Source organism: Cervus canadensis, chromosome 13 (assembly GCF_019320065.1).
Source record: "Cervus canadensis isolate Bull #8, Minnesota chromosome 13, ASM1932006v1, whole genome shotgun sequence".
In the NCBI taxonomy this organism is placed as follows: Eukaryota; Metazoa; Chordata; class Mammalia; order Artiodactyla; family Cervidae; genus Cervus; species Cervus canadensis.
This window is the reverse complement of record NC_057398.1, coordinates 72,085,089-72,146,036: the sequence shown is the minus strand read 5'-3', so window position 1 is coordinate 72,146,036 and position 60,948 is coordinate 72,085,089. Positions and strand designations below refer to the sequence as shown.

Genomic DNA, 60,948 nt, shown 5'->3' with positions numbered 1-60,948 from the left:
GGCATTTTGAACACAGTGTGGGAAGGAGAGGGTGGGATGATTTGGGAGAATAGCATTGAAACATATACATCACCGTGTGCAAAACAGATAGCCAGTGGGAGTTTGCTGTATGATGCAGGAAACCCAAAGCTAATGCTCTGGGACAACACAGAAGAGTGGGATGGGGCAGGAGGTGGCGGCGGTGGGGGAGGGGGGTGTGGTTCAAGAGGGAGGGGACATGTGTATACCTAATGCTGGTTAATGTTGATGTATGGCAAAAACCACCACAATATTGTAAAGTATCAGCCTCCAATTAAAATAAATAAAAATGAAGTACAAACAATAAATAAAAAAGGACTGGTCATTCAGTGACCTGAGAACCTGCAGTGATCTTGAACTGCTGAGGAGAGGTACTGAGTCATTTAAGAGGGCTGAAGTGGCTCGGGGGTGACTCCTAGAGGAGTTAAGCTCACAAACAGCACACTGGCCCACCACACCATCTCACTAGTGAATGCTATCTATGACAAATTCATCTAAAAATGGGAAATAGAGCCTCTCAAACAGAAGCAAGGAACATAAGAAAGCAGCCTCTAACACTCCATCTAGTGCTACAAGACTTGTACTTAAAACTACATACCAAATTGGGGAAATTATACTAAAGGAGACCTCTGTCTAAAATGGCCAAATTGGAGGACTTTTGACATTCCAAAATTGATATTTTGATGTGCAGTTAGAAAAAGCCGGTTGTAAAATCAAGCAGACCGAATGGAATGCTTACTTTGGCATCTAAAAGCTTCTAAAAGAGGAAACAATAGGTAACCTCTTTGCAGGAATCCAACAAGAAATTGCTCGACACTGTATCAGAACTAAAAGAGGTGGCTAGCACTGACACTGTCTCTCCCTCTGCTCTTTTGTGTATCCTCTTCTATCTGAACTGCTTGGCCCAGATGGCCTTTTCTCTTCCAACTCTTCCATCTCCTGCTGCTCTCTTTTCCCCAGCAAAGGGGGATTAAATACAAAAAGGCAGAACTGATTGTAGCTTCCTTGCAGAGAAACCTATTGCAGGGAGAAATGTATCATCTTCGGTTCTAATCTATACACCTTGGACTCGAACAGAACTTAAGGCCTTAGCCAAGGAATTTCCCAATCCAAGTCAGGATCCTTTGAGATTTACTAAGGAGTTTGAATTAACCATCCAGACCTACATGTCTGGGTTTTCAGATCAATATAAACTAATACAGCTGTTAGTTTCTGAAAGCAAAGCAAGGGAATGAATATAGCAAGCAGGGTGGAAATGCCCCTTAATGGTCCTTGAATCACATAGTCCAGAGGTTTGTATTGAAGGAGATAGCTCGAAAGAAAATTGCTCAAACCTCTCCCAGCACTTTTTCCAAAAACCACAAAGTGGACAATGATTCAACAATGCAAGCAAGGATTGAATGAATTAATCCCAACTATTATGGGAGATTGGGGGGGAAAAAAAACAAAAACTTTTTGCAATATTCAGGCTTGACACCTGCATCATTCTCTAACTACCAAAATGATTCTTGCTTAACTCCACCTTTTTAGAAGGTCTAGATGAGGATTTGGTTACTCTGGTCAAAAGACATAATTTAGCTTGTTCTGCTTTACATGCCAACACCCTTGTTATACTGGCTGACAAACCTTTCAAACCCATTAACAAGAAAGAAGAGGGTATTTATGAAAATTATGAACCTTCAATTTGCATAATTAAGTACACTATGTCAGTAGAAAGTTAACTGGCCCCCAACCAGTTTAACTCTCAAACAATAAATAAAGCTTGAAGAAAAAAAAATCTCTTTAGAATTCTTGTCCTGAGGGAATAACTCCTACTAGGAGAATCTGATTTTTGCTTCCTATGCCTTGAGACCAGAACTCTCTGGATCACTTATCTAGACCATCTCGAATTCTTGAAACTGAAGGAAAAAAAGGGAATGAAACCTTTAAATTTTTTCTTATTCCAACTGTCATGTACAATTAGTGAGTTTTATATTTGATATTTGATTCATGACTAAGTTTAGAAAATGAAGCCAGAACTCATGTTGTGTCTGTCTCGATATTTGTGTGTCTCATTCTTTGTCTTTGTCTTTGGATAATATTGCTGAGGCTAATTTGTAAATGAGTTCTAATCTAATTTGCCTAAAGAAAAATAAGTACTTATAGGTCAAATAATTCTAAATACAAGAGAAATTTTGGGTACACATGAATTCAGAAGCATTCAGTATTAAATACCTGGTATTAATGTTTGTTTGTTGATCTAATTAATATAAATATGTCCAAGAGTCATTCATATTAAGCATAACATTTTCATTATGCCTACATCTAATATTTCTCCATTGATCTCCAATAGCATATTGAGCACACACTGACCTGGGGAATTCAGCTTTCAGTGTCCTATCTTTTTGCCTTTTCATACTGTTCATGGGCTTCTCAAAGCAAGAATACTAAAGTGGTTTGCCATTCCCTTCTCCTGTGGATCACATTTTGTCAGAACTCTCCACCATGACCTGTCCGTCTTGGGTGGCCCTACACGGCATGGCTCATGGTTTCACTAAGTTAGACAAGGCTGTGGTCCATGTGATCAGATTGGTTAGTTTTCTGTGATTGTGGTTTTCAGTCTGTCTGCCCTCTGATGGAGAATGATAAGAGGCTTATGGAAGCTTCCTGATGGGAGAGACTGACCAAGGGGGAAACTGGGTCTTGTTCTGATGGGCAGGGCCATGCTCAGTAAATCTTCCATCCAATTTTCTGCTGATGCGCAGGGCTGGGATCTCTCTGTTATTTGACCTGAGGCCAAACTATGGTGGAGGTAATGAAGATAATGGTGACCTCCTTCAAAAGGTCCCATGCACCCACTGCTACACTCAGTGCCCCCACCTACAGCAGGCCACCGCCGACCCATGCCTCTGCTAGAGACTCCTGGACACTCACGGGTAAGTCTTGGTCAGTCTCTTGTGGGGTCACTGCTCCTTTCTCCTGGGTTCTGTTGTGCACAAGCTTCTGTCTGCCCTCCCAGAGTCTGTTTCCCAGTCCTGTGTAAGTTCTGGCGGCTCTATGGTGGGGTTAATGGTGACTTCCTTCAAGAGGACTTATGCCATACCCCGGTCTGCTGCACCCAGAGCCCCTGCCCCTGCAGCAGTCCACTGCTCACCCACACTTCCACATGAGACACAGTTCTGGCTCAGTCTCTGTGGGGTCTCTGGGCCCTGGTGCACACAAAGTATGTTTGAGCCCTCTGAGCATTTCCGGCGGGTAAGGCGTTTGACTCTAAACATGATGTCGCCCTTCCTACCATCTTCTGTGGCCCCTCCTTTGCCGTTGGACGTGGGGTATCTCCTCACAGTGGCTCCAGCGCCACACAGCCGCTGCTCCAGTGCCACCGTCTTGCTGGTGAATGAAGAGATGGAGCCAAAGAAAAAAACAACAACCTGTTGTGATGTGACTGGTGATGGAAGTAAAGTCTGAGGCTATAAAGAGCAATACTGCATAGGAACCTGGAAGGTTAGGTCCATGAATCAAGGTAAATTGGAAGTGGTCAAACAGGAGATGGCAAGAGTGAACATAGACAATTTAGGAATCAGCGAACTAAAATGGACCAGAACGGGGGAATTTAACTCAGATGCACATTATATCTACTACTATGGGCAAGAATCCCTTAGAAGAAATGAAGTAGCCAACATAATCAACAAAACAGTCCAAAATGCAGTACTTCGATGCAATCAGAAAAACACAGAATGATCTCTGTTCACATTCAAGGCAGACTATTCAATATCACAGTAATCCAAGTCTATGCCCTAACCAGTAATGCTGATGAGGCTGAAGTTGAATGGTTCTATGAAGACATGCAACACCTTCTAGAACTAACACCAGAAAAAGATGTCTTTTTCATTATAGGGGCCTGGAATGCAAAAGTAGGAAGTCAAGAAACACCTGGAGTAACAGGCAAATTTGGCCTTAAGAGTACAAAGTGAAGCAGGGCAAAGGCTAACAGAGAACACAGTGGTCATAGCAAACACCCTCTTCCAACAACACAAGAGAAGACTACACATGGACGTCAGCAGATGGTTGACACCAAAATCAGATTGATTATATTCTTTGCAGCCAAAGATGGAGAAGCTGTATACAGTCAGCAAAAACAAGATCGGGAGCTGACTGTGGCTCAGATCATGAACTCCTTATTGCCAAATTCAGACTTAAATTGAAGAAAAGTGGGGAAAAACCACTAGATCATTCAGGTATGATCTACATTAAATCCCTTGCCATTATAGAGTGGAAGTGACAAATAGATTCAAGGGGTTAGATCTGATCGACAGAGTGCCTGAAGAACTATAGAAAGAGGTTCGTGACACTGGACAGGAGGCAGTGATCAAGATCATTCCCAAGAATAAGAAATGCAAAAAGGAAAAATGGTTGTCTGAGGAAGCCTTACAAATAGCTGAGAAAAGAGGAGAAGTGAAAGGCAAAGGAGAAAAGGAAAGATATACCCATTTGGATTCAGAATTCCAAGGAATAGCAAGGAGAGATGAGAAAGCCTTCCTCAGTGGTCAATGCAAAAAAATAGAGAAAAACAATAGAATGGGAAAGACTAGAGATCTCTTTAAGAAAATTAGAGATACCAAGGGAACATTTCACACAAAATGGGCACAATAAAGGATAGAAATTGTGTGGACTTAACAGAAGCAGAAGTTATTAAGAAGAGATGGCAGGAATAAATAGAAGAACTATACAAAAAAGATCTTCACGACCCAGATAATCACGATGGTGTGATCACTCACCTAGAGCCAGATATCCTAGAATGCAAAGTCAAGTGGGCCTTATGAAGCATCACTATGAACACAGCTAGTGGGGTGATGGTATTCCATTTGAGCTATTTCAAATCCTAAAAGATGATTCTGTGAAAGTGCTACACAGCACTTTTGGAAAATTTGGATATTTGCCAGTGAATTTGGAAAATTCAGCAGTGGCCCCAGGACTGAAAAAGGTCAGTTTTCATTCCAATCCCTAAGAAAGGCAATCCCAAAGAATGCTCAAACTACCACAGAATTGCAGTCATCTCACACGCTAGTAAAGTAATGCTCAAAATTCTCCAAGCCAGGCTTCAGCAGTACGTGAACCGTGAACTTCCAGATGTTCAAACTGGATTTAGAAAATGCGGAGGTACCAGAAATCAAATTGCCAACATTCATTGGATCATTGAAAAAGCAAGAGAGTTCCAGAAAAAACATCTACTTCTGCTTTATTGACTATGCCAAAGCCTTTGACTGTGTGGATCACAAGAAACTGTGGAAAATTCTTAAAGACATGGGAATACCAGACCACTTGACCTGCCTCTTGAGAAATCTGTATGCAGGTCAGGAAGCAACAGCTAGAACTGGACATGGAACAACAGAATGGTTCCAAATCGGGAAAGGAGTACATCCAGGCTGTATATTGTCACCCTGCTTATTTAACTTATATGCAGAGTACATCCTGTGAAAAGCTGGGCTGGATGAAGCACAAGCTGGAATCAAGATTGCCAGGAAAAATATCAGTAACCTCAGATATGCAGATGACACCACCCTTATGGCAGAAAGTGAGGAACTAAAAAGCCTCTTGATAAAAGTGAAAGAGGAAAAAAAAAAAAAAAAGTGAAAGAGGAGAGTGAAAAAGTTGACTTAAAACTCAACATTCAGAAAAATAAGGTCATAGCATCTGGTCCCATCACTTCATGACAAATAAATGGGGAAACAATAGAAATAGTGAGAAACTTTAATTTTTTTGGCTCCAAAATCACTGCAGATGGTGACTGTAGATGAAATTAAAAGACGCTTACTCCTTGGAAGGAAAATTATGACCAAATTAGACAGCATATTAAAAAGCAGAGACATTACTTTTTCAATAAAGGTACATCTAGTCAAGGCTATGGTTTTTCCAGTGGTCATGTATGGATGTGAGAGTTGGACTATAAAGAAAGCTGAGCACTGAAGAATTGAGGCTTTTGAACTGTCGTGTTGGAGAAGATTCTTGAGAGTCCCTTGGACTGCAAGGAGATCCAACCAGTTCATCCTAAAGGAGATCAGTCCTGGGTGTTCATTGGAGGGACTGATGATGAAGCTGAAACTCCAATACTTTGGCCACCTGATGTGAAGAACTGACTCATTTGAAAAGATCCTGATGCTGGGAAAGATTGAAGGTGGGAGGGGAAGGGGATGACAGAGGATGAGATGGTGGGATGGCATCACTGACTCAATGGACACGGGTTTGAGTTAACTCCGAGAGGTGATGATGGACAGGGAGGCCTGGTGTGCTGCAGACCATGGGGTCACAAGGATTCAGACATGACTGAGTGACTGAACTGAACTGAACTGAACTGAAGGGTATGTTTCCTTTTCTCTAATGTTTGAATCATTCCTAGTGGGTTTTTTTTTTTTTGGCTTCCCCGGTGGCTCAGCAGTAAAGCATCCACCTGCAATGCAGGAGCCACAGGAAACATAGTTCAATACCTGGTTTGGGAAAATCCCCTGAAGGAAGGCATGGCAACCCACTCCAGTGTTCTTGTCTGGAGAATTCCATGGACAGAGGAGTCTGGTGGGCTACTTTCCATAGCATCGCAAAGAGTCAGACACAACTGAAGCGACTTAGCACACACACAGTGATTTTGTTAAGGGAATGAAACATACCTCAGTAATATAATTTAATGACCTTGTTCTCTAAAATGGGAAGAGTCCCTCCCTCTGAATAGCTAATTAAACTAGCTCATTCTCTTCTACCTTTCTCTTTCACCATTCAAGACTGCAGTGTGTTTCCTAGCATTGCACATGGATCCTATGAAGATGTGAGTTCACTTTTATCCTTTACTACTGTGGTGCAGTATAAATGTGATGAAGGATATATTCTAGTTGGAGAAGAAAAAATCACCTGCAGAAATTCACATTGGTCATCTCCAGGGCCTCAGTGTAAAGGTAACTCCACTTTACTCATGGCCCTTGCTAAGATAGTAGGACCATCATGTATATTCTGACAGTATGGTTTCCACCCAGCCAGAGGCAGCGCTTAAAAGCTTGTGTTTATTATTCATTTGTTCATTCATTTCCTGTGTATTCAATACTTGGATGTGGTACTGGGCTGTTTGAAAAAATACATGCTATTTAAAGAAAAATTGTTTCAAAAATATTTTCCTCTGTTATCTTCCAGAGCTTTGTTGCTTTACCTTTCACGTTGATATCCCCAGCTCACTTGGAATCCTATGGGTTTATGGTATGAAGTAGGAGTCAAAATTTTTTTACTCCAGTAAGTAATCCATGAAGCCAGCACCACATTAAATGGACCATAGTTTTCACACTGCACTCCAGTACTATCTTTGTCATAATTCAAGAATTGGAGACAATAATTTTTAATTTAAGAGAATAGTGAGGTGTTTTTTTTTTTTTTTTTAATAGTGAGGTTTTAACAAAAATTTACAGTCCTTGCAAAAGTTAGAATGAGGACTCTTATGGGAAAATCCCGAACATTCTTGAAGTATCTGATATCTCCATTAGCACCTGGTACATATCATCACCTCCTCATAGAGAAGCTGACATGATATGAAACCAAGATTATGCATGCCTCTTTTTTTTTCTTTTTCTTCTAACAGCAATTCAAGGGTCTAATTTCCCACCATTGTCTCCATTTAATACAGGAAGATACTAAGGGTATGAGACTAGAGATTGCCTATCTAGGATGCTGAAAATAAGGCTTTGACATACAATAGTTTTGAAAACTCAGATTCTAGGACCATAATACCCAGATTTATATCATAATTATGCGACACAAAGGCTATGCAACCTTAGACGAATCACATAAATTGTCTTTACCTAATTTTTCTCTCCAGCAAAATATTTTAGCTGAGGCTATGTGTACAATGACATTAATATTATCATTATTAATTTTATTGTTATAATAGTACAATGACTGCAGTTAAAGAGCAACTCTCAGCATGCAGGCATAATTTGTTATCAATGTTTCTCACTCCGCCAATATTCTTTACTACTGTATGATTATTCTGAGAATCACAAAACGACCATATTTGTCTTTCTATTATAGTTTTGTGTCTGAAACCATAGGTAGAAGATGGAACTTTTTCTGTGGACAAGGATCAGTATGTTCAGCCTGAAAACTGTCCATGTGACTCTGGCTTATGTATGGTCGGCTCTCCAAATATCATCTGCTCAGAGAATGGGACGTGGTACCCAGAAGTGCCCAAGTGTGAGTGGGTAAGTGGCACACCTCAGGTGTTCTATCACATTCTACAGATGATAACCTGCTCCAGAGCACTGTCCCAGCTGACACTGATGAGATTTGCCTTCTATCAGGACTCATTTCTGAGTTGTTTAAATCAATTTCAGCATCGGCACTTTTACTCTCAAAGTACATGTTAAGCTCTTAAGGCAAATTCTAATTCCTTATTTTATAGCAAGACAGACCAAGCCCCCAGATAGGAGGGTTCCATAGATACAGGTATTTCCTACAATAAATGTTATGATTTTGCATAGACATCAGATCCATCCCTTCAGTTGGTCCTGAAGAAGTTCCCTAGGTGTCCTTGGCAGTGCTGTTTCTTCTCTGTTTAGATAGTTTCACTGCTGCTTTAAGAGCAGTGCCGGTCAGATATTAGGATAAATAATTTTGCTGAGATGTACAAAGTATCTTTTGATTTTTTGCATCAGTGCTATGGAGGGTCTTGATATTCCAACTTTACTGTCTTTAATAGGCATCCTGAAGGAAGCTTAAACTCTCAGTTTGGAGAGAAACCTCTCAAACCATCCTTTATCTCTTTCAGGAAGTTCGCATGGGCTGTGAGCAAGTGCTCATAGGCAGGAAACTCATGCAGTGTCTCCCAAGTCCTGAGGATGTAAAAGTGGCCCTGGAGGTATATAAACTGTCTCTGGAGGTTGAAGGACTGGATGTACAGACTTGAAGTTGAGCACCCATTAAAAATCAGTACATCTGTTTCCCTCCCCTTCCCTTTAAAAACAGAGAATTGGGCACATTTCTCTCATTAGCAACTCTACTGTCCCTTCAGTGCTATTATTTACTGAAAAAATACCTGTATTCGGAGGATCTTTGATATTTTTTGATGCCACTGATAGTGTGGAACTATTGGTGGTTTATGTTCTCTCTCATCTTAAGCTTCTGTTTCCCTGGATTTGGTCATATGGCAGAAATAAATAATCACCTGTCAAAAGTCCAGTGTCTTTGTTTTCACTTTGATTCCCTTGGAATGAGAAATTAAGGATCTATATCAATCACTTCCTAATGTTTCTCTGATTAACATCTTTTCTATTTTACATGCTAGCAACTTGTATGAGATGTATTTACACCACACTTTCACTTCCTACTCATTCTTCAGTGCCCAGGTCAAATAGCACATCTTCCTCTGTCTTCTGCTTTCTCTCTCTCTGTTGATCACTAGTGTTTTCTCTGGAACAACTTCTCAGTTCCTCTTTATATTTAAGGTACAGTTGGTTTTGCTTGGCATTCAATAATAACCAACTTGAACACTTTTGAAAGTCTGCATGCAACCCAAGCATTCCTCTTGGGCACACCCAAATCTCCCAATCCAGTGTGACCACTTTTTAATATTTCAGTTAAAATAGCTTTAGTGTCTTTTTTGGGACAGATTCTCCAGAAGCAGATCCCAAGAAAAGAATTTATGTACAAGTGATTTATTAAGGAACTTCTCCGAGTTCTCCAAGGAGAAATAGGAAAAGGAGTAGGGTAAGCAGGATGGAAGGAGCTTCCCTTGTGGCTCAGCTGGTGAAGAATCTGCCTGTAAAGCAGGAGACCCGGGTATGATTCCTGGGTTGGGAAGATCACTTGGAGAAGGGATAGGTTACCCACTCCAGTATTCATGGGCTTCCTTGGTGGCGCAGACAGTGAAGAATCTGCCTGCAGTGTGGGAGACCTGGGTCCGATCCCTGGGTTGGGAAGATCCCCAGGAGGAGGGCACTGCAACCCACTCCAGTGCTCTTGCCTGGAGAATCCCATGGACAGAGGAGCCTGGTGGGCTACAGCCCATGGGGTCGCAATGAGTCAGACACGACTGAGAGACTAAGCACAAGCAGGATGGAACAGAGAAGGCACCTAGTAGGGCGACTAGGCAGAGTCATATGGAGGGTGGCTTAGCCTTAACCCAAAAGGGGATCCTGGACTATCAGTTTGTGCATATTCTGTCCCAATTCCAGGTAAAGGAACTGGGCTTTCATTCTGCTGTACCAGTCAGCTATTGGTGAAGGGACACTCTGCAGACACACAAGCCTCCGGGGCATCCAGCTCTCTCTGTGTGACTTCAGAGCTGGCCCACAGCCTGGGGCAAGTCCTCCCCAAAGAGTGGGAGGTGAGACCCTAAGAAGTCCGAGCACACAGAAGCCTGCAGAGGAGAATGCAGAAATGGGAAAAGGGTCTGAGGGCCTGGGTGGAACTTTCAATGCTTATCCCACGCATATCTCTCTTACAGCTTTGGATATTCTTGGAAGCCTTATCATTTCTGATGGTCACCTCTTCTTCCAACTTTTTGCCTCCCCAAATGTCATTCTCACTCATACTTAGCTACTATGACTAGCCTCTGGTTTGCCACTGCATCTTGATCAATTATAGAGAACATGTCTCTTTTCTTTGATTTCTTCAAAATACTAGTCACATAAGAAAGTTGCATAGCAGACTTTTACTAACATTTTAGGGTTAACAGAGGGATGTCTGTATGGTTACATAGACTGGACTTTCATATCAAATGTTACATAACTATGATCTTAAAAAAACCTATTGCCTTCCCCTGCCACCAGGAACCTCTTCTGGTTAACTCTGCATGACCCTGCCCGCCTCCAGGCTTTTCTGGTCTAATGCTTTTCCTCTTCAAATCACTCCTTCTCACATTTCAAATGTTCTTGTTCTCACTGCCCCAGAAGCCCATTTCTCTTTATTAAGAAAAGCATTTTAGCAATGTCTTTCCCTAGTTTCAGGGCATTCATATCCAAAACAATCCATGAAGGTACTCAAATAATCAAAGGACTATCCATTCCAAGTCTGAGAGCCAAGCTATTGAGAAGACTCAGAGGCATCTCTGAAGCATGAGGCTCCTCTGTCTCCCCTGCTGTCTCTACCCAGGGCACTGTGGGGACCTTTTCACACTGATGTGAGTTATGCCACAATCTTTTTATTTGTTAGTTCTAAATTAAATACACATAATTATAAGTACAAAAGTAACATAGAAGGAAAACAAGAATTCAGCCTTACAAAAGGATTTATAAAAAGTCAGGTTATTCACTTTTCTATCTCAGTGTTACTCTGTTTTGAGCTTTTCTGATTAACTTAGTCACTCTGAAGAGAGAATGCACTCATTTTATCACACGAGTTTTTATCTCTAAACATATATTTTTATTTCCTGCTACAAAATTGATCAATCTAGCTCCCATTTTCCCTCTTGTCTCTCTCTCCATTGGCCAGTCTCATTTAATTTTCTGTATTTTATTGTTTAATTTTCTTTAAGACTTTAAACAACATATTTAAACCTCTATTATTTATGTAACTTTTATTTTTAATAATTTACTCTTTTATCAAGCTAGTACCAGCAAATAATGAAAAAGTCAAATAATCCGGAAAACATTTCAATGAAAACCCTGAAATTTTGATCCATTCAATCCCACCCTTTGGTCTCATTCCCCCCAAATAACCATTTTCAACTCCTTTAACTCTGTCTTATGATATTTCACTACATGTTTCCAAAAATATTTTTATTATACTTACATTTATTATTTTTAAACATCATGTATTGACTTACTACTAAGAGAGACTAGAGTTTAGAGTGTCATCCTTTACATTGTTTGTAGTATCATCTTTCCTCACAGTGCAGGAATCTTACTCCTTTGGTTAAATTAGTATTCAGTATGAACACTATTTGATTAAGCAAATCTTGGTCTTTGCTAAGCCAAGTTAAGCTCAGTTGTAAATATTTATTTACTGAGCTTAAATATTTATTTATAGCTCTTTAATTTTTATGGCATTAATAATTTATCCAGTCCCATCACTTCATGGCAAATAGATGGGGAAACAGTGGAAAGAGTGGCTGACTTTATTTTTCTGGGCTCCAATATCACTGCAGATAGTGACTACAGCCATGAAATTAAAAGACACTTATTCCTTGGAAGGAAAGTTATGACCAACCTAGACAGCATATTAAAAAGCAGAGACATTACTTTGTCAATAAAGGTCCGTCTAGTCAAGGCTATGGTTTTTCCAGTGGTCATGTATGGAAGTGAGAGTTGGACTATAAAGAAAGCTGAGCACCGAAAAATTGATGCTTTTGAACTGTGGTGTTGGAGAAGATTCTTGAGAGTCCCTTGGACTGCAAGGAGATCCAACCAGTCCATCCTAAAGGAAATCGGTCCTGAATGTTCATTGGTGGGACTGATGTTGAAGCTGAAACTCCAATACTTTGGCCACCTGATGCGAAGAGTTGATTCATTTGAAAAGACCCTAATGCTGGGGAAGATTGAGGGCAGGAGGAGAAGGGGACGACAGAGGATGAGATGGTTGGATGGCATCACCGACTCGATGGATGTGGGTTTGGGTGAACTCTGGGAGTTGGTGATGGACAGGGAGTCCTGGCGTGCTGCAATTCATGGGGTCACAGAGTCGGACACGACTGAGCGGCTGAACTGAACTGAAGAATTTATTTTGTTTTGTTTATTTGTTTAGTTTTCTACATTTCTATTGCTGATTCTTGCTGCATGCTCCAAAAACTCTGCCGTGGTCTAGCAATCTATTTCTTAATGCTCATATTCTCAGACGTTGTTTTAATTCCATACATTCTCCATTGTCACTCCTGGAGAATTTCTTCCCGGCCTCTCTTTTCAGGGATTCTGAAATAAACAGTTTATGCTGAAATCCTAGGTCTTCCCTTTGCTGTTCTGTTTATTACTTTGATTCCAAGTCTTTGTTTTATTTCCTCATTTTTGCTATTACAGATCCTTCAAAAGCTTCTTAAGAAAAGAGTATCTGGGAAGTAAATTTCTGAGTCATTACATGTTTTAATATATCTTTTTTTCCACTACCCTCATACTTATAGATTGCATGTAGAAGTTTGGCTTCTCTCAGAATTTAGAAGGCATGTCTCCATTGCCATGCCCTTTCCAGTTTTGCTATGGAACAATCCATGATATTCCAGTTCTTGATACAGCGTTGTCGATTTTTTTCTGTCTCTGGGAAATGTTGAAGATTCCCTAGTAGCTTAGACAGTAAAGTATTTGCCTTCAATTCAGGAGACTCAGGTTTGATCCCTGGGTTGGAGAGATCCCCTGGAGAAGGAAATGGCAACCCACTCCAGTATTCTTGCCTGGAGAATTCCAAGGACGGTGGAGCCTGGAGGGCTACAGTCCATGAGGTCGCAAAGAGTCGGACACGACTGAGGGACTAATACATACACTGGAAAATATTAGTATTTTCATTTTTATCCCTGTGGCCTTACTGTAAGATGTTTTTCATGCATTTACTTGGGTACTCGTTGGAAATTTCTGATCTGTAAACACATGCGCTTTAGGTCAGGGAAAACTTTTAGAATATTTTTCTGTTATTTTTTGTTTTCATTTAATTTTCTCTTATCTCCCCAACCCCACCCCTGGAACTCCTTTTAATAAAATATTGTTTTAACTATTTTTTTCTGTCTTACTTCCCATATTTTGTTATGTCCTACTTTTGGGAATATTTTCCAGACTTTGTATTTTAAGATTTTTATTGAAGTTTAAAATCCATCATATTTTAATTTCTAATAACTTGCTCTTGCTCATTTTTTTAAACTTATCATTATGTTCTTTATTCACAGATTCAATATGATTTTTTTCTGTCTCTGAAAGTGAAAGTCGCTCATTGGTGTTCAACTCTTTGCAACCCCAAGCACTATACAGTCTGAGGAATTCTCCAGGCCAGAATACTGAGTGGGTAGATGCCAGGGTCCAGCCCCAGCAGGATCCAGGGGTACCCTCAGGATGAACGGCGTCGGTGAGTGAGAGAGAGAGAGAGAGACCAGACTGGGGTGTGTGCAGCAGGGTCTGGCCTCCGCTTTATTTTTCACCGTAGCTTTTACACCCTAAGTTAGTACATTTCTAAGGGGAAGATAAGCACACAGAGTTAATTTAACATTACATCAGCTTGTCCTTCACGAAACCAGGTGTGCTCTGTATATTTTTTGTTTATAAGAGTCTTTTCCCATAGATTTTCTGTACATTATCTTCTGGCCTTGAGCTTAGCAGAAAACAGAAAAGTGGCAGTTTCATGGTACAGCAGGTTGCAACATAGTAGAAATACAATCCTGTTAACACAAAGGTCAGTCTTTTTTGCAGAAGTTCTCAGGTAAAGTTATCTAAAAAGTTTTACCACACAAAGACTGCGGTTCTGGTGAGGCAGCCTCTGTTTAGCACTCTTGGTTAAAATTAACAATTATCTTATTGTTTCCATACTAGGGCTAAACTCTTATTTTTCTAAATCCTTAACTATATTAACAATAGTTTCTACTGCACAACCTCAGTAATCAAAAGTTGATCTAATAACCACTTTTAAAACAACATGTTTTATGAGGGCTCTGTGCCTATTAGGGCCTTTTTTATGGTTAATCTCTATGTATAATATCTTTTGGCCTTCAGAACTGTTGACATTTTATGGCTTGCACCTGGTATAACTTTATGCAACTTCAGTAGCCGACCCTGTCTTTCTTGTGGTTAATCTATTTTCTTTCTATTAGGTGTCATCTCCATGGGAACTAGATAGGATTGCATTTTTACAGAACAGAAATGCAAAGGATTGCAAAAACAGCAGATGTGGCACAAAACAGGCTCTTAGTCTAAAAGTTAATTACCTGCAAGAAGTCACCAGCTAATCTCTATCTAAAGTATTTTTTATTAGGCACATTTGTGGCTATTTTATTTGTGGAGACTTTCTCACCCTGCGGAGGGACCTTTGCTTAATGGTTTCTTTTGTTAGCGTACTGTGCTTAGGATGGTTAGAACAATCATGAGCATTTTTTGCAATAGGAGCACACATATGCCAAACAAGCCAGAATGCCAGCAAAAGGGTTTGAATTGAAGCATTTCCTTCATCCCTGGCCCCTTCATAGGGTACCAGCATCCAGGAGATTTATTAATTAGGGTTTTAAGTTGGTCTTTATTCAGTGAAAGAGGAGCAGGAGAGCTTCTCGGCAGGCAACACAAGAATCTGCAGCAGGGCGAACAAGAACAACAGCAACAAAAGGGGGGAGGATACAGGGTGGGGTAGAGGCCGGGGTCAACCTGGAGGGTCCCTTGTGTCCTGAATGGCCTTGCGTGTCAGGTCTTCTCCTCATGACCTTGTCATGGGTGGGATCTCCCATAATGTCTCCCAGCAGGTAGCCTTTCCCTTCCCCAAGGACTCTTCCCAACTCAGGGATTGAACCCAGGTCTCCTGCATTGCAGGCAGATTCTTTACCAGCTGAGCTACTAGAGAAGCCCGTCTCTGAAAATACTAATTATAGGGTGGAGTTTGGGGGACATTCTTTTTTTTTTTTTCTATTCATATAAAGGAGTGGAACCCTAAAATATTGTTTGATATCTCTGCATGTATGAGTGAGGCTTCTCTACTGGTAAACTTCTTTGGAGCATGGTAAGCAGCAAGGTTTAACTATTGTATGTTTGTTTTGGCCTTCCCTGGTGGCTCAGTGGTAAAGAATCCACCTGCAATGCAGGAAACCTGGATTCGATCCCTGGGTTGGGAAGATCCCCTGAAGGAGGGCATGGCAACCCACTGCAGTGTTCTTGCTTGGAGAGTCCCATGGACAGAGGAGGCTGCAGGCTGCAGATCATAGGGTCACAACGAGTCAGACATGACTGAAACGACTGATCCCACATGCATGGTTGTTTTCTTTTTAAATGGGACATGTATTTATCAGTCTTTGCCTTGGAGATGCTCAATATATTCTGATAAGATTTCCATAATCCCCTCTACTGATTCATAAATCTTAGTTTTTTTTCTATTGAGTTTATAACACTTATGTAAGATGAAGAAATGGGTATTTCTAAGTTTATGTTCAACTTCACTGTCCTTCCACCTGTCAACTTCTGTCAACACACTATTATTTTTATACTGCATCATTTATAGCCCTGTGATTCTATTGAGTATCTCTGACCACTACCCACTGAAGGTAGAACTAACCTCTGTCATATACTGTACTTGCTATTCATCTGTGGATTGTGTTCACAGTAGGTGTCCAAAAATCATTTCATAAAAGGATGTTCAAATTTCATAAGCTAAGATTTAATACAAAAGATCAATTTTTAAAAACCTCTGTTGAATGGAATTTCTTCTGTGGTTCCAAAGGCCAAAACCAAGTGATCTGTTCATTTTCTGGGTTTATCAGAAGACACTCAGAGCCATGAAAATGTCCAAGAATAAACAAGATAATCTTGAAACAGAACAAAGTTGGAGAACTAGTATTACTAGATCTCAAGATAGATGAACTATAAAGGTGTATTAATTAAAACAGTGGGTATTGGTACCAATGGAATCGAGTTGATTATACTTATATGTATTTTATACATAACATATATATGTATAAATTTATATTCATAGTAATATATTTATCTTAACTGTGAAAAATTTGACTCTTCAGTGTGGTAGGAAATGATGTCTTTTCAATGCATATTTCATACATTAATTGTAGAGCTACACACAAAAATTGTAACTTGACCCCTATCTTACATTTACTGAAAAGAAATCTGAAGTGATTATAGATCTACATGTGAAAGGTAAAAAAATAAGTGACACATGTTAAAGAATTCCTTCATGATCTTAAAGTAGGCAAATAACCTTGTATATAACAACATAAAAAGCATTATGAAAAAAGTTGTAAATTTTCTAATATTAGAAGAAGCATTTCTGCTTATTTAAAGTGTGAAAGGAAAGTAAAAAATGTTTGGCAAAGATTTACAAATTGCCAGTAGGTACATGAAAAGATACTCAGCATCATTAGTTTTAGAGAAACACAAATCAGAACTGCAATGTCATACCACTTGCCACCTACTGAGGTGACTATAATTATTTTTAGTAGAAAATAACGTGTTGGGAGGATGTGGAGAAATTAGAACACTAATAAATTGCTGGTAGAAATGTGAAATGTTGTAGCTGTTTGAAAAAAGTTGACAGTTTCTCAAAAAGTTAGGGTGCCTATGTGATCCAGCAGCTCATTTTAAGTCATATACCTCAGAGAACAGAAAGCGGATCTTCCTACAAACACATGCACATGAATGTGCACAGCAGCATTATTCATAATAACCCCAAAGTGAAAACAACTCAGCTGATGATTGGATAAGCAAAATGTGGCCTATTCATAAATGGCATACTACGTATGTGTGTGCAAAGTTGCTTCTGTCATGTCCGACTTTTTGCGACCCTATGGACTGTAGCCTGCCAGACTCCTCTGTCCATGGGATTCTCCAGGCAAGAATACTGAAGTGTGTTACCATGCCTTCTTCCAGGGGATCTTCCCAATCCAGACATCGAGCCAGCATCTTTTATGTCTCCTGCATTGGCAGGTGGGTTCTTTACCATTCACGTCACTTGAGAAGCCCAAATGGTGTACTACTTAGTGACAAAGAAGAATGAAGTACTGACACATTCTACAATGCGACTGAACCTTGGCAACATTATGCTAAGGAAAAGAAGCCAGACATAAAGGACTGTACGTACTGTGTGCTTTAATTTACATGAAATGTCAACTTATTTGGCAGAGCTTAGGAGAGTGAGTGGAGAAGGAAATGGCAAACCACTCCTGTGGTCTTGCCTGGAGAATCCCAGGGACGACGGAGCCTGGTGGGCTGCCGTCTATGGGGTCGCACAGAGTCGGACACAACTGAAACGACTTAGCAGCAGCAGCAGCAGCAGGGGAGCAAGAGAATGAGGAGTGAGTGCTAAAGGACAAGAGGTTTCTTTTTGGAGTGATGTAAGCATTCTGAAATTAGATAGTGATGATGGCTGCACACTTTATGAATTGTAGACATTAAAATGATAAATTTTGTGTTATGTCAATTATATCTCAAAAAAGAGCTACTGAATTGAGATGAATTGTGTCCTCCCCAAACTCATATGTTGAAATCTGAGGTACTTTAGCATTTCAGGATGTAACACTATTTGGAGATAAGACCTTTTAGTAGATCTTTAGGATGAAAACACTAATTCAAAAACATACATACATCCCAATGTTCATAACAGTTCTATTCACAATAGCCAAGACATGGGAACAACCCAAATGCCAACAACAGATGACTGGTTTAACATAAGAACCTAATGGAAGCAGAGGAGATTAAGAAGAGGTGGCAAGAATACACAGAAGAACTATACAGAAAAGGCCTTAATGACCAGGATAACCACAATAGTGTGGTCACTAACCTAGAGCCAGACATCCTGGAGTGGGAAGTAAAGTGGGCTTTAGGGGCATTACTATGAACAAAGTTGGTTGAAATGATGGAAATCCAGCTGAGCTATTTCAAATCCTAAAAGATGATGCTGTTAAAGTGCCACACTCAATATGTCAGCAAGTTTGGAAAACTCAGCTGTGGCCACAGGGCCAGAAAACATCAGTTTTCATTCCAATCCCAAAGAAGGGCAATGCCAAAAAATGTTCAAACTATCATACAGTTGTGCTCATTTAACATGCTAGTAAGGTTATGCTCAAAATCCTTCAAGCTAGGCTTTAGTAGTACATGAACTGAGAATTTCAAGATGTAAAATATGGGTTTAGAAAAGGCAGAGGAACCAGAAATGAAATTGCCAACATTCCTTGGATCACAGAGAAAGCAAAAGAATTCCAGAAAAACAACTACTTCTGCTTCATTAACTACTCTAAAACCTTTGACAGTGTGGATCACAACAAACTGTAGAAAATTCCTAAAGAGATGGGAATACCAAACCACATTACCTGCCTCTTGGGAAGCCTGTAAGCAGATTAGGAAGCAACAGTTAGAGCCAGACAGGAACAACGGACTGGTTCAAAATTGGGAAAGGAGTATGTAAAGTCTGTATATTGTCACCCTGCTTATTTAACTTCTATGCAGAGTACATCATGTGAAATGTCGGACTGGATGAAGCACAAGCTAGAATCAAGATTGCAGGGAGAAATATCAATAAACTCAGATATACAGATGACACCATCCTGATGGCAGAGAGTGAAGAGGAGCTAAAGAGCCTCTTGATGAAAGTGAAAGAGGAGCATTAAAAAGCTGACTTAAAACTAAGATCATGGCATCTGTTCCCATCATTTCATTGCAAATAGATGGTGGAAAAGTGAAAACAGTAACAGATTTTCTTTTCTTGGGCTCCAGAATCACTGCAGATGGTGACTACAGCCATGAAAGGAAAGCTATGATAAACCTAGACAGTGTATTAAAAAGCAGAGACATTACTTCACTTACAAAGATCCTCTGGTCAAAGCTGTGGTTTTCCCAATAATCATGTATGCATGTTAGAGTTGGACGATAAAGAAGGCTGAGTACCAAAGAATTGATGCTTTTGAATTGTGGTGCTGGAAAAGACTCTTGAGAGTCCCTTGGACTGCAAGGAAATCAAGTCAGTCAATCCTAAAGCAAATCAACCCTGAATATTCACTGGACGGACTGATACTGAAGCTTCAATATTTCAGCCAGTTGATGTGAAGAACTGACTCACTGGAAAAGACCCTGATGCTGGGAAAGATTGAAGGCAGGAGGAGAAGGGGGTGACAGAGGATGAGATGGCATCATCCACTCAATGGACATGAGTTTGAGTCAAACTCCAGGAGATAGTGAAAGATAGGGAACCTTGGTTGGTTACAGTCCATGGGGTTTCAAAGTGTCAGACATGACAGAGAGACTAAACGACAACGTGCCCATTGAGTCACTGATGTCATCTAACCATCTCATCCTCTGTCACCCCCATCTTCTGCCCTCAATCTTTTCCAGCATCAGGGTTTTTTTTTCAGGGAGTCAGCTCTTCTCATCAGGTGGCAAAAATGTTGGAGCTTCAGCTTCAGCATCAGTCCTTCCAATGAATATTCAGGGTTGATTTCCTTTAGGATTGACTGGTTTGATCTCCCTGCTGTCCAAGGGACTCTCAAGGGTCTTCTCCAGCACCACAGTTTGAAAACATCAGTGCTTAGCCTTTTTTATGGTCCTGCTCTGATATCTGTACATGATAACTGGAAAAACATAGCTTTGAGGAGGGTGGTTCCAAGATGGCAGAGGACTAGGATGGGGAGACCACTATCTCCCCCACAAATTCATCAAAAGAGCATTTGAATGCTGGTCAACTTCCACAAAACAACTTCTGAATGCTGGCAAAGGACACCAGGCACCCAGCAAGGCAGCCCGTTCTCTTCGAAAGGAGGTAGGGAAAAATATAAAAGACAAAAGGAGAGACAGAAGAGTTAGGGATGGAGACCTGTCCTGGGGAGGGAGTCGTGAAGGAGAAGTTTCCACACAGTAGGAAACCCTCTCACAGGCTGGTCTGTGGGGACTTTTGGAATCTCAGAGGGCAACATAACTGGGAGGAAAAAAAAGCAAATGAACAGAGAATAGTGCCTAACTGCAACTGCCAACAGAGAAGTAGCCCAGATGCTCCCGGCCACCACCAGTGAGTGGGAGCTGGACAGGGTGGCGTGGACTGCATAATGGCTGCTTAGGGTGAGGACCTGGGCCTAAATGCCCTGAGGACAATCTGAGGGAGCTAACATGAGATAGCAACCCAAACTGGGGGATCACCAGAGAGGGAAAAAAAAAAAAAAGGAAGAGAACTTTCCTGCGAAAGTGCGAAAGGCTCTAATGTGCAGCCTCGCCCACTCACAGAACAAAGGATTGAGCGAACACCAAAGAAGAGCCAGCCGGCTGCATACAGGCCCCTCCTCCCCAGCCCCCCAAGGCAGAGAGGCAGGTGTGTGAGGCCAGAGTCCAGAGTCGGAAGGCAAGCGGTTGCAGCAATCTCGGCCCCAGAGACAGCATTTTCCCCGGACTGTGAGCAGGCTCCCAGTTGCCAACCACGTCTTCCTGGGCTCCTGGGTGGTTGACATCTGCGAGGAGGGTCGCAGCCTCAGATCAGCGCCCCAGAGGAGACACACACTTGAGACGGTGCTCTTGCGGCGCACCCGCGAACCTGGTGGGGACTGGGGAGGTGTTTAAGATGCTCGCCTACCCGAACAGTGCGCTCGTCAAGCACCTGGCCTCCTGAGCAGCCCGGACCTGGGAAAGGCACAAGACACCTGCCCGGCTCAGCCTGTGTCCTGGCAGAGCGCCCGGGAACCCAAGCGGCTTAGACCTGGGGAGGGCATGGAGCGCAGGGCCCACCTGGGACGGTGCCCTTGCAGAGCAGCCTGGAGCCTGAGCAGTCTAGACCTGTAAAGCACAGGCGCCGTGAGCGGGGGCAAACCCAGTGTGGTCCATACACTGCGAGCACTCCCCACACACACCCACACACGCCAGCGTCCCTCCCTTCCCACAACACGACTGAACAAGTGAGCCTAAATAAGTGACCACCTTCGCCCTGCTGTGTCAGGGTGGAAATTATACACTGAAGAGACTTGCAAAAGGAGGAAGTCAAAATAAACAAAGAAGAGGGAACCACTCTGGAAGTGACAGGTGCAACAGATTAAAACCCTGTAGTTAACACTGACTAAGCATTGGAAGGGGCCGATAGCCCTTGAGGACAAGTACAAGCTGAAATAAGGAACCATCTGAAGTTGAACTGACCCCACACTGCCCACAACAGCTCCAGAGAAATTCCTAGCTATATTTTCACTACTATTACTTTTTAATTTTCCTTTTTAAAATTTAACTTCTTTACTACTTCTTTAATTTTAATTTTTATAACCTACTATTACCTTGCAAAAAAAGGCCCTATTTTTAAAGCAACTTTCATATATATTAAAAAAATTTTTAATTGATTTTGTTTTGTATTTTTTATATTGCATTTTCTAATTTATTTTTTTATATTGTATTTTTGAGAGTCTAACCTCTATTCTAGATTTTTAATCTTTGCTTTTTGGTGTTTGTTATCAATTTTGTACCTTTATAAATCTAATCTTCAGTATCCATTTTCACTTAGGGATGTGATTACTGGTTTGATTGCTCTCTCCCCTTTTGACTCTCCCTTTTCTTCCCCAGGTCTCCTTTATCTCCCTCCTCCCTCTTCTCTTCTCTATGTAACTCTGTGAACCTCTCTGGGTATCTCTCTCTGTGGAGAACTGTTTCACCATTAACCTTGACATTTTATCATCTGTGCTGTATGGATGGAGAAGTCTTGAGGCTACTGTAAGAGAAAAACTGAAAGCCAGAGGCAGGAGGCTTAACTTCAAAACTTGAGAACATCAGAGAGCTCCTGATTCTAGGGAACATTAATAGACAAGAGCTAACCCAAAAGTCTCCATACTTGCACTGAACAAAGCTCCACCCAAGAGCCACAAGTTCCAGTGCAAGACACACCATGCTAATTCTCGCAAAGCAGGAACACAACCCTGAGTATTAAAAGACAGGCTGGGCTTTTGGTGTCAGCAGCCAAGCAGTCCACACATCCTTGTGGCATTTTGACACAGCTGTCTTTTGTTTTGAGGAGAGAGGGGTTTGTGGTGTGCACAGCAAGGCTAAAGCATCAAGCCCAAAGCAGATGCACTTCTTGTCCAGATCTGAGAGTAGTATTGCACAAGTGTGTGCTGGACCTAGAGATGATATATTAAGTGAATATCTTCTGGAGTTCTAAGCACTTGGCCTGCATTGCCTGCAGTCCTCCAAACAACCTCTGAAGGCAAGTAGGAGAGATCAAACCCTGATCCTTGGAGTGGGAGCACTGATTCCAAGACCCTAGATTATCAGAGAACAAACCCTCGGGAGTATCGAATAGTGAGCACTCACACAAAGGAAACCACCTGAATACAAGACCTGGCATCACCCAACCACCAGTAGCACCCTGTGCAGGACGCCTCATCTAAACAAAAAACAGAACAAAATACAAACCCAGTCATCAGCGGACAAGAGGACGACCTCACTCAGCCTTGCCCATCAGAAAAAAAGCAAACAAACAAAGCAAACAAACAAAAAACTCAGCACAAATCTCACCCTATATGAAGATTCTGAGAAAAGTCCAATCTTTCAAGGCTGAACCAGGAAGAAATAGAAATTTTGAACAACCCAATTACAAGCACTGAAACTGAAGCTGTGATTAAAAAAAAAATCTCCCCCAAAGCGAAAGCCCAGGACCAGATGGCTTCACAGGAGAATTCTATAAAACATTTAGAGAAGAGCTAATGCCTATCCTAAAACTCTTTCAAAAAATTGCAGAGGAAGGAACACTTTTAAACTCATTCCACAAGACCACCATCACCTTGATACCAAAACCGGACAAAGACAATACACAAAAAGAAAACTACAAGCCAATGTCACTGAGGAATATAGATGCAAAAATCCTCAAAAAATTTTGCAAAACAGAATTCAACAACACATCAAAAAGTTTATATACCATGATCAATTTGGGTTTATTCCAGGGGTGCAAGGATTCTTCAATATTTGCAAATCAATCAATGTGATACACCATATTGACAAATTGGAAGATAAAAACCATATGATAATCTCAATAGAAGCAGAGAAAGCCTTTGACAAAATTCAACACTCATTTATGATGAAAACTCTTTAAAAAATGGGCAAAGAAGGAACCTATCTCAACATAGTAAAGGCCATATATGATAAGCCTACAGCAAACATTATTCTCAACGGTGAAAAACTGAAAGCACTCCCCCTAAGATCAGGAACAAGACAAGGGTTTTCACTTTCACTGCTATTACTCAACACAGTTCTGGAAGTCCTAGCTACAGCAATCAGAGAGAGAGAAAAACAAAAAACAAAAAAGAAATAAAAGGAATCCAGATCGGAAAAGAAGTAAAGCTATTACTGTTGCAGATGGCATGATACTGTATATCAGTTCAGTCCAGTTCAGTCGCTCTGTCGTGTCCAACTCTTTGCGACCCCATGAAACACAGCATGCCAGGCCTCCCTGTCCATCACCAACTCCCGGGGTTTACTCAAACTCATGCCCATCGAGTTGGTGATGCCATCCAGCCATGTCATCCTCTGTCATCCCCTTCACCTCTTGCCCCCAATCCCTCCAGCTCAGGGTCTTTTCCAATGAGTCAACTCTTTGCATGAGGTGACCAAAGTATTAGAGTTTCAGATTCAGCATCAGTCCTTCCAATGAACACCCAGGACTGATCTCCTTTAGGATGGACTGGTTGGGTCTCCTTGCAGTCTGAGGGACTCTCAAGAGTCTTCTCCAACACCATAGTTCAAAAGCATCAACTTTTTGGCACTCAGCTGTCCTAACAGTCCAACTCTCACATCTATACATGACCACTGGAAAAATCATAGCCTTAGACGGACTTTGTTGGCAAAGTAATGTCTCTGCTTTTTAATATGCTATCTAGGTTGGTCATAACTTTCCTTCCAAGGAGTAAGTGTCTTTTAATTTCATGACTGCAGTCACCATCTGCAGTGATTTTGGAGCCCCCAAAAATAAAGTCTGACACTTTCCACTGTCTCCCCATCTATTTCCCATGAAGTGATGGGACCAGATGCCATGATCTTAGTTTTCTGAATGTTGAGCTTTAAGCCAACTTTTTCACTCTCTTCTTTCACTTTCATCTGGAGACTTTTTAGTTCCTCTTCACTTTCTGCCATAAGGGTGATGTCATCTGCATATCTGAGGTTATTGATATTTCTCCCGGCAATCTTGATTCCAGCTTGTGCTTCTTCCAGCCCAGCGTTTCTCATGATGTACTCTGCTTATAAGTTAAACAAGTGGGGTGACAGTATACAGCCTTGATGTACTCCTTTTCCTATTTGGAACCAGTCTATTGTTCCATGTCCAGGTCTAACTGTTGCTTCCTGACCTCCATACAGGTTTCTCAAGAGGCAGGTCAGGTGGTCTGGTATTCCCATATCTTTCAGAATTTTCCACAGTTTATTGTGATCCACACAGTTGAAGGCTTTGGCATAGTCAACAAAGCAGAAATAGATGTTTTTCTGGAACTTTCTTGCTTTTTTGATGATCTAGTGGATGTTGGCACTTTGACCTCTGGTTCCTCTGCCTTTTCTAAATCCAGCTTGAACATCTGGAAGTTCATGGTTCATGTATTGCTCAAGCCTGGCTTGGAGAATTTTGAGCATTACTTTACTAGCGTGTGAGATGAGTGCAATTGTGAAGTAGTCTGAACATTCTTTGGGATTGCCTTTCTTAGGGATTGGAGTGAAAACGGACCTTTTCCAGTCCTATGGCCACTGCTGAATTTTCCAAATTTGCTGGCATATTGAGTGCATCACTTTCACAGCATCATCTTTCAGGATTTGAAATAGCTCAACTGGGATTCCATCATATCCACTAGCTTTGTTGGTAGTGATGCTTTCTAAGGCCCACCTGACTTCACATTCCAGGATGTCCTGTTCTAGGTGAGTGATCACATCATTGTGATTATCCAGATCGTGAAGATCTTTTTTTTGTATAGTTCCTCTGTGTATTCTTGCCACCTCTTCTTAATATCTTCTGCTTCTGTTAGGTCCATACCATTTCTGTCCTTTATCGAACCCATTTTTGCATGAAGACTACATCATGTGAAATGCTGGGCTGGATGAAGCTCAAGTTGGAATCAAGACTGTGGGAAGAAATATCAATAACCTCAGATATGCAGATGACATCATCCTTAGGGCAGAAAGTGAAGAGGTGCTAAGCTTCTTCATGAAAGTGAAAGCTAGTCGCTCAAGGGTCTGACTCTTTACGACCCCTTGGACTGTAGCCCACCAGGCTCCTCCATACATGGGATTTTCCAGGCAAGAGTACTGGAGTGGGTTGCCATTTCCTTCTCCAGAGGATATTCCCCACCTAGGGATCGAATCCGGGTCTCCAGCATTGAAGGCAGATGGTTTACCATCTGAGCCACCAGGGAAGTTTGATGAAAGTGGAAGAGCTGGCTTAAAACTCAACATTCATAAAACAAAGATCATGGCATCCGATTCCATCACTTCATGGCAAATAGATGGGGAAAAAATGACAGATTTTATTTTCTTGTGACTACATCCATGAAATTAAAAGACCCTTGCTCCTTGGAAGAAAAGCAATGACCAACCTAGACTGCATACTAAAAAGTAGAGCTTTACTTTGCCTACAAATGTTCATATAATCAGAGCTATGTTTTTTCCAGTAGTCGTGTATGGATATGAGACCTGGACAATTAAAAAGGTTGAGTGCCAAAGAATTGATGCCTTTGAACTAGAGAAGACTCTTGAGAGTCCCTTGGACTGCAAGGAGATTGAACCAGTCAATCCTAAAGGAAATCAACCCTGAATATTCATTGGAAGGACTGATGCTGTAGCTGAAGCTTCAATACTTTGTCGACCTGATGCAAAAAGCTGACACATTGGAAAAGAGCCTGAAGCTGGTAAAGGTTGATGGCAGGCAGAGAGGGGAATGGTGACAGGGATGAGATGGTTGGATGGCATCACTGACTCAATGGACATGAGTTTGAGCAGGCTCCGGGGGATGGTGAAGGACAGGGAAGACTGGTGTGCTGCAGCCCATGAGGTTGCAAGGGTTTGGACATGACTGAGTGACTGAACAATAATAACGACAACAATATCTAGAATAAAGGATTCTCAAAACTTAACAGTGAAAAACAATATAGTTAGGAAGTGGGCAAAAATCATGAATTAACTGAAGAGCACATATAAATGGCAAATAAGCACAAGAAAAGTTGTTCAACATCATTAATTATTAAGGAAATGCAAATTATGACCACAAGCTATTACTGCACACTTATTAGAATGGCTAAAATAAAAAGTGGTGACAACATCAAATTCTGGCAAGAATGTGGAAACCCTCGTTAGGTGAACACTGTGATACATCCGTACCATGGAATACCACTCAGCAATTAAAAGGAAAAGGCTCTTGACATGTACAAAAAGTTGAATGGATGTCAAAGAAATTATGCTGAATGAAAGAAATCTAATATTCAAAGATTTTTACTGTATCATTCTATTTATATAACAGTTTTAAAATGACAAAGTTTTAGAAGTGGAAACCAGATTAGTTGTTGCCAGGGCTGAGGAATAAGGAGATAGCCAAGAAAGAGGTGGGTGTGGCTATAAAAATTCCTTGTGATGATGGAATTGTTCTGGATTTTGACTGTGGCAGTGAATACACCAACTTCCATATACGATAAAACAGTACAGAACTGACTAAATTCACACACAAGTATAAACATTTGAATGACAGGAGTGGGTTGCATCAACATCATTCATTTAGTGGCTCTTTAGGAGATAAATGTTGGTTCAGCCATTCATTTTTTGTAAATTTTTGGCAAAGTGTTAACATTTTTCAGTTAAAGTTACTTATGGAACTTGCTTGGCACAGAGTAAGGGCTTAATAGATCGAAGTGAGAATTCAAAATTGTCTTCCAGTGGATGTTTTAAATTGCTTTTTTCCCTAACTAATATTTAGTAATATCTTGAATTCTCTTTCTAATTTAAAGCGAATTCATGGTGAATGTGTTTGTTTTCCTTCATTTCTGGTAAGGCTGAAATTTGGTTGTGCTGTGATCAGTATTACGCCATAATTTACACAGCCCTGGAGAGAGTTAGCACTTTGGATTTTGAACACTTAAAAAAACTCTTTACCCGCCTCTGAACTTGCTGGGAAGTTCATTTTCAGGCATTTCCCAAAATTCATTGTCTTCTTTTAATAAACATCAGTATATTTCCAGTTATTACTTACATTAAAGATGGAAATTATGCAGGTAAACCCTTGTTTTTTGCTGCCTTTGTCAGAGATATAACACAGGACTGGATGTGTCTTTTGGCTGATAAAATACATTCTGAATATTCTTAAGGTCTTCTGGAACCTTTCTCTCTTCATATTTAACCACTCCTGACCACTTCACAGTCTAGTGCATGATTATTCAGGACTTCAGGCACCACTCTCCCCTCTTCTAACAGATTAGAAAGACACCGAAGGGTGACTCATTAAGTGTGTTAGGTAAATCAGCAATAACTACAAGGAATGTCTCGCTCAAATATTGCCTGAGTACTATTTTCAGTTCAGTTCAGTCACTCAGTCATGTCTGACTCTTTGTGACCCCATGGACTGCTGCACTCCAGGCTTCCCTGTCTATCACCAACTCCTGGAATTTACTCAAACTCATGTTCATCGAAATGGTGATGTCATCCAACCATCTTATCTTCTGACATCCCCTTCTCCTCCCATCTTCAGTCTTTCCCAGTATCAGGATCTTTTCAAATGAGTCAGTTCTTCACATCAGGTGGCCAAAGTATTGGAGTTTTACCTTCAGCATCAGTCCTTCCAATGAACACCCAGGACTGATCTCCTTTAGGATGGACTGGTTGGATCTCCTTGCAGTCCAAGGGACTCTCAAGAGTCTTCTCCAACACCACAGTTCAAAAACATCAATTCTTCAGCACTCAGTTTTCTTTATAGTCCAACTCTGACATCCATATATGACTACTGGAAAAACCATAGCTTTGAATAGATGGACCTTTGTTGGCAAAGTAATATCTCTGCTTTTTAATATGCTGTCTAGGTTTGTCATAATTTTTCTTCCAAGGAGCAAGTGTCTTATAATTTTATGGCTGCAGTCACCATCTGCAGTGATTTTAGAGACCCCCCAAATAAAGTCTGTCACTGTTTCCCCATCTGTTTGCTATGAAGTTATGGAACCAGATGCCATGATCTTAGTTTTCTGAATGTTGAGTTTTAAGCCAATTTTTTCCACTCTCCTCTTTCATTTTCATCAAGAGGAGCTTTAGCTCTTCTTTGCTTTCTGCCATAAGGGCGGTGTCATCTGCATATCTGAGGTTATTGATATTTCTCCTGGTGATCTTGATTCCAGCTTGTGCTTCATCCAGCCCAGCGTTTCTCATGATGTACTCTGCATATAAGTTAAATAAGCAGGGTGACAGTATATAGCCTTGGTGTACTCCTTTTCCTATTGGGAACCAGTCTGTTTTTCCATGTCCAGTTCTAACTGTTGCTTCCTGACCTCCATACAGATTTCTCAGGAGGCAGGTCAGGTGGTCTGGTATTCCCAGCTCTTTAAGAATGTTCCAGAGTTTGTTGTGGTCCACACAGTCAAAGGCTTTGGCATAGTCAATAAAGCAGAAATAGATGTTTTTCTGGAACTCTCTTGCTTTTTTGATGATCCAACAGATGTTGGCAATTTGTTCTCTGGTTCTTCTGCCTTTTCTAAATCCAGCTTGAGTATCTGGAAGTTCACAGTTCACATACTGTTGAAGCTTGGAGAATTTTGAGCATTACTTTGCTAGTGTGTGAGATAGTGCAATTGTGTGGTAGTTTGAGCATTCTTTGGCATTGCCTTTCTTTGGAAGAGTCATATTTTCAGGCCCATTTATATTCCTGAGTCTTTTCATGCTTGTCTTTCCCTACTGGGCTTTAGAACTTCAGGAAGGAAAAAACTTTCTCCAACAGGTTCTGTTTTTTAAAATTTTGTCCTGCTGTTGGCAGTCCAAACTAATAACCAAAGTGACAACTTTTCCTAATAGTGTTTCTCAGGAATGGCTTCCTCTCACACTAGTATCCAAGCTCCACTGGACTTAATGTTCAGCTTGAGCTAACTCAAGTTTTGCTTTGAGAGTTGTGGAGACTTCCACTCTGAACCAAATTGCTTTTTTTAAAAAAAATCCCTTATTTATCTTGTCACTCAGAAATTAATCATTTACATTTCAAGAGAGCAATTTCCAGTCCTAGCACACACACAAAAAAAGATTGGGGTTACGATTTGTAAATACTCTCAGAGTTCTAAATACTCTCGAAAGTCCCACTGGCTTGTGGCGTCAGATCTTGATGATAGTATTGAGGTCTCTAGTGCCCTTTGACTTAGTTGATTGCAAAAGTCCTCATTCTGCCCTGTTCCACTCAGCTTCTTCCTAACTGAGGAGGAAGAAGCTCTCAGTTCAGAGTTTTGACCTGTGTTTTTTTTTTTACCCTGGAGTTTTGCTGACTATTGTGCAGCTGAACTCATTTGGAGAGTGCTGCTGCTAGTTCATTCTCTTCCTTCCAGATATTTTCAGGTGCAACCTGTGATCTTTGGGCTTCCATTGGTCACAATTGTCAACACTTACCATGAAGCCTGTGTCAGGGAGAAAGTCCCCAGTTCTGTATCTCTTTGGGATTCTGACCGTGCTCCTCTGCCTTGATGGCTTACAAGGTGAGTAAAATAGTTGCGGGTTCTCAGGTCCCAGAAAAGCCATTAGAACAGTGTTCAATTAATGGCAAGAAGGTAGTTAAACCAATAAATTGCAAATATATTCATTCCATATTAGGAATTTTAAAAGTATGATCAAATTGAAATGATTTATATTGCTTTGTGGGAGGTATAATAACTTGTTTTACTAATGTCAATTTCAGTTAACAAATTGCTTTACCAATGTTATAATAAATTGTTTATTAACTTCTATTTCATTAATGGAACAACTGAATTCCCAAATATTTTCAAAATATTTTAGTACTTTTAGATTTATATTATTATTAGAGAAACAGCTGTTTTGTTTGAATTCCTGGGGGTCTGCCCTAGTAAACAGATAATGAATTGTGGGAATGAAATAAGCAGCATGGGGAACATGGTCAACAGTATTGTAATAGCCTTGTATGGTGACAGATATTAACTAGATTATCACGGTGAGCATTTATAAAGGTCTTCCCTGGTGGCTCAGACGGTAAAGAATCTGCCTGCAATGCAGAAGATGCAGTTGCCATCCCTGGGTCGGGAAGACCCCCTGGAGAAGGAAATGGCAACCCACTCCAGTATTCTTGCCTGGGAAATCCCATGGACAGAGGAGCCTTTTGAACCACAGTCCATGGAGTCACAAAGAATTGGACATGACTGAGCAATAGAACATGAATGCATTTTATAAGGTAAATAAATGTGCTGTATACCTAGATTAAACACACTGTTGAGGTCAATTATGTTTCAATTAAAAGAAAAGAATAAACTGCAAATAATATTGCTTTCATAATTATACATAAATATGAACTCACAAATGCTTGTAAGTTATTAATTTTTAAATTAGTTTATTACCCTCAGACATAATTTTTGTTTCTAATCCATTGGCATGTTATTACCATCTATTAAGCAAAATTTAAATTGTAATTGTTACCACTAATTCTGAGAAAATTAACTAGAATCTTAAGTCATAAGTTATATGTAAAAGAGCTCTCTGTAAATGACATTTTATATATGTAAAGTTTCATTCTTTGCAGTTTGGTAATGTTTATAAATTAATCAGCACTGAGAAGATTTGATAGTACTTGTAGGACTCTATGGAGAAATGTAACTAGAGCATTTAATTGTGCTTTATATAAATGAAATCTGTGCATTAACAGTGATTTTTTAAATCAGAAAATGTGATTTCTTTTTTTCCTATTGATAACTTAAAATATGTACAAAGCTTCAAATACTTATTACTCAGATTCAGCAGTTATCAACTCATGGCCATTCTTGTTTTAACCATATCCACATTCATTTTGCCCACTCTCTATTTAGAAGGAAATCTTGAATATTGCTTCTGAATATTTTAGCATGTATCTCTAAAAGATAGACATTCTTTCTTAAAAGCTATCACAAACCATTATAATATTCAAAATTAAGTAATACTTACATAAAATCAAGTATCTAGTTTTCAAATTTTCCTGATTGGCTTATTTATAAATATTTTTGTAACTGTTTACTTATGCAAATTAGAATCCAAGTAAGGTCTATACATCACAATTGATTTATATGCCTCTTAAGTTTCTTTTAATGTATAGATCCTTTCCTTTTTCTTATATGATTTTTCTTTTGTCTAAGTTAATTTCTAAAGAGGATATGGTGGTATCATTGTTTTGGAGGCTTCTTCTGCAAAAAGATGAAAATAATTGAGAGAAGGCTAAAAGTTAGGCAAAAAGGTCAATATAGGATTATAAACTTCTTCAAGTGTTTGGCTAGGAATTGGACCTGATGATTTTTTAACCTGTTTAGTAAGTAATAGATTCTCTTTCATGTATGTGTGTGTACGTCTATGTGTGTGGTGTATTTATTCTACCAATCTTCCACATTCATCTTTGAATTTCTATTTCCATTTTGTCTAAGTCAGTAAAGAAAGGCCATATACCATTGGCCAAGAAGTCTTGTGAGTTATTCATTTATCTTTTGAATAAGCTCCTTCCTTTTTATTTCCTTAATTCCTCCATTGTTTATGGAATTATGCCTTTAACCTAGTCTATTGTTTAAAACCTGTCATAATCTGATCCCAGCTTCATAGCCTACCTCTCACACTTGTCCCCTATGTGATTCTCTAGTTAAACTAGCTTATTAACCAACCATAAATATTCCCATGTGATTTGCTCCCTCTCATTCTTGCTAACATAATTCCCACTCAATATAAAATGCCTCTTCCATGCAGCTACTTATCCAATTCCAATTCCTGACCCTAGAAGGCATTTTCCTGGCATATTTAATGCATGGGACTCTTTCTCCCTCTTCTTATAGTACATATTTTCTGCTTTCTTTTGACATTTACCATACTCTGCCTGCTATTTTGACTTAACTATTTATATGCCATCCTCCCTATTTTAACGAGGTTCCAATATGCCCCTTAATATTCTCCATGGAGTTTAGTGCAACAATCTTATGTCTATTGTGTTAATAAAAAATTATTTCATGTGAGCCTCAGGAAGGGCTATACTTGAGCTCTAGACTTCCTGTATAGGTAACATCACCTTCTCACAAATATCTGTTTTGGGAACTGCCCTTTTCAGAGGAACATATTAAGTGTCTGTGGTGTGGAGAGGTATGAAATGTGCTCCCTGCCCTCAAGATGCAAAAGTAGAATAAAGATGTGTCCATCTACTTATTTATCTGTCAGCACAGATATACACACACACATACCCTGCAATATAACTGCCAAACCAGTGAGACAGAAAATAGAATGTCTTTAACATATTTGAAGACTTGTACTTCACTCATTGTGTGATTTATTTGCTTAGTCTTTCTATTTATACTTTATTGATTAGATTAGTCTGTTCCTTCATCTGTAAATGAGGATGACAATGACACTCAGGTAAGGTTTTTTTGTTTTTGTTTTTAGAATTAAATGGAATGTTGTAAGTGAAGTGCTTAACACAGTGCTTAGGGCATAGATTGATCCACCTGTTACTGCTAACAAGAAATGTAGTTCAGAGAAGCCAAAGATTGTTGTGTGCCAGGGTTAGTAAGGTACATTCACAAATGTGACAATGTGATTTATAAGAAAAAAAATATTTTTTGGTCATTTGGTCATTCAAAAAATGTGTATTTGGTCTTTGTCCAAGGTTCCTGGTTCACAGCTCCCAATACTCTGATAATATCCTAAGTAAAGATGATGAGGAAAGTGTCTAATTAACTAACTTTGGGACCCCAACTAAAGATGGGTGCTCAAGTCACTTCAGTCATGTTTGACTTTTTGGATTGTAGCCTGCAAGGCTCCTCTTTTCCTGGGTTTCTCCAGGCAGGAATACTGGAGTGGGTTGCCATGCTCTCCTCCAGGGGATCTTCCCAACCCAGGGATCGAACCCACGTCTCCTGCGTCTCCTGCATTGCAAGTGGATTCTTGACCACTGAACCATGAGTAAGCCCAAAGTTGGGCACTGGTTGCTAATCATATGATTAGAGGGTTGGAATTATCAGTCTTACCCTCTGCCTCTGGTGAGGAGGCAGGGGTTGGAGGTTGAATCAATTGCTAATGACCAATGTTTTTATTAGCCATGCCTATGTGATAAAGCCTCCATAAAACCCCAAAAAGATGGGACTTAGAGAGCTTCTGGTTTATGAATATATAGAGGTGCAGGGAAACTGCATTTCTGGAGAGGGCATGGAAGCTCTGTCCCCTTTTACACACTTTGCCCTTTGCGTCTCTTCCGTATGGCTGTTCCCGAGTTATACCCTTTTACAATAAATCTGGTAAATGAAATATTTCTCTGATTTCTGTGAGGTGCTCTAGAAAATTCATTGAACCAAAGTTTACTCTATGGCTTTTATCTTTTATTTATAGAAGACACAAATTATGAAAGCTTTCCAAGTCCTGATAAACCTAAAGTCTGTTTCCTAAAATTATGTGTATTTACCAATGTATTAAAATTATTAACTAAATTCTCCAGGGCTTTGTGAAATTTGATATAATGTCTTTATATGGATTAATTCTTATTTCATTATCAAAGTAATTTCAGAAAACATTTTCTAACATTCTCTTATATAAAAGATGCAAAAACACAGAGTACTCTTGGGATTGATGGGTATGGAGGTGCTAAGGTATTCTGGATTTGCACAGTCCCTGCAAGTTTTCACAGAACAATGTCTCTTGATCACAAATGTTTCTTTAGTAACTTTAGTTAAAAAAAAGAAAGACTGACTCTAAGCTTTAATTACTGAGAGTCTTCCACTGTCCCCAAGTAGCCCATTCTCTCTGCTGAAGCAGTGTATTGCCAAGACCGTGGTCTTCGTGGAGCAGAACTGCATTGACTCAGTCCCTCCCTGTGTGACCTTGGGAAAGTTACTGTACTTCTCTGTGTTTCCTCATCTATGAAACAAAAATAATAGTAATAATGCCTACCTCATAGGGTTGTTTGGGAGAATTAAATGAGTTAATATTTATTAAATGCTTCCAGTACTGACTGACATTTTATAGTAAATGCTTATACACATATTTTGCTATTTACACTTATTGAAAAAAATAGTTGTATACAAGGTGAGGATCAGTTCTCTTTCCCTCAGATACCCTTATACATACCTCCTTTCCTTAATTTCCAGCCACATGGTAATAGAGGAGAACAATCTTTCTTTGGTGCTTCCTTCATAGCTCAGTTGTTAAAGAATCTGCTGCAATACAGGAGACCTGGGTTCTATCCTTGAGTTGGGAAGATCCCTTGGAGAGGGAAATGACAACCTACTCAGTATTCTTGCTTGGAGAATCCCATGGACAGAGAAGCCTGACAGGCTACAGTCCATGAAGTCGCAAGAGTTGGACATGACTTAGCAACTAAACCACCACCACCACATTCCTTCTTTGTGAATTATCCTAATTATCTTAAGGGCAGTGAAATTGATTGGGAAGGATAAAAGTCTTTCAATAGATTACTTTAGTTGAATGCTGTTTTGTTTAATGTGTTAAAAAACAACAACAACAGAAATCTCTTCTCTCTCTTTCACCGTTGAAGGTTGTAGTTCACCACCTGAAATTAAACATGGACGCTTTACATATATCGAAAAAGGAATATTGAGAACTGATGTGGTTGAGTATGAATGTCAGGAAGGATATACTCTTGTTGGAGAGGCTAGAATCTCCTGCTCATTTTTAAATTGGTCACCAATGGCTCCTGAGTGTAAAGGTAATCTTGGTTCCCCGGGGGAAGAATAGCACTAAGAGATAGAGCTACTGTGGAGTAATTCAGAAGTGACTCTGAAAGAAAGCGTCCCAGCCAGAGGTAGAGTTGTCACGAGCATGTGCTTGAGCCTGAGTGAGGTCCACTGTGGTTTAATTCCCACATATTCAAGAAATGGCACCCTCAAATTCTTGTAGAAGCCAGAACCTTTCATGGGAGAGTTGACTGATAGGGTTGACCTCCTTATTGGGAAAGTGGATATTATGGCAGAATAAGGAAAATGTTCCTAAAGGTTATTTAAATAATCTCACTCATAATAAATCCAGGAGCTGAGTTACTGGTGCTATTTTTATTTTACACAAGAGGAAACTGAGGCAAGAAGAGAGGTGCCATAGGGCAGAAGTGAACAGCTCAAAATAACCCCTAGGTTCTCACTCTTGCTCTGCCGCTGCAATTATGTGACGTGGGGCAAGGCATTTAATTTCCCTGGGTCTCAGTTGCCTCATCTCTAAGATGAGATAACCATAGGGCCTCCCTCACAGAGTTGCTGAAAGCTTACATTAAATGATGTATATATTGTGTTTGCACATAGGTGATTCCAGCCAGAGCTCCATAAATCCTTGCCAGTATTGGTAGAAGTAGTAGTAATAGTCTATCTGTAGCGTAGAAAGGAAAGGTAGAATTCAGCGATGTTTTTATCCTTTTTAAATGATATTATTAGTGTTAAAATGTGTTGTATTTGAGATACTCACAATGCTAAGAAAATGTGTCTTGATTACAGCTCTATGCCAAAAACCAGAAATATCCAATGGAAAGCTGTCTGTGGAGAAGGATCAGTATGTCACCCCTGAAACTGTCACTGTCAGGTGTGACCCTGGCTATAGGATGGTTGGTTCCCAGAACATCTTTTGCTCAGAGAACAAATTTTGGAGTCCGGATGTGCCCAAGTGTGAGAAGGTGAGTAACACCCAATGAATTTTATGTCATATGACATCTCAAAATAAATTAAAGGAAAATGGGATGGTTCATAAAATAGAAAAACAAATAATATATCCTAAAGGGCTATCTCAGTTGCGGGGGGTGAATTTATAAGGGGTCTATTGTGTGTGAACAGAAGAGTCTTATTGACCAGATACCTAGCGTCTCGTATTTCCTCCAATAAATTGTGTGGTTTTGCTCCATTTCCGGTTGGTCAGTAGGACTGACATGCTAGTTGTGTTTTTGGGTGGTTTTGGGGGATTTCCCTCCTGCTTATACTTCCTCTATGCTTGACACTGATGCTGATTGTTATTTAAGAACAGATACAGACTGAGGTCTCAGGGAAATATTTTTCTAGGATCCAGAGTATTTTTCTGGAGTTTCCTACCCATCATCAGTCCTGGGGTTGTTCTGCATCTTCCAGTCTTCCTCATGCCTTGAGACTTCCTGAGGAAGCGCACCCTTCACAAGGATGAGGAAACTTTCTGAAATCACTCTTTTTGTTTCCTCTTTCAGGTAGGTGATGAAGTTTGTGAGGCAGTCTTGAAAGGCCAAAAACTCCTAAAGTGTCTCCCGAATACCTGGGAGGCGAAGCTGGCCCTGGAGTTACGTAAATTGTCTCTGGAGATTGAAAAACTGGAGCAAGAAAGACGCAAAGAGGAAATTGCTTGAGGCTTTCTCTTGGATACATGCTCAGGAAAGAAGCTGCAGTGTCAATATACTTCGCTGTGCAGGAGAGTTCTCGCCACACTCACACAAAATACAGTATTTTTTACCCTACTAACTTCTACAGTTGTGACCTTCTTATTCTTTGATTGGCTGTAGGATCTATAGTGATGCTTATTCCTGATGCTGATAACTCATATCTTCTCTCTTTTTGCTTCCTGACCAGTCTGCCTTGGATATACCAATTTTATTGATAAATGTTTTATGGCTTAGAATGTGGCACTTGCTCAATATTCCATGTATTCTTGTAAAGACTGTGTGTTTTGCTGCTGAGTGGCACTCCCTATAAATGTCAGTTAGATGGCTCCAGTCTTCTCTGTCCTGGCTGACTTTCAGTCTATTTGTTCTATCAATGATTGGAAGAAGGGCTATCAAAATTCTCTTTGTAGGTTTGTCTGTTATTTCCTGCAGCTTTTAGTTTTTGCTTCATATATTTTGAAGTACTATTATTAGGGGCATTAATGTTTAGAATTTGTATCTTCTTGATAACTGACCCTTTTTCATTATGTAATAAACTTCTTTATCTTTCATAATGTTCTTTGTTCTCAAATACATTCAAACATAATTTGGTTGATATTAATATAACCCCTTATCTTTTATTTTTTGGTAAATTTCTAGGATAAATTTTGAGAGCCAAAATATATAAATTTCAGTAGCTACATTTAAAAAGTAAAAATAAACATTTGAAATTAGTTTCAATAATATATTTTATTTAACCCAAATTTTCAAAATAGAGTCATTTTGATATGTACTCTATGTGAAAATTATTAGCATTATATTTAACATTCTTTTCTTCATACTACAGTATATATATATAGTATATATATATAGTATGTAAATGCAGTGTATATATATACTGCATTTAAGTATAGATATATTTAAATTACAGCACATCGAAATTTGAACTAGCCGTATTTGAAATACTCAATAATTACATGTGGCTATTAACTATATTATACAATGCCATTCCAGATTTTTCACAATGTGTATGTTAACAAGTATTAGTGTACCTTGCAATCTGGAAGCTGTAAAGAAGAAAAGTGCAGAGAATGAAGCACCAGGTACAAGACATGAGGATGTTTCTCTGTGGGTAAATTATGCAATATTACAGAAATACTAGTACTTGAAGTTAAGGAGTAATTGAAATGAAAAGAACTCAATATGCTAATTACTGCAGCTCTTGAAAATTCACATAGTAATGGTATGCTACTAAAACTTTAACTATTGAGTTCTTGATTTGGAAACGATTTATATGGTTTTTTACAAAAGTGAAAGTCTTTTATCCCAAGCCATACAGAATGGCGCTTTGTGCTATAGACACTAGTGCAGATTTGGGGAACTAGAAATGATACAGGACATATCTCAGGCTTCTGAAGGGTCCCGTGGGAGTGGAATGAGTACACTGCATGGACAGAAAGGAAGAAAGCCTGAGGAAGCCTGAGGCATTGAAAAGGAAGATATGAGGCCTGGGTTGGAGACTGCCCTTTTATGGTAAATGGCAAAAATTGGCCACAGATACTTCCTGTCCTTGTATCTACGTCTGTAAGAATCCCTTCGGTTTGAGGTAGATGCTTTCTTCATCCTTTGAGTTTGGGCTACTTTGTCATTTGCTTTGGCCAATAGGACAGAAAATAACAAATGTGATATAAACAGAACCTTGCAGGTCACTTTGTGCATTAGGGTTCCCCTTGTTGCTGCTCTTGAAATCCTATATCCACCACCGTGTGAATAAGTCCAGGCTGTCTTGCTGGCTGATGAAAGATATATGCCCCTTCTTTGTCTCAGCTGATAGCAGATATGTGAGGCCATGGGAACTAGCCAGTCTCCAACCAACTCACCAACTGACTACAAGCACCTCAGCTGGGCTAACCGAGACCAGCTGAGCTTGAACCATATCAGAAAGACTTCCCAGAAGGATCCTTGCTTATAAGTAGTTGCTTTAGGTAACTACATTTTGGGACTGTTTTGAAGCAAAAGCCAGTCAAAAAGCTTTTTTAATTTGCTTGCAGTTTGTAAAACTATGCCACAAAAAGGATTAAAGTTATTGGCAGTCATGTCAAGTTATCCACACCAGGCATCTTGCAGGCAGGGCTTATTATACATGGGACAGATTCAGCTTACAATGGACTGATCTAGAATTTGAAACATGAGATTATTCCTTTATTGTTGTTTTGTTGAGGCGGACATTGGTCTGGCTTTTGTGGTAAATGCAAAATGACAGAAACTTTGGAGGAAGAGACTGAGGTGTTCACCCAAAACAGTCTTTCCAACACATGAGAGTAAACCCTGACCTGAGTTGAGTGCAGATGGAAAGGAAGTGTAACAGAGGCTTGTTCTCCTAATGTTGCTATAGACCATCTGATACCAAGAGCCGTTCTCTGTAATGGTGTGAGATAAATGTGTGAGTGACTGTGAGTGAGCCATGCGTAACAGTCCAGATTTCTCCATGGTCCTAATGAATCAGGCCAAGCAAGGAAGCAGAAAACAGAAGGCTTACAGAGGCACTACAGGCAATGCTCTGGAAGAACAGCTGTTCGGGGTGAGGGTGTTGGGGGCGATAGGGATGTATCTCAAAACAATAGTTATATTTTGTCTTCTTCCAATTTATCTGAGAGAGAATCATGTAGTACATTTGTCAAATAACAAATAATTCTTTGGAGCAAGGTAGCCATGGATAGAGAAAATTGTTATCAGGAAAAGTCAGTCAGAGAGGATGTTTACTGTACTTACAAAGGTTATATATCTGAAGCACAGGTCATCAGAAGGGACCCAGAGTACCCAGCCCAGTCTTGGGGAAAGAAATGAATCAGGAAACCAACATGATACCTTTAGAAACTGTGCAGCCTAGGGATACATTTAACCAAGGAGATGAAAAACCTAAAACTATAAGACTTTGAGGAAAGAAATGAAAGACAACACAAATTAATGGAAAGGTGTATTGTGCTCATGGATTAGAAGAATCAATATCCTTAAAATGTCCATACTATTCAAAACAATCTACAAACTCAATGCAATCCTTAACAAAATATAGGACTAGAGCAAGTTATTTGAAAATTTGAATGGAACTACAAAAGACCCAGAATAGCCAAAGCAATCTTGAGAAAGAAGAATAAAACTGGAGATATCATACTTCCAGACTTGGAACTATACTATAAAATTATAGTAATCAAAATAGTATGATTTTGGCACAAAAACAGACCCATGAATCAGTGGTACAGAATAGAATCCAGAAATAAAACCATGTTCATATGATCAATTAACTACAACAAAGGAGGCAAGAATATTCAATGGGGAAAAGACAGTCTCTTTAATAAAGTGTTGGACAACTGAAGAGCTACATGCTAAAGAATAAATCTATATAATTTTCTTATGTTATGTACCAAAATAAGCTCAAAATAGATTAAAGACTGAAGTGTAAGACCCAAAGCCATAAAATTCCTAGAAAAAACATAGGCAATAACACTTTGACATCAGTCTTGGCGATACTTTTTTGTATATGTCTTCTTAGGCAAGGAAAACAAAATAAAAAATGAAAAAATGGGACTACATCAAGCTAAAAAGCTTTTTATAGCAAAGAAAACCACCAACAAAATGAAAAGGTGAAAGTATATTTTCAAATGACATATTTAATAAGGGGTTGCTATCTAAAATATATAAACTGTTCATAAAACTCAATTTCAATAAAACAAGATGAAGTAGACAGACAACTTGAATAGACATTATTTCCAAAGAAGACATATAAATGACCAACATAAAAATATGCTCAACATAACTAATGATCAGGGAAATGCAAATCAAAACCACAATGAGCTACCACCTCACACACATCTGTCAGAAGGGTGGTTTTATTTTATTTTTTTAAATTAATTTATTTATTTCAATTGGAGGCTAATTACTTTACAATATTATAGTGGTTTTTGCCATACGTTGACATGAATGAGCCATGGGTGTACATGTGTTCCCATTCTGAACCCCTGTCCCACCTCCCTCCCCACCCCATCCCTCTGGGTCATCCCAGTGCACCAGCCCTGAGCACCCTGTCTCATGCATTGAACCTGGACTGGCGATCTGTTTCACATATGGTAATATACATGTTTCAATGCTATTCTCTCAGATCATCCCACCCTCACCTTCTCCCACAGAGTCCAAAAGTCTGTTCTTTACATATATGTCTCTTCTGCTGTCTCACAGATAGGGTCATCATTACTATCTTTCTAAATTCCATATATATGTGTTGATATACTGTATTGGTGTTTTTCTTTCTGACTTACTTCACTCTGTATAATAGGCTCTAGTTTCATCCACTTCATTAGAACTGATTCAAATGCATTCTTTTTAATAGCTGAGTAATAGTCCATGGTGTATATGTACCACAGCTTTCTTATCCATTTGTCTGCTGATGGACATCTAGGTTGCTTCCATGTCCTGGCTATTATAAACAGTGCTGCGATTAACATTGGGGTGCACGTGTCTCTTTCAATTCTGGTTTCCTCAGTGTGTATGCCCAGGAGTGGGATTGCTGGGTCATATGGCAGTTCTATTTCCAGTTTGTTAAGGAATCTCCATACTGTTCTCCATAGTGGCTGTACTAGTTTGCATTCCCACCAACAGTTTAAGAGGGTTCCTTTTTCTCCGCACACTCTCAAGCATTTATTGTTTGTAGACTTGTGGATAGCAGCCATTCTGACCAGCCTGAGATGGTATCTCATTGTGGTTTTGATTTGCATTTCCCTGATAATGAGTGATATTGAACATCTTTTCATGTGTTTATTAGCCATCTGTATGTAGAAGGGCTATTTTAGGAAGACAAGAAAGAAGCATTGGCAAAGATGTGGAGAAAAGGGAACACTTGTACACTGTTGGTTGGAATGTAAATTAATGCAGTCATGAGAAACAGTGTGAAAGTTCCTTGAAAATTTAAAAATAGAATGACCATATGATTCAGCAATTTTACTTCTGGGTATTTGTCCAAATAAAATTAAAAACAGATTAACCAGAAAAAGTTATATGCATCCCAATGTTCAAATTGAAGCATTATTTACAATAGCCAAGATATAGAATCAACCTAAGTGTTCATCCATAGATGAATGGACAGAGAAGACATGATATGCATACATAGAGAATAAAAAGAATGAAATTTTGCCATTGCAGCAATCTGAATGGATCTGCAGGGTGTTATGCTAAGTGAAATAAGTCAGACAGAGGAAAACAAATACCATATGATTTCATTTATATGTAGAATCTAAATAACAAGACAAATAAACAAATAAAACAGAAACAGACTCAAAATGCAGAGAACAAATAAGTTTGTTGCCAGAGAGGAGGGTGTTGGGGGATGGATGAAATAGTTGAAGGGAATTAAAAGGTACAAACTTCCATCTGTAAGATAAATGTCATGGGGATGAGATAGATATATAGGGAATGTGGTCATTAATATTAAGTGTTATGATGATGGATGTAATTGGTCTTACTGATTCATCATGTGTAAAATATTAAATCACTATGTTACACATGTGAAATATTTTACACATATAAAATATTATATGTTAATTACTATTCAATTGAAAAAGTTCTTTATAAAAAAGAAGCAGCTGCAAGAACTTGATGTGGGCCTTCCCTGGACCACAGGGAAGTTGGGAGGAGCTGGGTTGGTTTCCATAGCAAACAATCCCTAAATTTCAAGGGTTTTATAAGATTTATTTCTTGCTATGACTGCATACCCACACTGGGTTGGCAGGGGCAGCTCTGTTCTGGGACCCACACGAAGGAAGACTTTGCTGTCAAGGGAAGGAACAAAACAGTTGTGCTGGCTCCTTAAGACTGCAGTGGGCAGAAGCAAGTCACTTTAAGGGACCCTTAAAAGAGAACAAAGAACTACCGCACTCTGTGTCTGAAAGAAGAAGAATCAGAATCATTGGTGAGCCACACCTTAGTAGGACTAGAGAAATTTCCAGCAAATCCTATACATCACATATGCTCATTCTTGCTGGGTTTCTTGTGCATGCCAATCAAAAGCAATTTCTTTGCTGGTCACACATGAAACAGAAACTATTTTTGCAAAAGTAGATGGAGATACACAGACGAGGGGAGCCAGGAAGATATGTGGACCAGAAGATGCAACAGGAAGGGCATGAGCTGCTGTTCAGGCTAAGTTTAGCTGTAAAAGCAGTAAACTGAAGATAGCCCAAATAGAAATCAATAAAGTACTGCTTTCAAATGTAGTATACTCACTCATAAACAGTGTAGTTTACTCACTCACTTATTCATTAAATATTCATAAAGTAAAAAGTGAAAGTGAACTCGTTCAGTCGTGTGACCCCATGTGCTCTTTGTGACCCCATGGACTGTAGTCTACCAGGATCCTCCATCCATGGGAATTTCTGGGCAAGAGTACTGGACTGGGTTGCCATTTTCTTCTCCAGGGGATCTTCCTGACCCAGGGATCAAACCTGGGTCTCCCACATTGGAGGCAGATTCTTCACCATCTGAGCCAGCAGGGAAGTCCATATTCATATTCATAGAGTGCCTGCTATTTGCCAGACACTGTTCTAGGAACTGAGGAATAGAGCAGAGAATGTTTAAAAACCATGAAAATTAAATGCAGCTTTGCTGGTTCAGACAGTAAAGAGTCTGCCTGCAATCTAGGAGACCTGGGTATGATCCATGGGTTGGGAAGTTCCCCTGGAAGAGGGAATGGCAACCCACTCTAGTATCTTTGCCTGGAAAACCCCAGGACAGAGGAGACTAGTGGGCTACAGTCCATGGGGTCACAAAGAGTCAGACAAGACTGAGCAACTAACACACACATTAAAAAGAATGAGGTGTACTTGTAGGCACTAATTTGGAAAGATATCTAAAATGTAAAAAATGAAAAGAGCAAGCTTCAGGACAGCATGTATCATACAATTCCATTTATATAAGAAATTCTTATACATCTATATATATAACAAACATATATACACAATCTTATAGTGATTATCTCTGGGGTTTATATTTGGGAGATGGTTAGGAAGAGAAAGCATTTATTTGACATTTTGTATTTATGTAATGTGAGCATATTTATATATACTATAAATAATAATCATAATTTTATACTTAGTAATAGTAATAAAAGTATAATTTTGAAGACCAGCAAAAGTTACATTCAGTTGCTAAAGAAGGCAAAGACAGAAGGCGGTAACTGAAGCAGAACATCAGGTTAAGGGATAAGTTGCTGTGACAGACAAAGGTGGCATGGAAGAGTAGCCCGAGTTTCTTGGTAAAGCCACAAGGAAAAGGTGCAGAACTCAGCTGGAGAAAATGACCTCAGATAGGAGAATGGACATCTCCATTTTATGCGGGGGAGAAGGAAAGAATGGGTGGGGGCTGCTGCTTGAATGAGGCATCCTTTATTATCGCTTGTGTTTTCCCACTCAAGAAGTAAGCACACCTTCTCAAAGAGGGAGGAAGTAGGGAAGTCTGAATGTCAAGCAAGGTAAAGAAGGATTAAAAATGTTGTAGAAAGTATAAATATAAAACCAGCCTTATTGAATAGAGAATTATCAGGGGGTTAGAGTTGAGGGCCCAGGTGAAATTGGGGTCATAAATTTATAGCAGTACTAGTCTGCTTAATTTTATGCTTTTGGTTTTTCCCAGAGCTCTGTTGGCATGAACAGCTGAGCCCTGATTCATTGAAGGTTTGGATTTCATTGGATAGAAGTGATGAAAGGACAAAGTGGCAAAGTTTAAGATAGCAATAAAAGATTTAAGTGTGTGCCACTGACTCTCAGTCTGAAGAGGGGTTGATGTTGGGAGAAAAAGGTCTCAAGAGCAGGAGACTATTCAGAATGAACAAATTGGAAAGATGGAAGACTGTGGTCACAGAATGGCATTATCTGATTTTTTTTTTTTCTTTAGGTGAATAAAAAGGTTCTGGGTAATGACCAAGTCTAGGACGGCCATTGCAGAGGGTGCTGAATGTCACTGATGGAGGAGAATGCTACTGCAGAGCCAGAGGGATTGAGAGGCCAGGCCCGCACTGGGGTTATTTCCTGACCTTATCTCTCCCAACCTGGGAGTCAGGGTGAGGGAGCAGAGCGGCAGATAGAGTGGTGGCAGGAAAGGTGAAGCGTATTTGACGAGGCATCAGTTAAGTATCCCTGAGTCCCTTGGTCTTACTGCTACTTGTGTGTCTGCTGCATGCTTAGTGGCTCAGTCGTGTCCAACTCTTGCGACCCCATGGGCTGTAGCCCGCTAGGCTCCTCTCTCCATGGGATTCTCCAGGCAAGAATACTGGAATGGGTTGCTATTTCCTTCTCCAGGGGATCTTCCTGACCCAGGAACTGAACCCGGTTCTGCTGCCTTGCAGGCAAACTCCACTGACTGAGCTACGAGGGATTGCCACTCAAATCACTATGTGGTCTCTAATAATGAAATCCCTGGTCCCCTGAAGATCAGGGCTCTCTACCTTCGCTCCTGCCTCCTGAGACATGAAATTCCATCACTGGCCTGATTGATCACTGCTCCACGTCCTCCAAAAGGGGAGGGCTCAGAGATTTTGCAGTAAATCTGTCTCCTTTATCATGCCATTTACTAGGTCTAGTTTGTGGTCACAGTGTATTCATAATGGGCTACCAAGAGAGGTTTAAGCCTACTCCCTCCAGGAGGTAGCAATCCTTGAGGGCCAATTAGTAGAGGTTCTGCTAGACATGCTTTCCCTCTCTCACAGATTCTTCTTTTCACAGCTCTCCCAACCCTCCCAGGGCTGCCCTTATTCCAGATTTCAGAATTTGTATGAGAGTTATTTATAGTCATTATAAGCCTTACTAGGCAATTTCTATCTTTTATGAATAATATGGGTTCTTGGTATGATTAGAAGAGATGGCATTTTGGCATTAGAAAAGATGGCTAGACACCAGAGTGTCTAGCCTGGTAGGGAAGGTGGAAGAAACTAGTGGTCATCCATGTAGGGCTTCCCTGGTGGCTCAGGTGGTTAAGAATCTGTCTGCAATGTGGAAGACCTGAGTTTGATCCCTAGGTCAGGAAGATCCCCTGGAGAAGGGAATGGCAACCCACTCTAGTATTCTTGTGTAAGGAAGCCCATGAACGGTGGAGCCTGGTGGGGTACAGTCCATGGGGTCTCAAAGAATTGGACACGACTGAGTGACTAACATGTGGAACCTAATATTCCTACTGCTAAAGATTACAGAACGGTTCTGAACACTATTTGGGGGCATGTCTAACCAGGGCATCTTAGCTAATGTTATTATTGCTTTTTTTTTTTTTCCCTACCAAAGTAAAGAGGATCATTGTAAGCCATATCTGACAACTGCTTGCCCAGAACCTATAGGGATGATCCAAGTGATTAGGGTACATCTCCAAAGTGCTGAGTGGGGCCAAGTGTGTCTCTGGTGATGTACCTACAGCTCACCACCTTCAATTCACCACCACTTGAGACACATGCACCCAGGCCAGAACGCATGCACCTACCGCTGCCCCTGTGTCCCAGGAAAACCATCACATCAGATTTCACAACAGAAAAACTACCTCTACAACCAACAATACCTTTTTAATGTACACCATTAAATGTTACCAGAAATGCACCGAGTACCTCAGTACTTGGCCACAATTTACTTTTCAGCTTTGTTATGTGAAAGGCCAAATAGCTGAAAACTCTTTCAATGTAATTTCTGGCATCTGTGAAGGCCATATTTGATCACATCTAATCAGAGCAGCAGTGGTGGTAATATCTAAAAAGAATGTCATTCAGATTTATAGTTACTACCAAATATTCTCTTTTAAGTATAGGTAAATATTCTAGATGTAGCTCAGGGTGAAAAGTCTTATATGCTTTACACTAAGATTCTATCAGTCAGTTGAAGGATATACATATATACATATATATATGTATATATATACTATATAGGCATTATCACAAATACACTCCATGATTACTGATTGTTAAAGCTATTAATTGTATATTAAATTTTTTAGTATTTAAATAAGTAGAGAACTAGTTTGATAGTTAATATATAAATATTGAGAGTATATTATATAGATAACTTTAGGGGAAACATAATTTTTCATCCAACAAACATCTCATACATTAAATAATTACATAAGGCAGAATAATAAATTGTGTCAAAGTGATCATTTTTATAAAATTGCTTGATATAGTGGTACTTGTATTAAACAAAATGACCTTTAACACAGGAATTGAATTATTTTACTTCATTTAGGCCACTGCATTTTTAAGAGCAAGTCTTATAAGGGACTCACCTAAGCAGAATGGAGGGGAGAATGTCAACACTGATCACTGCAAATGTGACAAAAAAGAAAACTTCCGAATCATATATAGCATTCATGGTATAGCATCATCAATCTGAATATAATCACTCATTATAAGACATATGAAGGTGAGAAGAAATCATTAAAGAAAAATAAAGTAGCCCGCAAATATCTTGCTGTTCTTCTGATATCAGTTGAAAGTGGAGACCTACAAGGTATCACAGTGAGGCAGTTCAGTAACCATAGGAGCAACTTAGTAGCAGGCAGTGCTGATAAATTCTTATTCCTGCATTAGCATGCCAAATTAAAAAATTGACTATTAAATCTTCATAATATATTTGAAATGATTATTAAATTGATTTGGGTAAAAAGTCTAATATTTTTCTGCAGCACCCAAATGCGTTCTGTGATACTGATAGTAAGCATCTCCACTTGTTCAAATATTGTTCTTTAATACTTGTCCATTTGATGTTAGCACAAAAAGTATATTTGATGTACCTTTAGAGGTGCACTTTACAAAGTGGTACACTTCTAACTTTCCAGGCTTAGCTTATCCTGCTTCCAGGGTTTACCTACCATTTGTATAGCTTCACCTCCAACAGCTCAAAATTTATATCAAAGGTCAGTTTAAAAGTTCTCTTCAGTGCTCTCCACATCTGTGCTTATTAAACAGGGTCAGACAAAATGTATCAGCTGATTCTGGACTAATTCCTTACAGTTACCCACAGTGCAGGCAAAGATAATCAGGTATGTATTTGTCAGTACGGCGTGTGTGTATGTGTTTCTACATCATCTTTATCCTCTCATGCAAAATATGCCCATTTTATATAAAGCGTCATTTTCATCATTTACACCTTATCAAAACAGCGAACACTACCAAAATCTCAGCTTCTTCTAAACACTTGATAAGGTCTTTCTAGAAGACCTTCAGAGCAATCTCCAAAAGGCCAAAGAACAGTACAAAACATATTCAGTCACTCAAAACCTGAAGAGGAGGAACCAAGTCAGTAAATGAATTTACCCTCTTCTTTGTACATATGCATTCAGTTGGGTATATCTTTCCTTTTCTCCTTTGCCTTTCACTTCTCTTCTTTTCTTGGCTATTTGTAAGGCCTCTTCAGACAACCATTTTGCCTTTTTGCATTTATTTTTCTTGGAGATGGTCTTGATCATTGCCTCCTGCACAATATCATGAGCCTCTGTCCATAGTTCTTCAGGCACTCTGGCTATCAGATCTAATCCCTTGAATCTATTTGTCACTTCCACTGTGTAATCATAAGGGATTTGATTTAGGTCATACCTGAATGGCCTAGTGGTTTTCCTAACTTTCTTAAATTTAAGTCTGAATCTTACAGTGTGGAGTTCATGATCTGAGCTACAGTCAGCTTCTGGTCTTGTTTTTGCTGACTGTATAGAGCTTCTCCATCTTTGACTGCAAAGAATGTAATCAATTTGACTATCTGGTGATATCCATGTGTAGAGTCTTCTCTTGTGTTGTTGGAAGAGGGTGATTGGTATGACCAGTGTTCTCTTGGCAAAACTGTTAGCCTTTGAACTGCTTCATTTTGTACTCCAAGGAAACTTGCCTGTTACTCCAGGTATCTCTACTTCCTACTTTTGCATTTCAGTCCCCTGTGATGAAGTCCCCTGTGATGAAAAAGTCTTTTTTTTTTTTTTTTTTGGTGTTAAGTTCTAGAAGGTCTTGTAGGTCTTCATAGAACCATTCACCTTCAGCTTCTTTGGCATTAGTGGTTGGGATATAGACTTGGATTACCATGATATTGAATGGTTTGCCTTGGAAACCAACAGACATCATTCTGTCATTTTTGAGATTGCACCCAAGTACTGCATTTCAGACTCTTTTGTTGACTATGAATACTACTCCATTTCTTTTAAGGGATTCTTGCTCACAGTAGTAGATATAATGGTCATCTGAATTAAATTTGCCAATTCCAGGCCATTTTAGTTCACTGACTCCTAAAATGGTGATGTTCACTCTTGCCATCTACTGTTTGATCACTTCCAATTTACATTGATTCATGGACCTAAGATTCCAGGTTCCTATGCAACATTGCTCTTTATAGCATCCGAATTTACTTCTATCACCAGTCACATCCACAACTGGGCACTATTTTTGCTTTCTATCTGTATCCTCATTCTTTCCAGAGTTATTTCTGCATTCTTATCCAGTAGCATATTGGGCACTTACCGACCTGGGGAGTTCATCTTTCAATGCCCTGTCTTTTTGCCTTTTCATACTGTTCATGGGCTTCTCAAGGCAAGAATACTGAAGTCGTTTGCATTTCTCCAGTGGACCACGTTTTGTCAGAACTCTCCACTATGAACCATTCATCTTAGGTGGCCCTACATGGCATGACTCATAGTTTCATCGAGTTAGACCAGCCTGTGGTCCATGTGATCAGTTTTGTTAGTTTTCTGTGATTGTGGTTTTCATTCTGTCTGCCTTCTGATGAATAAGGATAAGAGGCTTATGGAAGCTTCCTGATGGGAGAGACTGACTGTGGGGGAAACTGGATCTTGTTCTGATTGATGGGGGGCGGGAGGCATGCTCAGTAAATCTTTAATCAAATTTTCTGCTGAAGGGTGGGGCTGTATTCCCTCCCTGTTTGTCCTGAGGCCAAACTATGGTAGGGGTAAGGAAGGTAATGGCGACCTCTTCAAAGGGACTTGTGCACCCACTGTTGTATTCAGTACTCCTGACAATGCAGCAGGTCACTGTAGATCCAAAGACAGAGGAACCACAGATCAAATTGCCACCCGCTGGATCATAGAAAAATCAAGAGAGTTCCAGAAAAACATATACTTTTGCTTTATTGACTATGACAAAGCCTTTGACTGGTCACGTATGGATGTAAGAGTTGGACTGTGAAGAAAGCTGAGTGCCCAAGAATTGATGCTTTTGAACTGTGGTGTTGGAGAAGACTCTTGAGAGTCCCTTGGACTGCAAGGAGAGCCAACCAGTCCATCTTAAAGGAGACAAGTCCTGGGTGTTCATTAGAAGGACTGATGCTGAAGCTGAAACTCCAATACTTTGGCCACCTCATGCGAAGAGTTGACTCTTTGGAAAAGACCCTGATGCTGGGAGGGATGGGGGGCAGGAGGAGAAGGGGACGACAGAGGATGAGATGGCTGGAGGGCATCATCAACTCGATGGGCATGAGTTTGAGTAAACTCCAGGAGTTTGTGATGGATAGGGAGGCCTGGCATGCTGCAATTCATGGGGTTGCAAAGAGTCAGACACGACTGAGCTACTGAACTGAACTGAACTGAACTGTGGAAAATTCTTCAAGAGATGGGAGTACCAGGCCACCTTACCTGCCTCCTGAGAAATCTATTCAGGCCAAGAAGAACTAGACATGGAACAATGAACTGGTTCCAAATTGGGAAATGAGTACCTCAAGGCTGTATATTGTTAACCTACTTATTTAACTTATATGCAGAGTACATCATGAGAAATGCTGGGCTGGATGAAGCAAAAGCTGAAATCAAGATTGCTGGGAGAAATATCAGTAACTTCAGATATGCAGATGACTCCTCCCTTATGGCAGAAAACAAAGAACTAAAATGTCTCTTGATGGAAATGAAAGAGGAGAGTGAAAAAGCTGGTTTAAAACTCAACAATCAAAAAACTAAAATCATGGCATCCGGTCCCATCACTTCAGGGCAAATAGATGGGGGAACAATGGAAACCATGAGAGACTTTATTTTCTTGGGCTCCAAAATCACTGCAGATGGTGACTGCAGCCATGAAATTAAAAGACGCTTGATCCTTGGAAGAAAAGCTATGACCAACCTAGACTGCCTATTAAAAAGCAGAGACATTACTTTTCTGACAAAAGTTCATCTAGTCAAAGCTATCATTTTCCCAATAGTCATGTATAGATGTAAGAGTTGGACCATAAAGAAAGCTGAGCCCTGAATAACTAATGCTTTTGAACTGTGGTGTTGGAAAAGACTCTTGAGAGTTCCTAGACTGCAAGGAGATGAAACCGGTCAATCCTAAAGGAAATCAATCTTGAATATTCATGGAAGGACTGATGCTAAGGCTGAAACTCCAATACTTTGGCCACCTGATGCTTAAAACTGACTCATTGGAAAAGACCCTGATGCTGCAAAAGATTGGAAGGTAGGAGGAGAAGGGGACTGAGGCTGAGATGGCTGGATGGCATCACCAACTGGATGAGCACGAGTTTGAGCAATCTCCGGGAGTTGGTGATGGACAGGGGAGACTGGCATGCTGCAGTCCATGGGGTTGCAAAGAGTCAGACATGACTGAGTTACTGAACTGAACTGAATTGAACTTGTGCATATGCAGAATGCCACTGTGGTGAGTCCAAAATAACTTTCAATTACTTCTGTTCTTGCAGCACCCAGAGGTTTGGGCTGGGGCCAAGATGAGGCAAATGAGCACCCATCTTTGGCCTAAAACTTAAGGCAGCATCAAAAACTTGATAATCAAAACAAGTAACATTATAGTGCAATGTTTTAAAAATCAACATTATTGCATAAAGCCTTGTGATGAACAGCTCTGTAGAAAAATACAAATTAGTCTCATTCCTGCTCCAGTATATGAACATCATTGCATTATTATGATTTATAGCAAGTACATATTTTGATTTTTGGCTGCAGTTCTTGGGTCACAGCTCCCCAAACCGTTGGAATTTCCTTAGCGATAAGAGCAATAGGAGAATCTTTTGCTATAATATTTGGTCTGTTGCCCTTAGTTCCCGAAATGGCCACAGAGCCATAAAGGTGAAATGGTTGTCATTATTCATAACAAGCCCCTTTTTTGTCATACCTGAGTTTATTTTAGTGAAGTTGTCAGGTGAATCATGGACTGAAACTGCCCACCCTGGCCAGCATAATAGTAAACATCGGCATGCATTATTTTAGGACAGGAGTTACTAGTAAGGAACACAGAACCAAAAAGATGCCACCAACCGGAAGAATTTGGGAAGGGTCAAAAGGAGATGCCACCTGTCCTATCAATCTCTCAAAATCCTCCTTGCTGGAATCCGTCTTGGCTGAACAATGTGTGTACCACCAGAAAGGACCCTGAGTCAGAATGATTGGCCAGAGACAACCGGGAAACTAATCCCATCACCACAACATCTGAGACTGAACCGTGTCTCAGATCAGTCCCCCTGGCTTCCCTTACCCTCCTGCTCTCTGCACAGGTTCCCCTTCCCAATAAATCTCTTGCTTGTCAACTCTGGTGGGGACTCTTCTTTGCTGTGACTGACATCCTGACCACTTGGAGTACTCAGGAACCAGCTTGCCCACTGAAGAACCAAACCCTGTGGCCACAATTGGGACTCCTGAAATGGACTGACCAGAATGCCCCGACCGGGTAAGGAACAAGAGACTTTATAGACCTCTCTCTCCTTCCCTCTCTGCTTCTTCTTCTTAACCTCTCTTATCTTACTGTTTTTTCTTGTTCCCTGGTTCTGGACTCAGGAATCTGGTTAAAGAGTCTCAGCCTGAGCTGAGGGTTGGAGGCGGATCACCTCTGGTGTTGACAGAGCACTCAAATTCTGGTTCTGGTCTGTTCTGGATACTAGTAGGGCTGAGTTCCAGTCCTTCCTTCCTGGAAGCCCAGGGAAAATCCCGTAATACCTGGACATCTGCAGATGGCAGGAGACATCTGTATGTCCACCCCGTTTGCCTCCCTCCCCGCCTCCTTCCTCCTCTTCTTTCAACCTGGCCTCCTTTACTGCATTTGTAATCACTGAAGTCCTGAGATACTTTCATTTACTCTGTAAATACAGAATCTGAAGTTCTGTGGCTCTACAGGAGGTTTTCTGAGAGACTGTAATCTTGTATTTAAGGAAGTATCTGATTAGGACTGCCAGGCCTGTGTGTGTGTTTTATACTTTGTGTTCTCTGTCGTGATTTGTGATGGCAATTCTGTCTTGTGAAATGGGATAACATTGTGTGGTCACCATTTTGTTTAAATCTCAGAGAAAGTTGATTTAGATAAAAGTCTTAAAAACTGGTTCCCAAAATAGTTCTTGCTGCATATACAGTTAGTAAAAGTGAGCTTGATCTTATAAACTAGTGAATTTTATATTGTGATATCTGATTCATGACTAAGTTTAGAAAATGAAGCTAGATCTCTCATTGTATCTGTCTGGATATATGTATGTCTCAGTACGTGACTTCGTCTTTGGGTAATATTGGTGAGGTTAGGTTGTAAATGAGCTCTATTTAATTTGTTTAAGGAAAAGTAAGCACTTACAAATCAAACAATTCTAAATACAAGAGAAATTAAATTAAATGAATTTTAGGTTCACGTGAACTGGGAAATATTCAGTATTAAATTAATCTGGTATTAATATTTATTTGTTGATCTAACTAATATAGACATCTCTTTAGAACTATCAGAATTAAATGTAATACTCCTGTTGTACCTAAGTTTGTTGCTGTTGTTCAGTTGCCTAAGTCATGTCCAACTCTTTACAACCCCATGGAATGCAGCATGACAGGTTTTCCTGTTCTTCACTATCTCCTGGAGTTTGTTCAAATTCATGTCCATTGAGTCGATGATGCCATCCAACCATCTCATCCTCTGCTGCCTCCTTCTTCTCCTGCCATCAATCTTTCGTAGCATCAGTCTTTTCCAGTGAGTCTGCTCTTCACATCAGTTGGTCAAAGTATTGGAACTTCAGCTTCAGCATCAGTCCTTCCAATGAATATTCAGAACTGATTTCCTTTAGGATTGACTGGTTTGACCTCCTTGCAGTCCAAGGGACTCTCAAGAGTCTTCTCTAGCACCACAGTTCGAAAACACTAATTCTTTGGCACCAGGCCTTCTTTATAGTCCAACTCTCACATTTATACATGGCTACTGGAAAAAATCATAGCTTTGACTATACAGACATTTCTTGACAAAGTGATACCCTTTGCTTTTTAATATGCTGTCTAGGTCGGTCAGAGCTTTCCTTTCAAGGAAGCAAACATCTTTGAATTTCATGGCTGCAATCACCATCTGCAGTGATTTTGAAGCTCAAGAAAATAAAATCTGTCACTGCTTCTACTTTTTCCCCTTCTATTTGCCACGAAGTGATTGGACCAGATGCCCTGATCTTTGTTTGTTTATTGTTGAGTTTTAAGTCAGCTTTTTCACTCTCCTCTTTCCCCCTCATCTAGAGGCTTTGTTCCTCTTCAGTTCCTACCATTAGAGTGTTATCATCTGCATACTCGAGGTTGCTGCTATTTCTCCCAGTAATCTTGATTCCAGCTTGTGATTCATCCAGCCCAACATTTTGCATTATATACTCTGCATATAAGTTAAATAAGCAAGGTAACAATATGCAGCCTTGTTGTACTCCTTTCCCAACTTTGAGCCACTCAGTTGTTCCATGTCTAGTTCTAACTGTTGCTTCTTGACCTGCATACAGGTTTCTCAGGAGACAGGTAAAGTGATTGGGTACTCCCATCTCTTGAGGAATTTTCCACAATTTGTTGTGATCCACACAGTCAAAAACTTTAGCACAGTCAATGAAGCAAAAGTAGACGTTTTTCAGAAACTCTCTTGCTTTTTCTATAATTCAATAGATGTTGGCAATTTGATCTCTGGTTCCTCTGATTTTTATAAATCCAGCTTGTACATCTGGAAGCTCTTGGTTCACACACTGTTGAAGCCCAGCTTGAAGGATTTTGAGCACAACTTTACTAGCATGTGAAATGAGCGCAACTGTACAGTAGTTTGAACATTCTTTGGCATTTCCCTTCTTTGGGATTGGAATGAAAACTGACCTTTTCAGTCCTGGGACCACTGCTGAGTTTTCCAAATTTGCTGACATACTAAGTGTAGTATTTTAACAGCATCATCTTTTTAGGATTTGTCACTCAGTTGGAATTCCATCATCTCCTCTCACTTTGTTCATAGTGATGCTTCCTACGGCCCACTTGACTTCACACTCCAAGATGTCTGGCCCTAGGTGGGTGGCCACACCATCGTGGTTATACTGGTCATTAAGATCTTTTTGTATAGTTCTTCTGTATATTCTTGCCACCTCTTTTTAATCTCTTCTGCTTCTGTTAGGTCCTTACCATTTCTGTCCTTTATTGTGCCCATCCTTACATGAAATATTCCTTGATATTGCCAGTTTTCTTGAAGAGATTTCTAGTCTTTCTGATTCTATTGTTTTCCTCTACTTCTTTGCACTGCTCATTGAAGAAGGCCTTCTTATCTCTCCTTGCTACTCTCTGGAGCTCTGCGTTCAGTTGGGTACATCTTTCCCTTTCTCTTTTGTCCTGTGGTTCTCTTCTTTTCTCAGCTATTTGTAAGGCCTCCTCAGACAACGACTTTGTCTTCTTGCATTTCTTTTTCTTTGGGATGGTTTTGGTCACTCTATCCTGTACAATGTTATGAACCTCTGTCCATAGTTCTCTAGGCACTCTGTCTATCATATCTAATCCCTTGAATCTATTCTTCACTTCCACTGTGTAATCACAAGGGATTTGATTTAGGTTATAGCTGAATGGCCTAGTGGCTTTCCCTACTTTCTTCAATTTAAGTGCCTGAATTTTGTGATAAGAAGCTGATGGTCTGAGCCACAGTCAGTTCCAGGTCTTGCTTTAGCTGATTGTATAAAGCTTCTCCATCTTTAGTTGCAAAGAATAGAACTAACCTGATTTTGGTATTGACCATCTGGTGATGTCCATGTGTAGAGTTGTCTTTTGTGTTGTTGGAAAAGGGTGTTTGCTGTGACCAATGGGTTCTCTTGACAAAACTCTGTAAGCTTTGCCCTACTTCATTTTGTACTCTGAGGCCAAACGTGCCTGTTATTTCAGGTATCTCTTGAATTTCTACTTTGCACTCCAATTCCCTATGATGAAAAGAACGTCTTTTTTTTTTTTTGATGTTAGTTCTAGAAGATCTTGTAGGTCTTCATAGAACTGATCAACTTCAGTTTCTTCCGCATCAGTGGTTAGGACATAGACTTGCATAACTGTCAACAAGAAAAGGAACTCAATGTGTGGGAAAAAAAAAAAAAAAAAAAAAAACCTAAGGAAACTAAGATATGTGTTTTCAATAAAAGAAGATGTAAGGAATGTAAAACTATTGAAAAGAGTTATGCCTGATTAGGATTTTCTATGATTGGATAGAATTTAGTTGGGTAAATGGATTTTGTTAGGAATGGGCTGGAATAAAACAGGATTTGATTTCTCCCTCCAAAGTATTCTTAAAATGCTGCTTTTGACAACAGGTTGAGTATTCCTTTGCCTTTAAATGATTTGCATTTGCTTTTAAGGTCTCATGTTACATTGTTAAGGATTAAGTTTTGTCTTAGCATGACTGAAGATCTTATTTGACCAAGTGTTTTAAAACTTTTTGACAGACTTCCAAAATATCAAATTTTTGATTTCCAGCTAAGTCTGGGATACTTTAGAGGTATCTTAAAGAGAAATACTTGACTCGGATTATTTGGTATGTTAAGTTAAACGTAATCATTTGTAATTCTTGTTGTAACCAAGTTCTGATTACACTGTGAAAAGTGAAAGTGAAGTGAAAAGTCTCTCAGTCATGTCTGACTCTTTGTGACCCCATGGACTGTAGCCCACCAGGCTCCTCCATCGATGGAATTTTCTAGGCAAGAGTACTGGAGTGAGTTGCCATTTCCTTCTCCAGGCGATCTTCCCGACCCAGGTATCGAACCCGGGTCTCCCACATTGCGGGCAGATGCTTAACCATCTGAGCCACCAGGAAATCCCTGATTACACTGTAATCAAGTGTTTAACCATGTCTTTTAAGCCTTTTGTCATTTACAGACACTTTTGTACTTTGGTGCTGTTCCCAATAAGTGCTTCATCATCAAGCAGATTCATAGAAAGGCTGTGGAAGCAGTAACAACAGTTCCACATCAAAATGATGTCCATGTGGGGATTCTAGCCCATACAGATTAAAACAAGGAGCTATCTTGCCCCCAGGGCCCCCTAGGAGGGAAGGGGGCAGGACACAACCTTTAAAAGAATGACATAGACATAGATATGATAAAAACTGGTTAGAACCAACTAGGTCCAAGATGACAGTCGACTTTCACTAGACTTTGAGCCTCAGTATACACTCACTGTAACATATCTGCAAGCTAAGTGACACATCCATCAGTCCCGACTAAGTGAATAACCATTGTTTCACAGTGATCTGTGATCCTATCTGACTGAGTGTTCTAAATCCTTTTGTTATTTTTCTGACACAACTTCTCAAATCAAATTGTAATGAAGTTGCTTTGACCTCTAGTTAACTTTGGGATTCTACAAAGGTCCCTAAAATATTCCAAAAAGAGATATTAAACTATTAATATTAATTAGGTTTATTTGGTACTTTAAACTACATAGGAAGCATTGTCAAATGAATAATAAATCCTGGTTATATTGTATGGTAACTTATACTAATATAGACATTCTACTGGTTAAATTGGTCGGTCGGTTCAGTCACTCAGTCATGTCCAACTCTTTGCGACCCCATGGACTGCAGCACTCCAGGCCTCCCTGTCTATCACCAACTCCTGGAGTTCACGCAAACTCATGACCACTGAGTCAGTGATGCCATCCAGCCATCTCATCCTGTCATCCCCTTCTCCTCCTGCCATCAATCTTTCCCAGCATCAGGATCTTTTCAAATGAGTCAGCTCTTCACATCAGGTGGCCAGAGTATTGGAGTTTCAGCTTCAGCATCAGTCCTTTCAATGAACACCCAGGACTGGTTTCCTTTAGGATGACTGGTTGGATCTCCTTGCAGTTCAAGGGACTCTCAAGAGTCTTCTCCAACACTACAGTTCAAAAGCAACAATTCTTTGGCTCTCAGCTTTCTTTATAGTCCAACTCTCACATAGTCCAACTCTCACTGGTTATATAGAATTCTTAAATATCTGGTATGTCCTGGTAAATTGTTATCAATCATAATTCTAGTTATTATATGAAAGTATTATATATCACAGCAGTAACCAAGTTATTTCATCAGTTGCATTATAATCAGATTTAAATGTGCCTTCATAAGTTTTTTGTCATTAAAGACAGTTATGGTTTTATTCTGTTGCCTTTGCAAAAATGATTGCTCTTCAAGAATAGTTGTAGAAGGAAATTTTGGATAAATACACATTTCTTACTTTCAGACTATAGTGCTAAACTGGATTAGATGCCCCATGACTGGTGACCAGGGGAGTATACATCCTGGAAAAGACTTAATTTAAAGGACTATCTCCAACCTGCAGGGAAGGACCCTTATCAGGTATTCTTAACTATCTCATGCACAGTAAAACTGAAGGAAATTGACTCTTGAATTAATTTCCACTCACAAAGAGCCCCTGCATTAGACTGGCCCACAGAGACGGTGACTGGCCTCAAATTTACTTTAAAATGACTCTCAAACAGAGGAGAAAGTACATTCACACCAGGATGAGAAAAAGACGACAGCAGAAGTAGACAGCTTGTTTAAGATCCTCGACATGACCCATATGATCATTTACAATGTTTTCTTGTCTTCTTGGACCTTTGCATATGAATCAAATGTTATTCTATCATAGGCTCAACCCTATGCTAGTTTTAGAAATCAACTGAATTTTTGGGTTTGTGGCCAATTACCTGTGTCTAGTACCTGGTTACCTTTGTGAATTTCTGCACTCCAAGGCTCTAATTGGTTGGCTCTGAGGAAACTTACTTTAAAAGGAAAATTATCTTCCTGTTCAGGTCACTATTGATATTACTAGGTGAAATCCCTTTATCTGGTCAATTAATAATATCTACTTTGACCCTGGCCATAAATATGAGTTTTCTTCTATTACTCAAGCTTAATCAGCAACAAACAAAGTTTAGCCAATAAAATCTCCCACAATTATGGGATGGGCTTACATGGCTAACACCAGACTATGTTATTTAAATTTAAAGTCTCCTCTATGTTGTGAACAATTAATTCATACTAAGGATAATCAGTCTAGTAAAACTAGGAGAATTATGTGTGCCTTATGGACAATGCCAATATATATAATTTCCCTAAAAGGTAAGGACTGGTACACAATAGACTAAGTCAGATGACTTGGGATATTACTGGACTTCACCTAATGGAAGTTCTTGGCTTACTTCTTCTGACTTTACTAATATTACTAGCTATACTATTTGTATTTCATCCATTTTACAAAATTGCTGTTTCTTACTTTACCAAATGTGTGATTGAGCCTCTGATATGAGATCCATGATTGTAGCAGTGTAACTCTAGATATAGGAGGAAGCAACAAGAGGGAATGTTCTCCTGGGCCATAAGAGGCTCATAGAGACAAGTGGTCCAGAGAATTTTGGATGCTGTTCTTTGGCCTAACCCAGTAACAGCACATTGAGTAGTCTATCAGTGAAATCTTTGCCAGACATCTGAATGAGCATTCCCAGCACCACGGGACAAGATGGTCATGAAATAACCCCCTCGCAAACCATGGTAAAGTTTGTGATCATAAAGGGGCCCTGCCAACTGCAAACTGCACTTGCCATCTACCTTTACAAAGGTTAAATCAAGGCCACTGCAGCTGCTGACCGTCAACACCCCCGAAAGGAGTTCAGAGTGGAGATCAGGAATGCGCACTCTGTGTTCTGGAAAAAACTGGCCGAACAGGCCTTTGTATGGTTAGATATTTTTAGGAGAAGATTTTTATGAGTCCCAAATTCTTGCATCTTCTCATTCCTAGAGAAACACTAACATCATTAACAGTGACATCTGCTTTGGCTATTAAGGAGAATATTACAATTAAAAGTCAAAATGGAGTAGCTATGGCTCAGACAGCCAAGAAAATAACTAGGTGATATTATGGGCATAATTCAGACAAGTCCTTTATAGGAACTTGAGTTTTCAGAGCTGTGCCAGCAGATGTCACTGGACATTCTCAAAACAATGTCTGCTGGCAGCTAGTAACTGCAATCTCACTTTTTAAAGGTCTCCTTTTGTAACTATTACATTTTAAAACAAGGAAATTGCTTTAGGTCATACATTAACAAAAAACAGAGACATGTATGATGACCAATAGCACTTGTTATCTATATGTTAATACTACATTAAGAGTTAAAACCTACTTACATAAAACTAGTAAAAGCCTACTTGGCTACAAGTCTCTCCCAAGTGCCTGACCCAGACTGAGCTTTAGGCTTAGTCTTCTGAAAAGAAATGAGATTTATTTTGTCTATTAAAAGTCTAGTTGTCTGGGGCGGGGGAGAAGAGGGAGGGCGGGGGAGGGAGAGGCGACCCGGGAGTCGTTGTGGGCCGCGGGCCAGACCGGGTCCCGGGAAGGCGGGAGCCAGGGCCAGGCCGAGGGGCTTGGCGGGCCGTTAGCGGGCCGCGGTGGCTGTAGGGTCTCCTCCCCTGCCGGACTTGCGCGACCCGGCGCTGGGAGCCTCCGGCGCTGTGCCCACCCCGCTCCAGCTCGCGTCTCCCGACTCCAATTAGGTCAGGCTCGGAGTCCCGCGGCCGCGGCTCCGGCCCCCAACGCGCGGCGGCCGCCCGGCTCGCCT

At 40.0% G+C, this 60,948-nt stretch overlaps 3 protein-coding genes across 3 annotated transcripts in view; all 3 read left to right on the top strand.

Moving 5' to 3' along the window:
* Nucleotides 1-3,276: 3,276 nt before the first annotated feature.
* LOC122451769 (C4b-binding protein alpha chain-like) lies at nt 3,277-21,401 on the top strand. The gene is given in 5 exon segments (XM_043484672.1): nt 3,277-3,390; nt 6,851-6,941; nt 8,062-8,231; nt 8,798-8,923; nt 21,204-21,401. Coding segments are annotated over 5 exon segments (699 nt in total).
* An 8,573-nt stretch (nt 21,402-29,974) lies between these two features.
* LOC122452583 (apolipoprotein R-like) lies at nt 29,975-37,694 on the top strand. Its single transcript, XM_043486358.1, has 4 exons — nt 29,975-30,274; nt 35,296-35,466; nt 36,242-36,417; nt 36,955-37,694. The coding sequence occupies exons 1-4, from the start codon at nt 30,190-30,192 to the stop codon at nt 37,108-37,110; spliced, it is 588 nt and encodes a 195-aa protein (XP_043342293.1). The 5' UTR covers nt 29,975-30,189; the 3' UTR covers nt 37,111-37,694.
* Nucleotides 37,695-60,859: 23,165 nt separating this feature from the next.
* The window catches only part of LOC122452587 (zinc finger protein 131-like), a 2,955-nt gene continuing 2,866 nt past the window's right edge, over nt 60,860-60,948 (top strand). Inside the window, 1 exon segment of the mRNA XM_043486362.1 lies at nt 60,860-60,883. The gene's annotated coding sequence lies outside the window, so the exon portion shown is untranslated.

Excerpts from the sequence above, each read along its gene's own strand:
- LOC122452583 (XM_043486358.1), top strand. The coding sequence starts at position 30,190 with ATGAAGCCTGTGTCAGGGAGAAAGTCCCCAGTTCTGTATCTCTTTGGG. Across the intron at positions 30,275-35,295 it reads CTGCCTTGATGGCTTACAAG|GTTGTAGTTCACCACCTGAA; the intron begins GTGAGTAAAATA and ends TCACCGTTGAAG. Across the intron at positions 35,467-36,241 it reads AATGGCTCCTGAGTGTAAAG|CTCTATGCCAAAAACCAGAA; the intron begins GTAATCTTGGTT and ends TCTTGATTACAG.